General features: G+C 34.5%; 4 protein-coding genes across 6 annotated transcripts; all 4 read left to right on the forward strand.

The window, feature by feature from the left end:
- The first annotated feature begins 23,390 nt into the window (after window positions 1-23,390).
- On the forward strand, window positions 23,391-28,737 carry LOC131609198 (poly(A)-specific ribonuclease PARN-like). The gene is made up of 8 exons (XM_058880852.1): window positions 23,391-23,827; window positions 25,064-25,194; window positions 26,131-26,325; window positions 26,508-26,620; window positions 26,974-27,090; window positions 27,167-27,281; window positions 27,377-27,592; window positions 27,842-28,737. The coding sequence occupies exons 1-8, from the start codon at window positions 23,406-23,408 to the stop codon at window positions 28,492-28,494; spliced, it is 1,962 nt and encodes a 653-aa protein (XP_058736835.1). The 5' UTR covers window positions 23,391-23,405; the 3' UTR covers window positions 28,495-28,737.
- Window positions 28,738-34,260: 5,523 nt separating this feature from the next.
- On the forward strand, window positions 34,261-41,245 carry LOC131609199 (uncharacterized). 3 transcript variants are annotated; one of them, XR_009286009.1, is made up of 10 exons: window positions 34,261-34,754; window positions 36,576-36,725; window positions 37,152-37,366; window positions 37,787-37,857; window positions 37,962-38,124; window positions 38,675-38,843; window positions 39,191-39,349; window positions 39,818-39,906; window positions 40,677-40,859; window positions 41,146-41,245. XR_009286009.1 is itself a non-coding variant. In XM_058880853.1 (9 exons), the coding sequence occupies exons 1-9, from the start codon at window positions 34,466-34,468 to the stop codon at window positions 40,770-40,772; spliced, it is 1,401 nt and encodes a 466-aa protein (XP_058736836.1). In that variant the 5' UTR covers window positions 34,261-34,465; the 3' UTR covers window positions 40,773-41,245. The 3 variants fall into 3 exon arrangements, 2 of the variants coding, with proteins under 2 accessions (XP_058736836.1, XP_058736837.1); XM_058880853.1 differs by having other exon boundaries at window positions 40,677-41,245; XM_058880854.1 differs by having other exon boundaries at window positions 34,616-34,754; window positions 36,538-36,725; window positions 40,677-41,245.
- Window positions 41,246-43,252: 2,007 nt separating this feature from the next.
- LOC131609200 (uncharacterized) lies at window positions 43,253-43,992 on the forward strand. The gene has a single exon (XM_058880855.1). The coding sequence runs from the start codon at window positions 43,339-43,341 to the stop codon at window positions 43,801-43,803; it is 465 nt and encodes a 154-aa protein (XP_058736838.1). The 5' UTR covers window positions 43,253-43,338; the 3' UTR covers window positions 43,804-43,992.
- A 14,790-nt stretch (window positions 43,993-58,782) lies between these two features.
- Window positions 58,783-59,853, forward strand: LOC131611581 (uncharacterized). The gene is made up of 2 exons (XM_058883537.1): window positions 58,783-58,940; window positions 59,033-59,853. Exons 1-2 carry the CDS (start codon window positions 58,933-58,935, stop codon window positions 59,613-59,615), a joined length of 591 nt encoding a protein of 196 aa, XP_058739520.1. The 5' UTR covers window positions 58,783-58,932; the 3' UTR covers window positions 59,616-59,853.
- Window positions 59,854-70,605: the final 10,752 nt, after the last annotated feature.

Genomic DNA, 70,605 nt, shown 5'->3' on the forward strand with positions numbered 1-70,605 from the left:
GCTTCTGAGCGCTGATTTGTGCATACTCTTTATATATTTCCTGAAATGGAAAATGCAAAGGATTAGAGTACCACATTGTCTTATACAAAATTCATATATAATGTTATCATCAAAACACATAATATTTATCAGAACAATTCTTGTTCTAACAAACTCTACCTAGAGTTAGCATGCATGGATAACGATCCTAAGGTCTATCTCAATTTCTCATAACAAAGAAGGAAGAGATCCTAAGAGAACATGGAAATCAAGAGATAACATGAAATGAAGTTACAACTTGACAAGATGGGATAACAAAGAAACAACATAAGTGTTTAACAAAACACTTAAGAATAAGCACAAGCAAAAAGGATTATTATCCTACTTTGAATACTTTACAAGTATCAAAGAAAATACCTCTACCTAACAGGGCAAGATACTAGCTAAAGGTTACTACCCCACTTGGAATACTTTACAAGTTCCCAAGAAATTCCCACTTAACAAGGCAAGACAACAAAGCTAAAGGTTACTACCCTAGCTAAAGGATTTCTATCCTACTTTGAGAACTTCACAAGTCTCAAAGAACACCTATACCTAACAAGACTAGGAAACAAGGTTACAACCAAGCAACACCCATCTTAATCGCTAACAAGAACTCAATACAAACCATAGCCTTCACAAGCAAAACAATTACAATTGTTCATTTAAGTTTAACAAAACTCAAAACAAAATTCACTTAACAAAGTAGCATCACAATATTTAGGTAACAACCAATCATGTATCAAACATTAACAAATATTTGAAACAAGACACCTTACAAGTGTTTAAAGATAACAATCTCTTTTTAGTTTAACAAAACTTGGAAAACGAAACACTTAACAAAGAAATCAACACATTTTTATGGTTAGGTTACCACCTAACATGCTTACTAACAAAAGATGACTCAAATAAACTCAAACATGCATAACTATACAAGTAAATGAGTGAGAAATGAGTTGGGGCAGTAGCACATCATGTATTTAAGTACCTTAAAACAAGTATCAAAGTCTCATGGCATCACTCAAAAATCAACTCACAAGTTTAGGTCAAGGTAGTGTACATGAAACAACAATAGTTCAAGTAGTGAGCACATGGAAATTAGGTAACAACTAAGCATACCAAACTTGGACGCACATCCTACAAGTCAGTAGCATCACATCTCTTTCCATTATTTTATGTCACATGAGAAAATTCAAACAATTAGAAGAAGTTGCAACTAGTTTTATGTACAAGTCATGTGGAGAGAAAAGCTTCAATTAAAGCATAAGTGGAAGATTTTAAGAATAAAAAACTACAGGTCCTAGGACCTCTAAATATCCTTTAAAATGTCCTAAAAAGATCTATAATCATTGTGCAAGCGCATCATTATTTACAAGCTTTCATACCCCAAAATTTGCCCGTATTATTTCTCTTTTCAAATCAATACACAAAGTTCCTAGGCACACTCTCCTATGCAAGGCTCTGAAACTAGGGTTTGGTGTATTCAAAGGAAAATCAGTGAATCAATGGCTCCAAGGCATCTCATATGGCTCAATATATCTCACACTATCCTTATGACGAGTACCTAAGCTCATTTCAAAGGATTGGTCATCCAATTGTTCAGAAAATCAACAGTCGACTGGTTGACTTAAAAAGTCAACTGTAGTCAAAGCAAAGTCAAAACTCCTGATTTTTTGTCAAGATCCTCATATTGAAGTATCATTCACCATTTGATCAAGAATTGATCATGGTTCATCAAGGAAAGATCAGGAATCAACAAATCAAGAAGTTTCTAAATTAGGGTTTTGTATAGGAAAAGTCAACAGAACTTTGACCAGTCATAACTCTCACATGGAACATCCAAAATTTTCCATCCAAAACTCATTTTGAATGAAATTTGATTCTCTACAAAATTGTGTCTCACATGCCAAGTCTAAAAATGCTTCATTTGAGAGATATGGACCAAAACATTATAGGTCCTTTTCAAAAATCAACAAAAAGACATTTTTTTCAAAAGGACATAAAATGAGAATGGAAAATGATTTTGATATGAGACCAAAGACACTGGTTAGAGGACTCCCTAAGGTTTCTAAAAAGTATTAGAACACTTCCATATCTCAAAAATTGAGAGAAATAGGCCTTGTCAAAGTTGAGCTATCTTGGAGGGAAAAATGTGAAAGAATTTGCTTTTTTTTACAAATGAGCCCAAGTCATTCTGATTCAAGCTTGATCCACAAGTCACCTAAAGCCCAAGGATCAATTCCCACGAATTTATGGGGTTTATTTAATTTATTTTGATTTTTTATTCAATTTAAAAAAGGATTAAAATCAAATAAATTAAGGAAAAATCAAATATTTGATTCAAGTGCTTACAAAGACCAAATCTAATCTCCAATTATGCCCCATAAACATCACAATTTCGTGCACTTGATTATTGGATCATTTAAGCCAAATTTGGAAGGATTCCATAATATTTTTCAATCAAATTTCTCAAAAATTCAATTACAAGATTCAACAAGATTTGCCCAAGTTATAGTGACCTAATAGGCTCTCTATAAGTAGACAAACCATTTAGAAGCAAGGGTTCACGAGTTTGCTGCAGCCAAGAACCCTAGAGCCCGAAGCAAAAAAAACTCAAAAAATCAAAGTTTCAATTCTTAATTGCAGGACGATTCAAGCGTTTGTGTTGATTGCAAAGCATTCCTTGGTGCTCACCGAAGCTTTTCCAATCGTAGCACGCAAGAAACACGTTCAGAATCATCCCAAATTCCTCACGGTTTGCCTTACTTTAAACTTGCTCGATTTACATTTTTCATGCATCATTGATGGATTTAATTTGCATATTCGTGTTTGATATCATGTGGTGATCGTTTCTGGAGAATTATATGCATTATTATGGTGTAATGAACATGTTACCATGTTAGGGTTCGGACCTGCAAATTAGGGGTTTTTGACACAGGTTTCTTTTGATTCAATTAAGGACATGATCAGATTCGTGAGATCCATACGAGCATGTTGGACCCCTCGCGAAATTTTTTTGTGTATGTTTGCACCCATTCGCTATTTTCAGGTGTTGCTTTTATAGCGCTTCTATAAACAAGCGCTGTAAAAAGACGTTTCTGAAAGCTTCCCAAGGTTGAAGATGAAGACGTGTCGTCTTCGTATTGGTGGGAATCGCGCGCGCAGCCAGGGTTTGAACTGAAGGATCCGGTGCTTTAAGACGTATGCCATAGCATGTGCCCTCGTTGTTACGACCCTCAGATCATTCCTTCGCCTGATCTAACGAAGCTGAAGCGCAGGTGCACCATGGCTTCTCACGCGCGCGCCACATACGATTACAGCTAAGTTTTTTTGCAATTTTTTTTATTTTTAATTACATAGCCTTTTATTTTAATATATATGTATTATATATCAAAATTTGTTTTTTTTCTTTCTCTCTAATATAAGTTCATATATATATATATATTTTATAAAAATAGTTTTTTTATGTAATATGTTTATTTTATTTGTTTATTATATATATTTATATATTTATTATATTTTAAATTATACATTTATTATTTTCCTTTTCTTATTTATATTTAATTATTTTAAAAAACTCATAAATATTTTATTTTAACGCCAAAAAATTCTTAAAAATTATTTTGGCCCCCGATTTTATTTTCTTATTCCGATTTAATTAATTAGGTCGAGAGACCAATAATTAATTAAATCAATTATTTTATGCTAATTCAATTTTCGCCCTAATCAGGGTTTACGATGAACATTCCAATACACTGAGTATATTTCTTTTTTTGTGCTTTTTCAGGGTCGATTCTTCAAATATCTTCCGACTGCGCGCCCAATCCACACTCAAAGCTAAGTACACTGTTTTATTCTTTAAAAAATCTATTTTATTTCCTTTTAAAATCAGGGTTTGCTTTGCCTTTATTATTTTGCCTTTGCTTTTTCAGGGTTTACCTCCGAGGCAACCTCCGGCCGCTAACCATATCAGATCAAATCCGAAGCTAAGTATTTTACTATTATTCTATTTATTTATTTTTAATTTCTTTATCCTGTTTTTTTAGGGTTAATTCAATCGCCTTCAAACCTGATAATGCACTCACTATATTTTGTCTTCTTGTTTTTCCGCCTTTTCAGGGTTTGTCAAATTGCCAAAGCTACGTTATTGGTAACCATAAATCCCTTCTGTTTTATTATTATTACTTATGTCAAACCCTATTAAGGGATCCGCTGGTTTCACTTTCCCCCTCCCCTTTATTGCTTTATATAATGCGTGGTTAGTAAAATAGGGAGTGCAACTCTGAATCAATTAGAATCACTAATTATAAGATAAAATATCTGAACATAACCACGTGAATGTTGCACACACGCACCCTTTTGGGGTAACCTCTCTGTTGCCTGGTTGCCTTGTTGCCTGTTGCCTGTTGCCTTTGTGTTTTTTGCAGAATAAGCCATGTCCCTCGAATATGAGGATACCTCAGCCATGTTGCCTCGATAAAAGGTCATGAGACCCTAGAATGATGCTGCCTTCGATACACTAACATGACCTCGACCCTCGGAAGTTGCCCACGAATAAGGCTGAGGTATCTTCTGGTTGCCTACGAAAGGCTATTCTGATCTTTCCCCTTAGACTACCTGCCTCTCTATGGCATGGGTCAGTCTTTGGGCGAACGATAACTCGACGACCCTTCAACCTCCAAACGAAAGGCTCCATGCCCTCTTATGGCAAGGATTGACCCTTTCATTTTGAAAGGCTAAAAAGAGACCTATCATCTAAGTTTAAGGTAATTGCCCCTAATTGCCTTGCAATGCTCATCTTTAATATTCTTTCTCACAATTCTTCGAAAACTGGCTACACTCATTTACGAGCTAAAGTCCACTTTCTTCTTTCATTTACATTTTCTGAAAACGAGCAAGCAAAGCAATTAAGAGCCCATGGCAAACCATGGATGCAAAGGGTGCCTTACACCTTCCCTTTGCATAAATTACCCCCCGAACTTAGATTTCTTTATAAAAGGTTTTTTTTCTGTTTCTTTTTGCCTTTCTGATTTAGTTTGGATAAAATAAAAGTCGGTGGCGACTCATGCTATCCGCGACATTTCGATCGATAAAAAGTCAGTTCACCGTATTACAGAACTGGCGACTCTGCTGGGGATTTTCCGATAAAAGAGGGGTTACCTTAAAAGTTTAGGATTCACTTAAATGTTTTCTATTGTTTGTTTTGTTTGTTTTATTTTTCAGGGGCGTTTTGGGAAAATTGAAGGACGAATCCTATTCCCGGATTCAAGAACACCTAAGTTTAGGAGTGGCATAGTCATGGAGGTCTCTTTCACATATGTGGGAGATGAGTCAATATGAAGTTCACGCTTGAGTTAGGACTCCATAGCATATGCACACCTTTCTCAAATGAGGGAGGTCTATGTATGTGTCTGTGGGTGCGCCGGAGCTCAAGGACCTTTAGTTACCCTTAACCCATCCTGGCCTTTAGGAACGTAGTGGGGGGACTACCCTTGACAAATGTTAAAGACTAGTCGCTACCCGATGCTACAATTCAGATAGGTTCTTTCTCAAAGTATCATTGCATGGTGCAAATGCATCATGTCCGAGGGTGCTTTAGAAGGGCTTACAATTCTGGATAACTTGTAGAACCTGTTGCTGAAATCTCCTTATCCATAGAAATGCCCTTGGGAAGGACACCTGATCTAAACTCCATGCAAGCCTTAAGCCAAAAATTGTGTGATCTGTATGGATTTGTTTTTCTGTGATGCATCATGCATACATGCATTCATGACATGGCTAACTCATCTCAAGGAGAAAAAGGTCTTTTAACCATAATTTGTTTTGTAGGTTATTTAAATAATGGGAATCCTAATCAGAAAACCTTTCTTCCTCAACTTCAAGAAAGTACCTACTGCATTAAGACTCTTATGTGATGATATTACTGGTTCTCTTGTTCTTTCTGAATCTCTCAACAAACTGATGAGTTTAATGCGAACCAAAGTGGATGAAGCTCTCCTCAACTCTATGATGCAATTTTATGATCCTCTTCTCCATTGCTTCACTTATAGAGATTTTCAACTGGTACCTACATTGGAAGAATTCTCTTACATAATGGACATGCCCATACCTGATCAAATCCCTTACACTGGTGAGGAAGGAGGTCCTAAGTTGGAAGACATTGCTGCTGCTCTACACCTACCAAGATCAGAAATTAACAAAGTTTGGATCAACAAAAGAGACTACTCTGGGATACCTGTGGATTTCTTGATCGAGAAAGCTAAGATCTTTGCTAAAGCTTTAAGCATGGATGCCTTGGAAAGTGTTCTAACCCTATTGATATATGGACAAGTTCTTTTTCACCGCTGCGACAAAGTTGTTGATAGGGCTGCTATCAAAATCTTCCTTAGCAAGAATCCTGTTCCTACTCTACTTGGTGATTTATTGCATTCCATCAACGCTAGAGTGACAAAGAGACGAGGTTGTGTTCTAGGGTGCATCCCTCTCTTACATAGGTGGTTTATTTCTCACTTACCCCGATCCTCAATAAAGAATGAAGAAGGTTTGACTTGGATTCAAAGGATTATGGAGCTTTCATACGACGACATCATTTGGTATCCAAAGAAATTCGAGGGAGTTCAGTTATATGACCGTTGTGGAGAGTTCCCTAATGTGCCTCTTCTTGGCATCCATGGAGGAATTACCTATAACCCTATACTTGCTCGACATCAGTTTGGTTTTGCTTTGAAAGATAAGCCCCGCTCCATATATCTTAGTGCGGAAAATTTTGACTATGGTTCAGATACAACTGAAAAGAAGAATCGCTTCATTAAAGCTTGGTATGAAGTAAAAAAGGTGGGTGCAAGAGAATTGGGAATGAGGATCGATACTCCTTCAGATCTTTACTTTAAATGGATTTATGACCGAGTCGTCGAGTTTGGCATACCACATCCATCTGACACACCCGTTGTTCCGAGGATCACTCCTCCTGAGGTTCACATAGAATTGGAGCCTTATGTACCCGCTCCAAACGAAGACCTTGCTGCCACCGTTGCTCATTTAAGACAAGAAAAGGCTGATTTTGAGAAGCGTCTACAAAAGGTTGAAGCAGAAAAAGTAGTATTAGTGGCTAATGCTAAAGAACGAGATAGTATGCTTGACTATTTCTCTCGCAAGTGGAAGATTGAAGACTTCATCTCACCTGATCAGATACAATCATGGGAGCTAGAGATTGATAGGCTTATTCAAGAAAAGAACGAGATGGTCAAAGCCCATAAAGAGGAAATCAGAGGATTAAAGAGAAAGCGCCGACTTGAAGAATGATTCTTTTTATATTTTATTTATTATTTAGTATTTCTTTAATGTAACTTCAAAAAAATAATAGTAAAAAAAAACATATAATACACTGGTTTTTATTTAAAATAATTAATTTATTTTTGCTTCTACTTTTCTTTTCTTTTAAATGTGTTAAAAGGCCTGTAACTCCTTGAGATCATTGCATATGCATAATCATGCATTCATAAACATCGCATCACAGGTTTCATAAAAACAAATGCCTCATCTTTCCGCTGTTTATTTCAGTAAGAAAGATGGATCTCAAACAATCTGTCAAAAATCTTCAGGCTCAGAATAACCAGTTCCAAAAAGTAATCTTTCACTTGGCCAAGGGGCAAGAAGAATTGAAGGCACTTCCGATCGAGAAGGAGAAGAATCAATATAAGTATCAAGGTGGTCAAGATAATCAGAGATCCAAGCCTAAGCGGTCATTTACTCCATTACATATGCCGCTGTCTCAAGCTCTGCAACAACTGCTCAATCAGAACTTGATAACTCTATTGCCTCCATATTCACTTCCTACTAATCCCACTCCTGGGTACAAGTACCATGCAAGATGTGCTTATCATTCAAACAGTCCTGGTCATGATACAGAGGATTGTGGACCGTTGAGGCACATGATCCAAGACCTCATTGATTGCAAGATCATTGACTTCAATTCAACTGAGAAACCTCATACGGCCAATACTGGGTACAATCGGAAAGGTCGCAATGAACCCAACCAATCTGTGGGGACAATTCTAATCTCTACACCAGTTCAACAACAAAGACACAAGTCAGATACACCTAAGCGCCAATTCGCAAAGATCAATATGACTCTGGCCAAAGCGTTGCAACAATTGCTGAAGAAAGGGCTAATCACTTTGAAGGATCCTCCGAGGAATCCTAGTACTTCCTCTTCTCGTTATAATCCTAATGCAAGGTGTGCGTATCACTCTGATAGTCCTGGACATGACACTAATAACTGTTGGACACTGAAGAATAAGATCCAAGACTTAATCGATGACAAGACCATTGACTGCCACTCTCCTGAGAAACCTCACACTGTGTACGACCAGAAAGATCACGATGAACATAACCAATCTATGGGGACAGTTCTGACCTCTACACTAGCTCCGCAACAAAGACGCAAGTCAGATACATCTAAACGTCAGTTTACAAAGATCAACATGTCACTGGCTCAGGCATTACAACATTTGCTGAGAGAGAACTTGATTACTTTAAGGGATCCTCCTGTAAAGCCTAACACTTCCGCCCCTAGCTACAAGCCCAATGCGAGGTGCGCATACCATTCTAATAGTCCTGGACATGACACAGAGAATTTTTGGCCATTGAAGAATAAGATCCAAGATATGATCGATGCTGGTGAAATTAAATTCCCTCATCCCAAGACTCCTGTAGGGATCACTACTCCCAGGCGTAATCACGACAAAACTGACTAATGTCTGAAGTGGATGAAATTTTAATCATTAGCTTTACTTTCGCTTGCAATTTCTGTTCTGTTTGTTTAAACATTGGAATTATGATAGACATTATCTGTTTTAATAATTATCATTAGTGCATTGCATATGCTTGTCTTGAATAAATTATTTCGTTATCACCCATTTTAAATTATGTCTTTACTCTGCATATGTTTTGTGATACTCAACTCCTGCTAAGATGTAAGCCTTTTAAGGGAGGATGACGAAAACGATACCGCAATCTCATACAGTATGCTTTTAGACGGACTATGTTGACGATGTACAGGCATTGTTTCAATTCCTAAACAGTGGAGATATAAGGATGTTAATCCCTAGTCAACCCCCTTTGAGCCTAAGAAGTAGAAGTTTCTTTCTTGTACTAATTAAAACCCTTGATCATAACCTGGGGCAGGGTAGTTCTCAGTTAATCTAGTTGTGCGTTCTATTCTAAGAGAATCATTCAGTACACAAAGGTTTCAATCACAAGCCTTCATCCGCACACATCAAAGAAGTGTTGGAGATGTCAATCAAAAGACAATGATGGTTCATCAATCATCAAACAAGGCAGTCAATATCTTTCAAAAAAGAAAAAAATGAAAAAACATATATACAAAGAAAAGCCTGCTAAGTCAGAAATCAAAAAGAAGACTTAGGCAAAAATCAAGGCGTCCCGCTGACTGTAAGCTCAAAAGAGACAGTTCAGGCAAAAGTTAGGGATATCAAAAAGATGAAAAAAGAGAAGTCAATAAATTCCTGAACAACACAATGTTGTGACTACCAAAAGGAAGAAGTGACTGCCATCTCAAAAGTTCTCTTTGCTTGTGAAACATCATCATTATCAAAGGTACAAATCCAAAAGTCTCTTGGAACCTGAATGTATAAGTTGAATTAACTGAGCTTAAGACTGAAGATCATCACGAAGAGGGGTGGGTACAATCAAATTTTGAGCCTTTATCCTTTGTTTCTTAAACCGTGAACCAAGCCACGTTACAACCCTTGAAAGTCCTAACTGAAGCATGGTTAGTTCGAAAGCATACTGGCACCAAAAGGTATCCCGACTCTTTAAGGTTACCAAAAATGCTAAGTTGATGTCACGTTTTTACAAACATCACATTGTTACGAATATCATGTTTTCACAAATACCACGTTTTTACATCTCCTGTTTTAAATATTTTCAAAAAAACTTAAGACAAACGTATGCATTGCATCTCATGAGTACATTATTAAACATATTCTGCTACATAATTTCAAATGTTAGCATCAGAAAGAACTTGCACAGGGTACAACTAACGGCTAAAAGTTATCCCGACAGACAATTACGTATACAAGGGGCATGACACGTTTTGCCCAATCAATCTGGGGCAATCAAGTCAAGATTCGAAGAATCTCTCAAATGCCAAAAAAGTCAAAGGCATACATCCTAAGAGGATTTCAAACTATTTCCCGATCAATCTGAGGTAATCAAGTCAAGATTCTGAGAATCTCTCAAGGAGGCCAAAACAATTAGGGGCATGCATCCAAGTAGATCTGGAGCTACTTCTCAACCAACATAGGACATTGTCTTGGGCCTATGATTACTAGGGGCATGTCGCCCATGGTTCACATCTCATAAAGTCCTCGCGAGGCGAATCTTTCCAAAGTTCCTACTAACTGGGGCAAATCTATGCAAGTCCAGTTTGACATCTTGATCAACATTCAGTGGCATGACCTAATTAAACCCAGGAGTGGTAGGTACTATAATACGGGGGGCAACATTCAAGACATCCACGTCTTCCCACAAAACTGATTTCGCAAGATCATATCCCCACAGAGTAATCACTAAGAAGATACCTTCAAATACTCTCGTCCCGACAAAGACATGGCTCCCCAACAGAGTTGACATCTTCAACACTACTGTTTCTCCAACACTTTGCTCTTCTCCAACATGGTTTACTAATATCTTTTATTCCCAATCAGGGTACATCAAGTTGCTGATCATCCCCAAGCAGAAATTATAAATCCCCAGCTAAACATCGTCAAGACAAGGCCAGACGTCAAAATCACAAAGACATAGAGATTTATTTTCTCAAAAAAAAAAGACAACATAAATCATATTCGCATACCATACGGCACAAACATATTCATACATCGCATACATTACCTCATAATAAATCTATAACATACAAAGTCTCTCATTTATTTTGAAGTACTCATTACATAACACATGTATCATGACATAAGAAAACTAACCCTTACTTTTCAGGATATTGCTGTCTCTGTTTTCAAGAATTAAGTCGATACCTTTGACGGTTCCTTAACGACCTTTCAGAATTAAGTCGATACCTTTGATGGTTCCTTAATAATCCATTTCAAAGTTAAGTCGACACCTTTGACGGTTCCTTAACAACCTTTCAGAATTAAGTCGATACCTTTGACGGTTCCTTAATAAGTTAAGTCGACACCTTTGACGATTCCTTAACGACCTTTCAGAATTAAGTCGATACCGTTGACGGTTCCTTAATAAGTTAAGTCGACACCTTTGACGGTTCCTTAACGACCTTTCAGAATTAAGTCGATACCTTTGACGGTTCCTTAATAAGTTAAGTCGACACCTTTGACGGTTCCTTAACGACCTTTCAGAATTAAGTCGATACCTTTGACGGTTCCTTAATAAGTTAAGTCGACACCTTTGACGGTTCCTTAACGACCTACTTCAGATATAAGTCGACACCTTTGACGGTTCCTTATACAATCTACCCTCATATCTAAGTCGATACCTCTGACGGTTCCTTAATGATATGCTTCGAATTTAAGTCGATACCTTTGACGGTTCCTTAAATAATCCAATTCAGACTTGAGTCGATACCTCAGACGGTTCCTCAACATTCAAAAACTAAAAAAAAAAAAACAGAAACCTCACAACAATCAATACTCCAACAACTACTGGATGGCATCCTTAAAGCCCATCTCCGACAAAAGTCCCTACCTCAGCTAGGGCAAATTTCTTGGTATTCTAGTGTTTAATCACCTTCTACCTTCAGATACCGACTGGCATACTAACCATTCTACATCTTCAGGTTTAAGATAATTGAACAGGGGCAGCTGTCATACCCCAAAATTTGCCCGTATTATTTCTCTTTTCAAATCAATACACAAAGTTCCTAGGCACACTCTCCTATGCAAGGCTCTGAAACTAGGGTTTGGTGTATTCAAAGGAAAATCAGTGAATCAATGGCTCCAAGGCATCTCATATGGCTCAATATATCTCACACTATCCTTATGACGAGTACCTAAGCTCATTTCAAAGGATTGGTCATCCAATTGTTCAGAAAAACAACAGTCGACTGGTTGACTTAAAAAGTCAACTGTAGTCAAAGCAAAGTCAAAACTCCTGATTTTTTGTCAAGATCCTCATATTGAAGTATCATTCACCATTTGATCAAGAATTGATCATGGTTCATCAAGGAAAGATCAGGAATCAACAAATCAAGAAGTTTCTAAATTAGGGTTTTGTATAGGAAAAGTCAACAGAACTTTGACCAGTCATAACTCTCACATGGAACATCCAAAATTTTCCATCCAAAACTCATTTTGAATGAAATTTGATTCTCTACAAAATTGTGTCTCACATGCCAAGTCTAAAAATGCTTCATTTGAGAGATATGGACCAAAACATTATAGGTCCTTTTCAAAAATCAACAAAAAGACATTTTTTTCAAAAGGACATAAAATGAGAATGGAAAATGATTTTGATATGAGACCAAAGACACTGGTTAGAGGACTCCCTAAGGTTTCTAAAAAGTATTAGAACACTTCCATATCTCAAAAATTGAGAGAAATAGGCCTTGTCAAAGTTGAGCTATCTTGGAGGGAAAAATGTGAAAGAATTTGCTTTTTTTTACAAATGAGCCCAAGTCATTCTGATTCAAGCTTGATCCACAAGTCACCTAAAGCCCAAGGATCAATTCCCACGAATTTATGGGGTTTATTTAATTTATTTTGATTTTTTATTCAATTTAAAAAAGGATTAAAATCAAATAAATTAAGGAAAAATCAAATATTTGATTCAAGTGCTTACAAAGACCAAATCTAATCTCCAATTATGCCCCATAAACATCACAATTTCGTGCACTTGATTATTGGATCATTTAAGCCAAATTTGGAAGGATTCCATAATATTTTTCAATCAAATTTCTCAAAAATTCAATTACAAGATTCAACAAGATTTGCCCAAGTTATAGTGACCTAATAGGCTCTCTATAAGTAGACAAACCAGTTAGAAGCAAGGGTTCACGAGTTTGCTGCAGCCAAGAACCCTAGAGCCCGAAGCAAAAAAAACTCAAAAAATCAAAGTTCCAATTCTTAATTGCAGGACGATTCAAGCGTTTGTGTTGATTGCAAAGCATTCCTTGGTGCTCACTAAAGCTTTTCCGATCGTAGCACGCAAGAAACACGTTCAGAATCATCCCAAATTCCTCACGGTTTGCCTTACTTTAAACTTGCTCGATTTACATTTTTCATGCATCATTGATGGATTTAATTTGCATATTCGTGTTTGATATCATGTGGTGATCGTTTCTGGAGAATTATATGCATTATTATGGTGTAATGAACATGTTACCATGTTAGGGTTCGGACCTGCAAATTAGGGGTTTTTGACACAGGTTTCTTTTGATTCAATTAAGGACGTGATCATATTCGTGAGATCCATACGAGCATGTTGGACCCCTCGCGAAATTTTTTTGTGTATGTTTGCACCCATTCGCTATTTTCAAGTGTTGCTTTTATAGCGCTTCTATAAACAAGCGCTGTAAAAAGACGTTTCTGAAAGCTTCCCAAGGTTGAAGATGAAGACGTGTCGTCTTCGTATTGGTGGGAATCGCGCGCGCATCCAGGGTTTGAACTGACGGATCCGGTGCTTTAAGACGTATGCCATAGCATGTGCCCTCGCTGTTACGACCCTCAGATCATTCCTTCGCCTGATCTAACGAAGCTGAAGCGCAGGTGCACCATGGCTTCTCACGCGCGCGCCACATACGATTACAGCTAAGTTTTTTTGCAATTTTTTTTATTTTTAATTACATAGCCTTTTATTTTAATATATATATGTATTATATATCAAAATTTGTTTTTTTTCTTTCTCTCTAATATAAGTTCATATATATATATATATATATATTTTATAAAAATAGTTTTTTTATGTAATATGTTTATTTTATTTGTTTATTATATATATTTATATATTTATTATATTTTTAAATTATACATTTATTATTTTCCTTTTCTTATTTATATTTAATTATTTTAAAAAACTCATAAATATTTTATTTTAATGCCAAAAAATTCTTAAAAATTATTTTGGCCCCCGATTTTATTTTCTTATTCCGATTTAATTAATTAGGTCGAGAGACCAATAATTAATTAAATCAATTATTTTATGCTAATTCAATTTTCGCCCTAATCAGGGTTTACGATGAACATTCCAATACACTGGGTATATTTCTTTTTCTGTGCTTTTTCAGGGTCGATTCTTCAAATATCTTCCGACTGCGCGCCCAATCCACACTCAAAGCTAAGTACACTGTTTTATTCTTTAAAAAATCTATTTTATTTCCTTTTAAAATCAGGGTTTGCTTTGCCTTTATTATTTTGCCTTTGCTTTTTCAGGGTTTACCTCCGAGGCAACCTCCGGCCGCTAACCATATCAGATCAAATCCGAAGCTAAGTATTTTACTATTATTCTATTTATTTATTTTTAATTTCTTTATCCTGTTTTTTTAGGGTTAATTCAATCGCCTTTAAACCTGATAATGCACTCACTATATTTTGTCTTCTTGTTTTTCCGCCTTTTCAGGGTTTGTCAAATTGCCAAAGCTACGTTATTGGTAACCCTAAATCCCTTCTGTTTTATTATTATTACTTATGTCAAACCCTATTAAGGGATCCGCTGGTTTCACTTTCCCCCTCCCCTTTATTGCTTTATATAATGCGTGGTTAGTAAAATAGGGAGTGCAACTCTGAATCAATTAGAATCACTAATTATAAGATAAAATATCTGAACATAACCACGTGAATGTTGCACACACGCACCCTTTTGGGGTAACCTCTCTGTTGCCTGGTTGCCTTGTTGCCTGTTGCCTGTTGCCTGTTGCCTTTGTGTTTTTTGCAGAATAAGCCATGTCCCTCGAATATGAGGATACCTCAGCCATGTTGCCTCGATAAAAGGTCATGAGACCCTAGAATGATGCTGCCTTCGATACACTAACATGACCTCGACCCTCGGAAGTTGCCCACGAATAAGGCTGAGGTATCTTCTGGTTGCCTACGAAAGGCTATTCTGATCTTTCCCCTTAGACTACCTGCCTCTCTATGGCATGGGTCAGTCTTTGGGCGAACGATAACTCGACGACCCTTCGACCTCCAAACGAAAGGCTCCTTGCCCTCTTATGGCAAGGATTGACCCTTTCATTCTGAAAGGCTAAAAAGAGACCTATCATCTAAGTTTAAGGTAATTGCCCCTAATTGCCTTGCAATGCTCATCTTTAATATTCTTTCTCACAATTCTTCGAAAACTGGCTACGCTCATTTACGAGCTAAAGTCCACTTTCTTCTTTCATCTACATTTTCTGAAAACGAGCAAGCAAAGCAATTAAGAGCCCATGGCAAACCATGGATGCAAAGGGTGCCTTACACCTTCCCTTTGCATAAATTACCCCCCGAACTTAGATTTCTTTAAAAAAGGTTTTTTTTCTGTTTCTTTTTGCCTTTCTGATTTAGTTTGGATAAAATAAAAGTCGGTGGCGACTCATGCTATCCGCGACATTTCGATCGATAAAAAGTCAGTTCACCGTATTACACAAGCGAAAACAATCACGTTATCGTTTACAAGTATACACAAATTGAGTGTCAAAGGGGTGACTTAAAACCCTACCAAAAATTGAGATTAAAATTTTTATTTTTTCACATGGTATCACATATATGTCCTCTGATTACACACCAAAAATGGGGACCAAATTCAAATTATAGGTCATTCAAACGAGGCAAAATGCACGAAGGATCAAAATCCAAACTATCATGAACATGCTTAAGAAAATGGATCTTTAAAATACCAAAACCAAGTATAAAATTAAAAAAAAAGTATCTACAAACATATACACATCTCAAAGTGTCTAAAAAGTATTTTTCTACATTTTTTATTTGACAGGAAATTGAATCAAAGAACAAAAGTTAAGCGAAAACAATTTGAACAAAGATACAAATCTGCCTAGAATTAGAGGTGTATTAACAATTAAGCAATGAACTGAATTCCATGTTAAAAGGCGTTTTTGGGCTCAAGTCAGGGGCGTGAATAACAACATAAATTAAGCCCAGAATCAACACAAGCGTCAGCGTTAGAAAATTGGATTTGCATTCAGGAAAACAATGGCCTAAGCCAAAACACTCTTAACCACACGTAGCCCACAACACAAACCCAACATTATAGCGGTGAAATTGGTGAGACTAGAGTCATGGGAAGACTTAGCTCATTTTAAACAGAGTCGCCACCATGCTTTATTTTTTCCAAAAAGGAATGGGTGAAAGAGCAAATAAAACCCACAGAAGTTTTTAAAATCAAAACTAATAAACTTATCAGAGTTCTGGCTATAGAGGATTTGTTACACAAGGGGAAGGTTTTAAGCACCCCTCATATCCATGGTACTCCATGGGAACCTCTTTGCTTTATGTTATTGTCTTTTGTTTGTACATACCTTTTTTTGAAAATCCTAAGCGAAAAACTTGTTTGAAAAGAGGGTGGGGATGGGAAGAGAGGTTTTTTTTGAAAGTGAGCTCGATAAGACATCGCATCTTAGGCCTACATACCCCTTTAACAATAGAAAAGTCAGAGCTTCTGTAGTTCCTCTTAAAAGGAAAATAAAAGGGGGCCAAAGTGGCCAAAATCTTTTTGGTGTGTGAGCTTTAAAATACTCACAAGTTTTTAAAAGAGGGTTAAGCTTTAAAATACTTAACAAATTTAAAACGGGATTAGGCTTTAAAATACCTAATAAATTTAAAAGGTTAAGCTTTAAAATACTTAAAAATTTTGAAACAAAAAGGGACCAAGCTTTAAAATACAAGGTCAATGGGTTAGGAGAAGTTTCACCGGGAATAATTCTTCTCTTAACACCAAGGTTTTAAAATAAAAGACCTAGCTTTAACAATACAAAGGTCAATGGACTAAGAATAGTTTCACCGGGAATAATTCTACTCTTAGTGCCAAGGTTTAAAAAACAAAGGGTTTTGGTTAAGCTTTAACAATACAAAACCATAAACAAGTAAAAATCTTTAAAATACTTAACACAAAAGTAAAAGAGATTGAAAAAGAGTTTGAGTACCTTTGACAACTTAGTCAATACCACTCCCATCCTTTTGGACAAAACAACAAACTTAAGCAATTAACAATGAACACCTCAAGTGTGTGTGTGTGATATCATGTGGCACAAGAACAAACAAGTGAATATGATAACCAATGAGTAAGAGAGATGCATGTATCTAAACCCTTGGATTAAAACCCATGTATGAATGATGAATGATTGATATGATAAATAAACATGGGGTTAGATAAACAATACATAAGAGGAATTAACAAGATAATAATTAAAATAACAATTAAGTACAAAACATGGATTAAATCAACAAGAATGTACAAGATAAAAAACTTAATTAATCATGGATGAGCAAAGATCAACATGTTTTTGGGTTAGGATTTTAAACCTAGGGTTTTTGATTTAGGGTTTTAAATTAGGGTTTAATTATAAACTCCTAAACCTAATTAATTTTAATTGTTAAAAACCAATTTCTTTAAGAGAAATGGTCTAAGGGTCCATAAAGAAGTCAAAGACATCCTATTCTAACCCTAAACAAATATTTACAAAACATTCACAAAGTTATATGAAATAAATAATCAAAACAAAACAATTTTTTAAATGATTTTTAAACATAAAAAGACATGTTTTTGGATTAATTTTAAAATAAAGAAATAATAAATATTTTTGGGTTTTTTTAACATGGTATTAAGATACACAAAGTAAATAAAACACACCCAAAAAAAGGGGTTAAAAAAACTGATTTTACTATTTTTTATGCATTTTTGAAGTTGTGAAGAAAACCAAATAAATTAGTGATAAAAGAAAGGTTTTGGTCCCAAAGGGACTTGAACTCAGGACCTCTAACACAACACTCAAAATACTCACCATCAAGCCAAGGCGCGCTAGTTGAAAATATTACACACTCAGTTCAATATGAAACAAAACAAGTGGTAAATCATAAAAAATAAAACAAGCAAAAAGGTCTAGGGCGAGGGGGATTCGAACCCCAGACCATAGGCACGCTTCACACACAAACACGCATCACCAATTGAGCTAGAACGATTAATCGTTAGTGAAACATGCACCATCCAAAATAAAATAAACAAATTCCATGAATCAAAATGTTCTAGACTTCATATCCTTCCTTGCGCCATGAACAACAACAACTGTCACAAATTCAAACTTTTGCAAAACTAAACCATTTTTGACAATTTAAGACTCTAAAATGATCATAATAACATCACGAATTCAACCATATAATTAACTAACATTAACAATCAAAGATAAGCATGAATTTCTAGAAAAACATGAAGAACCCTAAATCTCATTTTTTTAAATTAAACTCTGGACAACATAATTGAGCCCTAAAACCTTAGGGCTTCCGTTCCCTACATGATTCTAAGTAGATCGGTCACAAGAACTAATTAAAATGATGCCAAAACGTGTAAGCTCAAAGTTCAGTTAGATACCTCTGAAAATGGATGTCCAATTCGTGCTTGGAGATGTTACAGAAGTGTTCTATGAATTTGAATAGCTCCAATGAACTCCAAGGAAGCTTTCTGGGCAGTTAAAAGGGACTGATCACCTCTCCTTCCTCTAGCTCGATTTCACCTACAAGCAAGAAAAGTTATGTCTAGAACTTCATATTCTAGATTTTACAAATTCAAAACAGGTGTTTGGATAACTTCTATGTGAGATATAGAAGGTATCCAACACAAAAAAACAAGAAAGCGCGCGAGCCAAATTGAAAATGCCAAGTTTGATTCAAAGGTGTTCTTTAATGGAGGTTTGAAGAATGATTTTCTGATTAAAGGCCTTTGGTAGGTGTTTTATGGTTATGGAAAGTTCCTATATTATTAATAGAAGCTATTTGAAGTGTTTGTTTGGTTGAAAAATGTTTGGTTTGGATTTTGGTAGGTTAAGAACTTAAAGAAAGCTTTAATGGAGTGAAAATGGTGATTTTTGGTTAGGGGAGTTTTGAGGGGTTAAGGAAGGTTTAGACAGCTTTCAAATGGTATTTAGAAGTTTTCCAAAGTGTTGCTTGACACCCAGAACTTATGGAACTCAAAATCACTATGAAATGCAAAGATGAGAAAAACGAGAATTTCAAGTGATAGGTGACTTGGAGAATTCTGGTGTAATTGATCAAGGGAGTGATACTCTCTATTTATAGGCAAGAATTAGGGTTTTTGGGAGGAAAAATTTCAGAGTTTTGAAGCTCCCATGTGACTTTGTACTTCTTTGCTTGTTTGTGAAGAAATGAGAAAATTGGAGTTCCAATGGCAAGGTACAAGTTCAAGCATGCTTCCATGACTTCAATATGAGTTTGGAGAGCTTTCTTGTGGTGTTCAATTTTCTTTTGAGGCAGAGAAGACATTGTAGTGGCTCAAGGAGTGGACTTTGTGCATAAAGCTAGCTTTTCCAAAATGGAAGTTGAGACTTTAGTTCATAAATGGCATGAAACTTGGACAATGCATAAAACACTTGGTCCATAGCTCAAAAGAATGTGTAATCTTCTGATTATGGCCTCTTGAACAAGTTAAAATGGCTGTAATTAAGAGATTCCTAGAGATTTGGATGAATTTTGGACTTTGTTCTTCATGAAAATGCTCCATTTCAAGTGTTCATGGTGCCTTATTGACAAATTCATATCTCTTTGATCAAGCCATGGATTTTCATGATACTTAGCTCTTTGGACAGCCCTTGCTACATACTTCAATTCACTTGTGAAAGTTTCCTCAAACTCTTTTTTGGATCGTTGAGAAAAATGGTCATAAAGTTAAGAAAAAATCCAAGTAAAACACTTGAAAATTTCTCTAAGTCTTTGAAAATTATCTTCTTAATTCCATATCTCTCAAAATAATCATTTTTTTTTGCAAAAAGTTCCAATGTGATAAGTTGTTTGTTTTGCCAAGATCTACAACTTTTATGTTGGGAGATTTTTGAGTGTGTAACTAAAATTTGGAGATCCATGAATTAGGTCAAAATACACTTAAAAACCCTAATTTGACTTTTTGTCGACTCTTTGATTCTTGATGAATTCTTTGAATTTTATTTGATCAAATGTCTTCAATATCCATATGATGATGATCTGGATCCTTAAAAGTCCATAGTTGACTATTTTTCTCAAAAGTCAAAGGTTGACTTGCACAATTGACTTTTTTCCAAATGAACTACAGTTTTGTGATTTCCAAATGAATCAAGCTCTCCTTTTCAAATGAATGATATGGATGGACTATAATGTTAATTTGGATGCCCTTGAATCATATTTTGAGACTTGGAACCATCTCCTGATTAAAAGTCAACCCTCTAGTGAAATTAGGTCAAAAACCCTAATTGGGGCTTCAGATGGACTTGAAGGTGATTGATCTTGAATTGACCCATCCTTTGACCTTGGTATTGATTAGAGAGTCCCTTGAATCATAGTAGAATGTTGAATTTCTTTGTGGGTCTCAAAACCCTAATTTGCCTAGCTTCCCCTTGATCAGTCTCCTATTTTGGGACACAAGCAACAAACAATAATTTTTTTTGTATTTTTGGTTAGCAAATGAAAAATGCATGATGATTATAATGACAATGATGATCCTAACATTTAAGATATGGTGGGATCTCAGTGGTCAAAAATTGGGGTGCAACAAACATTAATTCATTTTTATTTCCCTTTCATTTTTAATGCTCAGAGAAATTAACTTGCCACCCCCATTTCTTTACCTGTCACCCCCAAGGTTGGTGTTTTGACCACTTTGCCCATGCAAAAATACCGGATATTTTGAAATTTCTAGTTCGTACCAGAAATTTCGCAAATGTACCAAAAATTTGTTAAGATTTACCAAATTACTGCGCATGATGAGCTATACCGGAAATGTAAAATTTCCGGTACCGAAAATTTTATATTTTCGGTATGAATCACTAGTTAATATTCATACCGGATATTACAAATTCCCGGTATGATTTCAAACTACCAGAAATTTCCGGTACTGGGAGTTACATTTTTTTTAACTTAATTAACATAAATAGAATAAATATCAAACTGTCTTAATACATAAATAAAATAAATATCATACATATCTATCATTACAATATCTCAACAGTTTTTGCATCCATAGGAACATTCTTCCGAATGTCTGAGTTTCCTGCCAGTGCCTCCCAGTGTCTAAACTGACCCGCATATGCTGATTCTCATGGTTTTGTATTATTAGAATAATTATTCCTCCAACGATCAGTGACGGGCAGCAGTGAACAATCGGGTCTCAACTTTATCTGAACCCAATGATTACTATTGAAAAAACCAATAGCAATGATCGTATGTCGACTCGTGTATTGGGGTGGTGCTATGAGAAGCGGGAAAAATGTTATGTTCATTCTTGTGGAAAGAGAAACAAATACAACACTGTATTTAGAAACAACAAGGTAACCCATATCGGGAATCTTCATCCATTTCAGTTCCATTGTCATCCTCCAACAACACAATATCAGAAACATTAATTTCATCATAATACTAAAGTGTATATATATATATATATATATATATATATATATATAAGCTATAGCTAGATAACCTAACTCTTTTAAGTTGCCTAAAATTTCAAAGTAACTCAAACCTTACCCTGACTTTGTAAAGTTAGCAAACTCCCTAGAAAACTCACTAGAGTGATGAACAACACACTTAAACCTATTCGCCATTAATGATTCAACCTACATAAGATAGCAGAAGAACTAAGGAAGATGGCTAAATAAAAAAAGTTCCAGTTTTTAGTAGGTTACTGGTGAGAAATCATACCTTAGTGTTCTTTGTCAAATGCGAACAACAGCTTCGTACCCTAGTGACCAGTCTTGCAATCGTCTTCAATGGAGTTGTAGTTGCGTTATCTTCTTCACAAAAAGCGTTTGCCTTAACCTAACCCTTTAAAGATGAAAGATGGAAGATGGAGGATGGAAGATGGATGGTGGAATAGTTTTTCCACTTCTATCGTTTGCCCTAACCTACTTCTTTCTCTTTTTAAGTTCACATATTTTATAGCAATTTTTAAATAATTAATTTCCACATTAGATATAAAAATTCGAGCATGGCATTTTTTAACGATTTTTCAATAAAAACTAACAAAGATGACCTAAAGATTTAACAGGAGTGAAATTAAGGGATGCATATGTAACGTTTTTTTGTAGGGGACTAAAGCAGAACTTCTTATAAAGTTAGGATAATGCTAACTTGTGTACTTGGGGCACATGTTAAAAAGCCCAAAAATAAAATTTTTGTATTGAAAAAACAATAAACTTATTAATTATAAACTTGTATTAAATTCAAGGCTTATTTGCAGTTTTGACCTCCAAAAAATTTAATTGCTTAATTTTGTCCCCCTTAAGTTTCAATTGCTTAATTTTGATCCTCCAAGCTTTTCAATTTCTTGATTTTGTCCCTCCAGGTTTCAATTGCTTAATTTTGGCCCCTAAAATTTGCTAATTGCTTGATTTAGGCTTCTCAAAGTTGTCCCATTTTGCATTAGATAGTCCATTAATAACATGTAGACTAAACTTCCATTTTTTGTTATTTTTTTCTCTTTTTTCTTCTTTTTTTCTTCTAATTTTCTTCTCTATCAATCCTATTTTCTTCTCTTTTTAATAGTTAATTATTTCATTCACCATATACTTAACGACAAATTATTTTGACAACAAAAAGATAAATCACTATCTAATTAAAATAGTTAATTAAACGAAGCAATTGGGCTCGAGTGATAAACGAGCTCCTACAATACTTGGCCAGTGTCATGACCTCTCGGCACGAACTTTGGATTACTAGGGCCCATTTCCCCTAGGAACGTGAGTGCATAAAGCAAAAAAATAAAATAAAATAAAATAGTTAATTAAAATAACATACTGGTTAGCTAATAACATGCGTAAAAATTATATATAAAAAATATGATCGTTAGACTTTTGGACTTTATCCTTAAATATGATGGAGTTATTGGCCAAAGAGTTTGTTATTTATTTTAATTAGTTAACGATGATCTATTTTTTTATCTACATTTGAACTTAAATTAATTTCTAAATTTTTATCTTTATTTATCTCTTTACTTGCGCCTTTAGAAGACAAGTTAAATATAATTAAGCATGCATTAACCTTTTATTTTATGACTAGTACTTTACCCCGTGCGATGAACGTGTGTTTAGGCAGAATTTTGGTCTAAAGTTGGCGCCTAAACATGTATCCTGTTTTAATATATTAAAGATATATTAAAGATATGTTCTCTAGATGAGTTGTTTATTGTAGGAAGGATGAAGTAATTGATATATGACTCAGATCCGACCCGCCAAACCGAGTTACAAACGATTTCGAAAGAAAAAAACCCAGAACCCAAACAGGAACCACGCCGTTCCAATGGCTTCACTCTTCCAGCTACTATTCCTAAATCAAAAGCGGTCACTCTGCACCAAACTCTCCACTTCTAAATGGAAAGTAAAGCAGGTCACAGCTTCCAACTTCAACGAATCTTTGAACGAAATCAAAACTCACATTTCTTCTTCCGACTTTATCGCCATATCGATGGAAAAAACTGGCTCCTCGTCGACGACTCCGTGGCACCGCGTTCAGCCCTTTGATACGGCGGAAACCGCTTACCTTAAGGCTAGTCAGTCCGCCCAGCGGTTTCAGTTGCTCCAGTTCGCTGTCTGCCCGTTTTCTGTTACGGATTCGAATAGCATCGTTGCTCACCCGTAAGTTCGTTCAGGTTCTAAATTCAACAATAATAACTGCTTTTTATTGAATTCGGTGTTGTAGTTGTGGACCGCAATTTAAAACTATGGCACCACCAGCATTCTTGAGAATGTAAAAAATTATAAAGTTCCCTTAATTTTTAATAATCATATATGTTGGTGATGTTATCTATAGTTATAGCGACAATGTTGTCAATTAGGAATAGAAGAAAATAGAAGATTGTTAAAATTCAGCTATGAAATATTTGACCGGTGTTCCGTGTTGGAACTAGAGTTGATCAGAAAGAATGGCTTCTGAGCTTCCGATGTAGAGAGAGGGCTGACATGCAAGGTTAACACTTCAATTCTCGAGTTTAAGTCAGTAAGAGAGTGAAAAGTGGAGTTTGAATGAGAAAAGATTTGAATACTTGTGAGAGCGCGTGGTGAGAAGTGAGATGCGGTTAGTAGTTAGATTAATGTGGTCAGTTGAAAGAGCGCTTGTGTGAGAGATTACCTACTCATTCGGTGAAAAGAGTACACCGATTCTACGCTAAACAGTGTCTCATTCTCATATGATTACTGGTCCTTCGCTTCTTGGGCCTTGCGGGCGGCCTAGAACAACAACATTTTGTAGTAAATAGCATATTGTGGAATAACAACTTTGGTACCAGGTCCATTAGTTTGTGATCTAAGTGCAGCTTTTGCACTTGTTAGAAATCAAAACCTTGATGAGCCATGGACTATTTTCTGTTTTAAAGAATGGAAGTGAAGTTTCTGCACTCTTTAGGCTATGTTTGGGAGTTTGGAGGGGAAGGGAGGGGAGGGCTTTGAAAAATAAGAAGAATTGGGTGAAAAGGATAAAAAGATTTTGGGTAGGAGGGTTTTGGAGGGTTTGAGTTTATTCATAATACCAAAAACCCCATAAAATGGGGGAACTCAAAAATTGTATTGAAGGAGGGTTTTGGAGGGTTTTGAAGGGCTTACATAAATGTTCCAAATATCTTTTAGATTGTTATAGTATTCCCAAAATTAAAAATATATTAATGATAATGACTCTTTTATCATTCTAAACAAAATCATTTTTTCAAAAAATGTCAAATATTTTCCTATATTTTTTTAAAATTTTGTTTTTGGAAGCCTTCCCCTCCCCTCCTCTCCAAACTCCCAAACATAGCCTTCCCCTCCCTGTTTTAGAGATTAATTTATTGCTGCAGGATTTTTTCTGTTTGTTATTTCAAAGTTTTGTTTATTGTGTAGGTATAATTTCCTTTTGTTTCCAAGAGATGATTTAAAGATGGGTATGCCTGCTTACAGTTTTTTGTGCCAGACGTCTCATCTGGCGTCCATGGCTCGTCAAGGTTTTGATTTCAATACTTGCATATATGAAGGTGAGGTTTTGTTGTACTCTGTGCTTTCATTCTTCTTTGTGTTTCTAGTGGGGTGGTTTTAAGTTTTTAGTAACTATTACTAGGAATTTGGATACAGGTTTGTTGTTTTCTTTTGTAGGTGTAATTTTTTAGATCGAGCTTTGTTATTCTACGAATGAAATGCTTTCTCTTACTCCAGATTGGAACTAAGTTTTTTGGGAAATTTCTTTTTGTATTATACTCTTGCGGTTCAGTAAATGTAGGGTGTTTGTGAGAGTTTATTTGGACTTATGACATAAATACCTAAATAAGTGCTTGGATGAGCTTGTGACATGTTCTTCCGTTGTTTGAAAGTGCTTGTGATACGTTCTTCTGGTGTTGTCAGCTTATTTTCATAAGCTATCTAGGATTATAGAAACTACATATATAGAGCTTATGCAGAGTTTTCCCTTATTCATTCGTCCATTGTAGAAACAACTTATAGATAAGCATTTATACAATAAGTTTAATTAAATTGTGTTATAACTTAGAACAGCAATTAGTAACAGAAGAGATAAGAAAACATTAAAACGCAAAACAATGGAACTCGTGATGTTTGGTTACGATGTTCAGCCCAGTGTGCCTGCATTTCCATGTACAGCGGAATTGTAGTTTTGTAATATTGATTGTGAATGAAATCAGGGTTTATATTATTACAAACCTTATATAAATATTACTGTCCAGGTTACAACAACACTCTTGAACCGTGCTGTACTGCCTATGAGCCATAAAATTCTAATGAACGATTTCACAAATTGCTAGACACCCGAACAGATAATCTCTTCAACTACATACCAAAATGTTTTAGAACTCTATTATATACAGAAAAAGTATGCTATCTATCCTATGTGAGTTGAGAATCTTTGATTCTGTTACTTATATCCTAAGACCTATGATCCATTTCAATTTGTGCAACAGGTATATCGTATTTGTCCAGAGCACAAGAGTCAATTGCTAAAGTTCGTTTAGGGACTGGGTCTCCCTCTCTTGGTGTGATGAAATCTTCTTCACCCCCTACTGTTGCTGATACAGTTTTTATCGAGAGGATTAGATCACGGGTTAAACATTGGAGAAATACATGTAAAAACTCTGGCACAAACAAAAGCAAACACGGTAAGAGAATCTTTAGTAGAGTTTTGTACAATACTCCTTCTGCAACAAAATATAAACAAAAAGTATATCTCTCTTGTCCAAAATTAAGTCAGAAACATGTTCTTTTTTGCTTATATTTTGTTATGGAGGAAGTAAGATTTTTCTCTGCTCCTCGTTTGTTCTTTAACACTCATTTTGTGCAGAAGAAATTATCGACTCTCTTAGGAATATTGTTCTGGGTAGTGAACAGTTCAAATCAAGACCGTGCTTGAATATAGATGTTTGCAGTGAACGCCAAGTGCAACTAATTCTGCAGGTATAACAAACTTAATAAAGTCAAATTTCGTTAATTTGATTGGTACAGTCTTGGGTCGTGTTTGGATAAACAACTTAAATAAACACTTCTAGCATACATGCTTATGTTATAAATGCTTATATATAAGCTACTTTTATGACAAAAGATAAAATAGTCAAAATATTTTCACGTAGATTGTAAACTGTTTACATAAACTATCTTGAAAGCGTATGAAAATAAGCTCGAAACAACTTATAAACATGTTATAAGCCATTACATAGCTATCCTAAACTGTTTTGCAAGAACTCATGCTAGTAGATAAACTCAAATAACGTTTTCCTTCTCCTTTTGTACTCCGGTTTGTCTCTATGCAGATGCTACCAGACTTCTCCGATCACTTCGTTTCTTTGGTGATCCCTTCAAAAAGTGGGACCACTCAGGCAGTTCGCGTTGTTTTGGCAAATTCAAGAGAAGATAAGGAATTGTTGGAGGTACCAAGAGTCTTTCGCTCTTTTTCCGTTCCTCGTTAAGTTTTACTTTGGCTATAATTCTAGATCTGCACTGCAGAAAGAGCTTCAAAGTCTTGAAGATGAGGAGATCAAGAAATTTCGAGGATTTCGAGAGGTGATCGATTTGATTTCCGCTTCACAGAAACCTGTTATCTCCCACAATTGCCTTAATGGTGTTTCTCTTAAATGGAAATTTCTCAGTTTAGTTCTAGTATACTGACCTGGCTTACTCGCTTCCGATTTTTAACCCCTCATTGATTTTTTGTAGATTGTACACTTATTCATTCAAAATTCATCGCACCACTTCCATCAGAAGTAGATGATTTTGTGAGCTCGTTGTGCAAGTTTTTCCCCAAAGTACTCGACGTGAACTATTTGATGAAGAAAAGTGGAACCATGAAAAAAACGACCAACATTCGTAATGCTTTGTCCTACTTGAATACTCATTTCTTTGCACCAGTTGATATGGAAGTTCCCGACCAAGGTTAGTAACTTTACCTCTTGATGTCCTGTGCAAAATAAAGAAGTTTGCTTCTTAGATTGTTTTGTCCATGTCATCTTGCAAGATTTGAAGTAAGCTTCAGAATCAGCCATTTATAACTTGCACACTGTTAATATTTAAAGAGATGCCAAGTTTTGTTCTTAAGTCTGTTTGGATAAATAACTTAAATAAAAGCTTCTTGATTAAATGCGTATCGTATAAGTGCTTATGTATAAGCTATTTCTATAACAGATACAGATACAGTAAACAAAGGCAAGATTGATGGACTTGATGCATTAAGGCTATCCTATTTATTCATGAAGCTCTGCTCTATATTGAAAATTTCCCCTATTGTCGCTGCATTCGACAATAGGCGATTGGCCCTGGAGCTTGAAGACTTCACTTTCCATCCAAGCTCAGCCAACATCCAAGAATCATCATGTAATGAAGATGTTACTGTGTGGACCAATAACACAAGAAAAATCAATTGTGAACATTTGGTTTTCTTATGGGGATTTAAATTCGGCATGACGGCCGGCATGCTGAAGGATGCTCTTCGTGAATCCAACGACATCTTTTCAGAGGAGTTTGATGTAAGATTCATTGATAAGAGTTGTACCGTTGTTGTTTTCTGGCAACCTGGGTTATCGAACGATCTTCTAAACATAATGAACAGTGAAGAAATTAGTGGAGGGTTAAAGGAGTTAGTATCAGATGGGTTGAGGGTAACAGGTTATGAGACCTACAGAAGAATGTGTAGGTTAGGTTTGTGGGAGATGAATCTTGCAGAGTCTTTAGAGAGAGCATTGGAGAGTTCTCTCAGTGATGAAAAGATTATTAGTGAAAGAAAATCTTGTGAGGTTCAATGGTGTAATGATAATGTACTTATCTTAGATGATCTTTAATGTTGTTGCTAACCTATTCTTTGAAGTTAGTTCTATCATTTATTGATTGCAAAGAACAAGATAATTTTTGGGGTCATGTTGAACTTGTTAGTGCAGTGTTGCAAGTGGGATCATTAGAATCACAAGGTGAGGAAGAATTTTCATTCACAAATTTTTTTGATTTGAAGTTAGATTCATGGAGATACAAAGATTAGAAGGGATGAATGGAATCTCATGAAAAAGTAAAAAAGTGTGTTCGTGTCAGTGTCGGTGTTCGAAACTAACATTTACTTAATTTTTTTTATTATTATTGGTGTTGATATGTCAGGGTCAGTATTGTGTTTCCGGTGTTCATGCTTCGTAGAATAGAACTAATTATAATTTAAATGAGGGGTGGTTTGGCCAATTTATGGAAAAATTTCGAGAATTTTTGCTAATTTGTCATTAGTTAGGTTTTTTCAGTGGACACTCAAGTCAAAATCATCCTCACCTTCATGGTTATCAAAAACTCGATTTAAATCTGAAAGTCTTATGATTTTACGATCTCACACACCTCTAACAATCTAGATCTTAAGTAGAATTGTGTGTTATAGTCAAATTGTAAAAAAAAAGTTAAAAACATTGATTATGTGTGATTTTGGCTAGTTTCGGCCACGATCGACCATTTTCCATCCACCATCATTATAAGCTGAGAAAGATGACAAGATAAAGAGGCGCAACAATTATGGTTCACAAATACACTTGCCCAAGAAAATATCATGTAGAAATACTTCAAATTTATATTATTATTTTATGTTTTAGCATTATTATATGATTTTTGTTATGATCTTATATTATGCGATCTTACTATCCACTCTTGATCTTACAAAAATAATTGAGTAGGATTTTCCAATTTTAGTTACGATCTTATATTTTATGATCTTACTATCCCCTTCTGATTTAGGAAACTTGAAGGTTTGTTCCAAGATCAAAAGTGATTTCTCTATAGACTTGTTGCAGTTCTCAGCGTGTGCATCAAATAATATTTGGGCTTATGTTTCGAAGCTCATGGATTACTGAAGACTATTTAAAGAGAATCCTAGCCTAATGCATAACAACTTTGACAATTGTAAAATTAGGGGAAATCTTGGGTCTACAGTTTTGAGAGTTTCTTGTGTGTGTGTGTGTGTTCTCACTCAAAAGCCTTTAGGTATTGAGTTGAGTAGTGTTCTTAATCTTGAAGCTTTTAAGCAAGCGAGTTGAGTATTGTTCTTAATCAAAGTTGTTAAACAAGATCAAATATTGTTCTTAGTTGAAGCTGTGAAGCAACACTAAGTATTTTGTTTTGGAAGAGTGATATTCGTTCATTTCTAGTTTGTAATTGGCTTTGTCATTGGAATTGTGACCTGTTTTGAAATTGTTACTGTGATTGAGACTGTTTGTTTATCACTGCGGTGATTGGAGGTGAGTGTCGATTTCTCATATCTAGATGTTAATTTCTAGGTAGAAGTTGCATTGGGTAGTGATTACGTGGGAAATTCTAAACTGGTACTGTTTAACTTTGAACTAATACTGCTAATAGTGAATTTCCTTCCTGTCTTGGTAGCCCCCAGATTAGGTGTTGTTGCACTGAACTAGGTTAACAATTCCTCTGTGTTATTTACCATTTTGTAATTGTTTTCTGCATATCTTTCTGTTTGGTAAATATGTATTTTGCCAACAGATGATGCAAAACATATGTCCTGACATTGTTGATTAAGTTGAGACATTGATCTTAACTTATGATTTGTGTTGGTTGTCATTATGTGATTTATCTGTTTGCAAAAGTTACATGTGAATGCTATTATTATGTATAAGGAGCAGAGCCCATAACATTTGTCTTGATGTCATGTTTTGATGTCGGAACATCAGTATCAACATATGTTGACCCTGTATTAGAGAATTTCAATTAGTATTAGAGCAGACACTCTAGTCTGTTTATTGCGTGAGCTCCATGGAGATAATTTTCTTGTACTGTATGTCTCTAGAAAAACTAGAATGATAGTGTTAGCTGGGAATTTCGACGCGTGAAGTGAGATAAAGATTATTGAAAAGGAAGTTATTTCGAAGAAAGATGCAAGATCTAGTTTATCTAGATTATTCGAAATATCAAGTGTTCGAAAGGTTTTTACCTTGTCAAGTTCTATCGAAGGAAGTATCATCGAAACAAAGATAAACACTTAGAATATTTTGGAGCTTTTTGAGAAGAATAAGCTTCGACGGTCACGTTAGTCGAGTTTGGCGCCTCGAAGGAAACAAATTCAAATGACCAGTCTTAAGTTGAGACGTTGATCTTAGCTTATGATTTGTGTTGGTTGCTATTATGTGATTTATCTGTTTGCAAAAGTTACAGGTGAATGCTATTATTCTGTATCAGGACCAGAACCCAGAACATCTGTCTTGAAGAACATCTGTCTTGATGTCATGTTCTGATGTTGGAACATCAGCATCAACATGTATTGACCCCATATTAGAGAATTTCAAACCCATTATCAATACTATACGTTGTGACCCTCGTAATGTTGAAAATAATATTAAATCACGTATTTAATATTATAAATAGTGAGCGGTACATATCAACACATCAATACTATCAAAGTAACGAGAATGTCATGTGATTGACATATTCTTTATATGATAATGATCATCGATCGCGAACGAATCGATGTATAAACGTCACATTAGAGCCATCACTACAATTGTGGTTCTTGTAAAACTAATCAGATCATGTCTAAACTTAAGCCATCCCTCCCTAAATATAGGGTTTACATGACAAAGGAAGGGGAGGCAAGAGGTTGGAACAAGTTCCATCACTAATTGAGGACTTTATATTGTTTAATTAGTCTCAAAATTTTAACTATCTTAAAATAAAAATAAAAGTAAACTGATACGTTTAATAATAATTGGTCTTTAATTGATTTAATATTTTATAGATTTGATGGTATGATTATAATGATCAAATTCTTAATAAATTTTAAAAATTAGCCAAAGAAAATGTTAACTTGAAATGCGACACTCTAATATAATGAATCTTTACAAAACATTAAATAATATTTAGAATATTAAATAATTTCTATTATATTACGTGTTCTCCACTTATTAGGAGTTGAGTAATTGTCTCAGAGTGTAATAATAGTATTATAATTTGAAAAAAAATATAAAGAAAAAAATATAAAGAAAATGGAAGTGCTGATTTAAAATGTTATTACAAATGCATAGCAAATTTAAGTGCTGATATAAAATGCATGAAAAGGGTAAACAAAATATTTAATCAAGATTACATGGTATAGTTTATATACGAAACACTAGAAACAAATAATATTCAAAATGAATTACAAAAGCTAACTACTAAAACATATGTTGTTATACTGTAAATGAACGTAACCATTAAAGTACCAATGCACGTGCCTCTGTAGCACGAGCTGGATTAGTCAATCTACTATGTAGATCAGAACCGGTGCAAAATCAAAAAATAAAATAAAATTGTGACATAGAAAGAAAAGACCAACGTTCACATCTCTCTCTCAGCAAGACTAACGTTAATCTCTTTCTCTCATTATAAAAAAACAAATCAAATTCTCTTCCCTTTCTTACTCAAAAAATGCAGTAACCGCACTTTACAAATCAAAACAAATCTTCTACATCTATTTAACAATTAAAACAAATAAAAATACTACACGATGAGGACGAAAAATTACTACAGTGGTTGTTGCGTATGCGTTTCTGATGGCAGTGGCAAATGTGTTTATGTTGCGTTTTCGCGACAGCCGACGATTTTGGTTCACAACGGCAATCGCCTGATCTAGCCAGATAAGGAGGTTGCGCCGACATTTTGCGGTTTTGAAAAAAACACAACTTTCTTCCTCTTTGTATTTTGAATTTCTCTCCTCTGTGATTTTGTTTCAAATTTGTTGTTGTATATATTTTTCTGATACTGTGTTCTTATGTAGTCTTGAAGGTAATTATGGAGAGTGATTATGGAGGGGTTGCTAATGAAGGAGTAATGAGTTGGTATGGTGGTTTAAAAAATAAAATATTGTAACTGCGTTTTCTTCTCGTTCATGCCCCCAACATTAAGATTTGCTTCTTTTTTATAGCCATATGAAGAGATTAACATCATTTTATCACGAACATAGTAAATTTAGTAAAATTGCTATTGGTATTATAGTATAGCCGTTAGTATAATAATTATGATACAAGAAATGATTAAAATATTAAAAGCATTCAGAATTTGAATTCAACATGGAAATGAGACGTATTGGAAACATACTCCATTATTGCATTTAGTTTAGAAGAATGAGATTAACAACCACAATATAAGTGACGCCTAATTAAAATATTAAAATAATTATAAAATTTTAAACAATTAAAATTTATAAAAATAGTCATTAGATAATTACAGGATTACCCATATATTAAGGCATATAAGGAGATTAAACTTGGTCACTGATATAAATTTGGTGATAATCTATTTTATTATATTAATTAAAAGTATATAATATATATATATATATATATATATATATATATATATATATATATATATATATATATATATATATATATTTGTAATCAAGTTGTATTGAAGGAAAACAAAAGTTCAAAACATGATTACAAAAAGGGCTAAAACAAGCCAGATAAAAGAAAATTCTCACCAAATAAAACCTATCTTAAGGATAACAAAGGGTTTTGGGTAAACTCATAAAAGTTACAATTGGAATGAGTAATTTTTCTTATATATGATCACCTCCCTAACAAAGCTTTGCATCTCCAAACCACATCTCTAGCATTCCAAACTTGGTCCTTAAAAAGATATCATTCCTACATAACCAAAGACTCCAAACAATAGCCAACCAAACACTTCCTGCCTTACTTCTCTTGATATTCAAACTACGGTAAGAACAACTCCACCTATAAAAACTTTCTTTGAAGTCTTGAGGCGAAGAGAAATTCAAACCCAACCAACCGGCAATTTCCTTCCAAACATCCACCACTTTACGGCAAGCCAAAAGAGAATGATACGAAGGGTAATTCTTCGCAAAAGACGAAGCAACATTGGACGATGAGGAAAGTAGATTTCTTTGGTCTTCCCCGTATTTTTTTATATAAAAAAGTAATTATTTTTTTACGTATTAAGGATTCTCCATATCCTTTAATTAATAAATAAAATAAAAAACTTAATATAAATAATTAATAAAAAATAATTATTTTTTAAATAAAAGATTCCTTTTTTAGAAGGTTGGTAAAACATGATAATTGATGTTAGCATGAGCCTTGTCAAAATTGTCCAAAAACTAATTTAATTTTATTATTATGTATGATTATTGATAGATTAATTTAGGGTTAAATAAATTTTTATCTCTATAAATATTACAATTTTTCATTTTTAATCCCTTTCTGCCTTTACAGGCAGTTTTCATTTTTAGTCAACGGTCCTCCCTGCCTTTATAGGCAGTTTTCATTTTTAGTCAACGGTTTTTAAAAAAATAATTACCAAAACCAACTAAAATCGTTGCTAAAATTCTGGAGAGACTAAAAATAAAACTGTAATATTTATTTATAGGGAGAAAAAACTTATTTATTAATAATTAACCATAAACTATTTAATTGTTGAAATTATACGACGGTTTTGTGTATTAAATTAAAATCCACATTTTAATATTGCACAAAGTACATACCACTAGAAAAAGACAAGAAAAATCCAGTGGAACCCATGTGTGATAGGAGAAGTCTACGTGAAACAATATATTTATCTTCAATTTCCAATTAAAAAACCCATTCATCGTCATCAACCCGTTTTTTCTTTCTCATCCCTTCGAGCCAGTCAAGAGTAAAATCCAAGTTTATCAGTTATCACAACACTTTCGAGTCTTAAAAAAACGGAAAAAAAATCGCATCTTCTCCAATATTAAAAACAACAACTTGCACCTTCTGCATTTGATTAACATTTTTTATCGATCAACACAAGAAGAAAATGAACATGGCTACTCTTCATCATGCTCACTTCAGCATCAATCACTATTCTCCTTTTCCCTCTCATTCCTCTTCGTCACTAACCAACAGATCCATTTCCTACAAATACAAACTCCCCGCTACCGGAAACCGGATGACTCGGTCGTCACCTTCCGATCAGACGTTTGATGTTGTCGTAGTCGGTGCTGGTATCATCGGTTTGACCGTTGCTCGCCAGTTTCTGATGGAGTCGGAGTTATCAGTTGCCGTTGTTGATAAAGGTGTTCCTTGTTCTGGTGCCACTGGCGCAGGTATACCATTTTACTTCTTAAATGTGTGAAGCTCTGTCATGGTTATAATTTGAGATTGGTTTATTTGAGATTGCACTGTTTGACAGAGGAGCAAATTATAAATGATACCGGCTGGTTGATTTATTTTATAGCATGTTTGCTTTGGCCTTTGGAAAGAGTCATTGTAGAATTGGTTCTGAAGTGATTTTGAGGTGATTGGCTCTTCTAAAGGAGAATTGATTTGGCTTACAAAATTAATTCTAAAAGCTAGAATTTGTAGTTTCTGAGTTTAAACTTATTTTTACATGGAAACCTATTATTCAACTCACTTTCAGGGGAAAAATCATATTTAAACTCAAAAGTTACAAATAGTAGCTTCAAGTCTAATCAATTTTAATTTAGAAGAATCAAACACCTCAAAATCATTTCAGATGTAGCTTCTATAGAAGCAAAATTATACATGATAAGCTCTTAATTAAGTTTTTTTTAGCGTGCGTTTTGTTCTGCACTAAAGAAAATTGATTTTAAGTTAATTGTAAGAATTACATTTAAATTCAAAAGGTATAAATCTTAGTGTATGTTTGATTTAGCTTTTGAAAGACGCAAAAGTAGTTTTAGAGATATAGAATTGATTTTGGAATGATTTTAAGTGTTTGGTTTTTCTAAAATAGAATTGATTTTGTCTTCAGAATTGATTCTATTTAGAGATAGAATTTATAGTTTTTGAGTTTAAATATGATTATTAAATAGAAATTTACTGTTCAACTCAATTTTGCATAAAGTTATTCGAATATAAATCACCTTACATTCAACTCACTTTTAACCAGAATCAACTTTACAAAATCAATTCATTCAAAATCAATTTTTTTCACTCTAGAACCAAACATACTTTTAGCTTCAAGTAAAATCGAATCTAGAAAGCATAATCGATTCTACTCAAGAGTAACCAAATGAATCAGAGTCTATTCTACACATCATAATCAATTCTTGGATGTGTCTTTCATTAGTTAGTTTGATCCTTAAAATCACTAACACAATTGAAGCTCCTCACGCGTTTAGCTACTGAAGTGATTGTTTGCTCCTTCATATTTCAGCAATCACATGACACAATTTCTGAACGAAAGGACTTTAAAATGAAAAGGACTAACGTGGTTTTCTATTTTAGTGAAAATTTATTAATTTTAGAGACAGCTTGATGCTTGTAATTTCAGGAATCGAATTGGTGATTCAGTTGCGTCTGTTTTCTCAAGTTAAGTTTTTCAATGGTTTCTACTTTAGATTCCTGATAGAATTATTCAGCTGAAATTTCATCGGAATCAACTGGTTATGTAAATAGTACACACTTCTTCTAGTTTGTAAATAAACACTCACCACTCTTATTTGTCTGTTAATATCTCACACACCCGCCAGTTTTGTTTAAATCTCACACCCTGTGTCAATTAAGCATACTTTAGATGTGTGAGTGCAATTTCCACCTAAACTTATGGATGTGTTTTACTTCTTTAAAGTGCACAATAATTAATTTTACTTTCTTAGTTAATAACATTTTACAATGTATGATGATTTGATCTTCACGAAGGACACACAGATTTTTTGATCAAATATGAATTAGATGTGTAACATGTGTTTATAAACTGGAAAATTCATTGAGCTATTTGAATTAATCTCTCTTTATATTTGTTATGATTGTTTATTATTTTAATTATTTTGGCTTGTCAGTGATATTTCCATTTTCCCCACTTTTGTGTTTTTGAAGTAAAAAAAAAGAACATATAGTTTCATGCTGAATTTTGATTAATTGTAGGATCTCTTCCTTTGTTTTGGAATTTGAGCTGGTTCTAGGACAGGGATATCTGTGGATGACACACAAAACACCTGGGACTGCTACATGGGATCTTTCTATGAGAAGCCATCAACTTTGGAGGATGATGGCAGAAAACCTACAACAGCAAGGCTTGGATCCTATGGTGGAGTTGGGTTGGAAAAAAACTGGTATATTTGCGGTATCTTTTTACAATTTCATGTTGTCTGTACTGCAACTTGGGGTGTGAAGTCAAATCTAGATTAAAGCTGCATTAACCACTACATTATTAGATCTGGCCTTTAGTGTAGAGTGTAGACATAAGGTGTAAGGACATGCTGCATTGGTTTGAAATTTAGATTTTCCTGTGTATTTTTGTGGTTGAATCAAAGGAAAAGTTGAAATAGCATTCATAATAATAATGTAAAAGGCATCAAATTGAAAATATTATATATGTTTTCATATCATTATGAATTAGAGATGTCTCGGTCTTCCCTAAAGTGTCATGTAGAGTATTATTCAGGAGGCTTTGATACTTTATAATCTCGATGAAAGCTTTTCAGGCCTCATCTACACAATGATTAATAACTATGATATACAAGTTTTATGATCTACAGGGAGCTTACTAGTCGCTAGAACTCGTGAAGAGTCAGACAAGCTAAAAGGTAGGGTGAAACAGCTTAGTGAGGCTGGGTTGAAAGCAGAGTACCTGTGTAGCAGTGATTTGTCTAAACAGGAACCTGATCTATTGGTGGATAAAGACACTGCAGCTGCCTTTCTACCCGATGACTGCCAATTGGATGCTCATCGCACTGTTGCATATCTTGAAAAGGTTTGCATTCTTGGTCTATTTTTCTTTGCATATTTATTACTTTTATCAATACTGTCTAGCACACAGATGAGCACCGGTGTTCCCGTCTGTTCACTTTTCTCAAATGAAAACTGTAGTTGACCTCCTTAATGGCATAAAATAATTTTAAAGTTTTGGAAAAAAATTCTATCATTATGATTGTTTATTTTATTTTTTATTAAAATTCAAATTAGGATATGTTTAGATATAATATTTTTTGATTGATTTAAGGATTGAATTAAATTTTATTGAAAAATTAAATTATGAAGACAAAAGCTACTCCAAAACTTGGTATCCCCTTTATAGGTATAGATAAAGATATAGATTTATGTTTCTCATTAACTACTCATTTCTGTTATATGACCGCGGACATATAGTAACAGTTTCATTATGGATATGTAGGGTAACAGGAATTTTGCATCCAAAGGAAGATATGCTGAATTTTATGATGACCCAGTGAAATGCTTCATCAGGTTTAGTTTTCTTTTCTCTTCTGCTGTATTATGGAACTGAAAGCAAGGTGGTAGTAGGGAAATAAATCCTGTTGAGTTAATGCTATGTTCCATTTCTTGTTCAGGTCAGATAGCAATGGAGGTGTTGAAGCTGTTCAAACTTCGAAGAATATATTATACAGCAAGAAAGCAATTATAGTTGCTGCTGGTTGTTGGACTGGTTCTTTGATGCAAGATTTATTTAGAAATTGGGGAGTGGAGTTTCATGTTCCTGTAACGCCGAGAAAGGTAAGCCTTCATACAGCTTGAACCGACCCGATCTTGCATTGCCTTAGAACTCCCCCATCATTTTTCTAAACAATGTTGTTTACCAAGCACTATGCTACACTTTCGTGTTTAGTTGTACTGTGGTTAGTGAAATTTTCCTATCCACACTCTTTCGAAAAATCATTCTCAACATTCAAAACTTAACTTATGCTCTAATTTTTCATTTTTGTACAATAATGTTTCTCTTTAAAATTATGTCACAATTATAAATTGAATGGTAAGATGGTTTTAAATTCAATCCTTTTATATTTTGAGTTTTATATGTCATAGGATTTTCATTATATTGGTTAAAATGCAGCAAAGGCATTCTAGTCACTCATCTATACATGCCAATGCCAAAAAAATTTTTTTGGATAGTTGATCATAAGTTCATACATGCAACTATAATACTGTCGCATCATGAGTATAAAGCTCCTTTAAAATGCATAAAATGGTTTGATCTGATCAAGTTATTTTGTTGTTTGATTGATTCCTATATCCTTTTTATTTTGTTTTTCTTTTTGGTGTGAAGGGTCACCTACTTTCACTTCAAAATTTCAATTCTCTTCATTTGAACCATGGCCTGATGGAGGCAGGTTATGTTGATCATCCATCTATTTCTGGTTTATCATCAGATCACGGACGAAACTTATCTGTTTCAATGACAGCAACAATAGATGCAGAAGGAAATCTTCTTATAGGTAAGCTTCTCTTTTATGGCTATTATACATTTCTCCAATAGGAAGCTTATATTGTGAATTTATTTGTATGGTGACTGCATATGTTGTCACTTGTCATAAGATTTTACTATTTTTTGCATTATTATAATAATTTTCTTTTAAAAGAAAATGTGTGGTGGCAGCCATTTAATCTCTTGTTTTCCTCTTGGCTGGAGATAATTTCATTTTCTTCATAAATAGTTTTGTTAAGTTAAGTTCATAAATTAGGTTAATTTTTTCAGTTGATGCAAATGCTCCTATTATCTTCTAGAATTGTAACACTATTTTCTGATTGTTGTAAACAAAACGAAACATTTTCTCTGTTTAAGGGAGTAGCCGGGAATTTGCTGGGTTCAATACTGATTTGGATGAGTATGTTATCAGTCACATATGGAAGCAGGTTGCAGAATTCTTCCCCAAATTGAAAATGCTTTCACTTTCAGACTTAAGCGCAAGTAGAAAAGTCCGAATAGGATTACGACCTTACAGTGAGTTACATTATCTCTTTGCAATCTAATGCAGCTGTTCTATTTGTATTATATTGCAAAAAGCTAAAAGCTAAAGACCATGAAACAATTTTGAGTGCAAGAAACATTTTTATCAGCACTAATAATTATTTACATTTCCTTTCCTGTGTATGGTTAGTCCTTATCTTCTTCATCAAAAGTTTGTATAGAAGTTTCTAACTAAATAGCAAAGTTCATTTATATTTTATTTTCATTACTAAAATAAAACTATAAAAGTAATTGTATGTAAAGTTATTACGATTTTCGCGAACCATTAGATAATGTTTGATTGCCCCTTTGAATTTTATTAATCTTACGAAATAAAATATTTATCTACTTTGATTCATAATCAGTTTGGTCCCTGTTATTTATACTAAATAGCAATTTTGTTTGAAAAACGTATCTTCATAATATGCGATATTTGACTTGCACAATGTCTTACCCTGTCAGTGCCTGATGGTAAGCCAGCGATTGGGCCTGTGCCTGGCTTGTCAAATGTGTACGTTGCGGCTGGACATGAAGGGGGCGGGCTTTCAATGGTGAGTTTTCAGATACTCCTAATTTTGTTATAAAAAGGAGACATGGATGCATTATCTTGATATATGTTGAAATGACAAGTATGGAAGGCATGATTGACCCCTCAATACTTAAAGGACACTTAGTATATTCTAGAAGAAATAGAGTAAGGTTAAGAGAGAGTTAGTTAGTGAGCTAGAATATGGTTACCGCTTTTGTAGGGAGGGAAACTGTAGTGATTCAGCCTTTATATGAGACAGCGAGAGAAGTGAGGGGATTCAGTCTGAAATATTGTTAGAAGTTTGTTAGGAGAGTTTCTCTCTGGTAGGAGCATATTGCTCTGGTTAGGAATTCTTGAACTCTAGTTATCCACTTCATTTTCCATTTTCACCATTGTAAGAGCTTTAATCTTATTCTCACCATACTCCAATTCAATATAAACAGTTGCTTGCCTTGATTTCCGAGTTCCATCAAATACACACACCTCCTTTATTCACTATATTTAGAAGGGGTATGTCATTTAATCACACGTGAGGGGAGGCGAGTGTCGTCTCTCCAACAAATCATGGTTGTTGGCATTAATTTAAAAAATAGGAGTGTGAGTGTTATTTAAGCAGATCTAAGAGAGATCTAAGAGGAGCCGTGTCTAATTTTCTCTAAAAAAAAAGGATTTATTTGTTGCGTTTAAATATAAAATGGTAGCGCGCCTTCTCTTTGAATGCCATTGTTTTGTTTTTTAAAAATTCGTTGGCCTTTGAGCTGAGAAGTTTTTCTAATACGGACAAATTTCCAGGCTTTGGGGACTGCTGAAATGGTCGTTGATGTGGTGTTGGGCCGTGCAGGAAAAGTCGACAGCGCACCTTTTGCTGTAGATCGAGTTCTTGAGTAAATATGAGCGATTGATGAGTGCTATAAGTAGCGGCCTAGGATGTGAAAGCATTCATTCTCACTTGGAATTCTGATGCATCAGTTCTGAGTGAGTTATGTCCCTGTTGAAGTCTATTTGATTTGTAGCAACTCTTTTCATTGAATTTGTTCATTGAGGAGTGCTAGCAACACTCTTTTTAACATTCTCTCAAACACCCACTTTCTTATTGGTTGAAACATGTGTGGGTCCCTCACTTTGAAAATAGGTCCCACAAAAAGTAGTAGGACTCACACATGTTTCAACTAATAAGAGAATGAGTGTTTGAGAGAGTGTTGAAAAGAGAGTGTTCTTAACCTTTCTTTTTGTTCATGTAATCCCTTTTATTTTCTTACAGGAACTACTCTCTTATAAAAGAAGTAAACTTGTGAAAGAATTGTCAAAAAATACTCAACTTTGACACTGTTGCGTATTCATCTGTTACCGAATTTATGAAATGTTTGTTTTAGATTTTGATAGAATTGATATTGCATATTTGACTTAAAAATAAAGTTTAAAAAAAAAAATCCTATTTTAAAAGTGAGTTCTGGAAAATTAATTTACTTTACCTTGTTTTTGTTCCAAGATATGATTGTCGAATCGGCAAAACATTCAAATGAGTTTAAAAATTTGAGTAAAATTGAATTCAATGTGTCAACTTATCTCTTTCCTCTCCTGAGTTGGAGGATTGAAAATCTCAACTTATCCAGCCAAAAAAGACAGGTAAAATGTGTTAATTTGACTAGTCTAACTCATTTTACTACTACTACTACAACTCATTAGTGTTGACAAACTTGCCTGCTTGGGTATTCCTTTTTCCACTAAACACTGAACCAACCTTGTAAAAAATCTAAAATGCCTCTCAAATACGAAAAAATAATTTTTGGACGCACCAAAATCTCATAAACAACCAACCCAGAGTCTAAACAAGGCTTTTACCAAGAAGAATCCAAAACCAAACTGCAAAAGCCCAAACACAAGTAACTCCAAGGGTCTAAACAAGGCAATCACAAAGAAGTGCTGTAACACTTCAGCCACCAAAAAGAACCATACCTAAGCTGCCCACTAGGAGTATTCCAAATGTCATTTTAAAGTCTACCATATTGTAACACACATGCCCTTGATGTTTTCTTTAGTGTGGCAAACATATCCTTTATGTTTTCTTTAGTGTGACAAATATGTTCTTACTTCAACATAAAGTCAGATAGAATTTCACATTAACAAAGTCATTACTGCATAACAATAACAACATGCCTTACAACACTAACATCAACATTGAATAAAGGCAAAATTTTAAATTAACAAAGTCATTATTGCATAACAATAACATGTCTTACAACACTAACATCAATATTGAATAAATGCAAAATTCTAAATTAATAGTCATTACTGCATAACAGTAACATGTCTTATAACACTAACATCAACTTTAAATAAAGGCAAAATTCCACATTAAGAAAGTCAGTATTGTATAACATTAACAACATGTCTTACAACACTAACATCAACATTAACCATAATCACCACTTGTTGACCAAAATACACATCAACACTACAAAAACCAAAACTAAAAAGTTATAACAAAGACTAAGATCTACAACATGTTCTTCATCATTTCCTTAGTGAGGTTGTCATCTCCATGGATCTTCTTAATGACCCTTCTATGTGTATTGATTTCTACATCCTTTTCCTCATATTTTGAAATTTTAAAAGCTTGTAACTCTTGTATTTTTAGTTGCAATTCATCATTGCTTTCTTTTTCATACCACTCAAAATAAATGCATCCATAATTAGCACACATTCACTCTATTAACATATAACATAAGCTGATTTCTAGGAAATCATAAAAGACATAAAAGAATATAGCAATAAATGTACCACAACGTATATGCAGCCCCAAAAGAGCTTCCCAAAGTTTCGTCCTTTCTTCCTAATTGTGCATATTACTGTTTTGACTCCAAAAGGACATCTTGGTGCGATTTCACCATGACTTGTACTCGAAATGAATGATTGAAAGTTCTGACTTCATGGATTTGACCCATTACTGTATGAAGCCATTGATGGAGAAGAGAGAAGAAGAATTTGAAAGGAGAAGAAGGGTATACAACCAGGGATTTGATCTGATTTTTTCATTAAACGAAGAAGAAATGTATTTTTTGGTAATTAAGTAAACGTGCAAAAAATATAAAATTTCCTCTCATCACTGTTATTTGACACCTCACTCACGTTAGTATCTCATTCATTTGTGAAACAAATTTTTAAAAAAAATATTAACGATGCACACATTTAATTGTTATAAAAAAAAATTTAACAATTTATTATAATAAAATAACTGTTGTGTAATTTTGTCTAATTTTAATTATTTATCCTTCTAAATTGTATTAAAGATCGATAAAACTAATATTACTGTAAATACATATACGGGTTATGGTAGCCCGAAGTCCGACCGGGCGAGCCCATCAATGAAATCGCGGAACATCACAATTTCATTTTCACCCATTTTTTTCTCCCAAATCAAACACTTCTCATCACAACCCTCTCCTCAACAACAATGGCGTTATCAAATCTCCGACGACTAACCCAATCCACCCACCGCCTCCCCTCCCTCTCCTTCCTCAACCACTCCCCCATCTGCCGCCCCACCTCCACCCTCAAAGTCTCCGACCGCATCGTGCGTCTCTCCGCCATCGATTTCCAGGGCCAAAAACACAACGTCCTCGGCCTCACAGGCCAAACCCTCCTGAAAGCCCTAATCAACACCGGCCTAATCGATCCCGATTCCCACCGCCTCGAAGAGATCGACGCGTGCTCCGCTCACTGCGAAATCAACATCGCTCAGGAATGGCTCGATAAGCTCCCGCCGAGGAGTTACGACGAGGAGTATGTTCTGAAGCATAATTCGAGAGCTAGGGTTTTGAATAAGCACTCCAGATTGGGATGTCAGGTGCTTCTTAATCATGACCTTCAAGGTATGGTTGTTGCACTTGCTGAACCTAAGCCATGGGACACTTCTTAGGGATTTTATGAATTTTTCGTTGTTGAATAATGTGATTGGGTGAAAGAGGTGAAGTAATTGAACCTTGTTGTGATTTAATGGTTTCTTGTTTTTGTAGTTTGCAATTTATGATGGAACTTTTTGTTATTTGAACTATTGTGCCTGTGATTGGCAATGAAATGTGATATTAATAATTATTTGCAAAGTTTAGATTGATGCTATTGCATATTGGTTATACTCCATCCATTCCTACCTGAATAGGAAAGATTTGTTCTGATTTAGATATGGTTTTTATCTTTTGTCAATTGTTATATAACCTCTGTAGCACCGACACCTCTGAAAAAAGAAGACATGTTTGTGTCAGTGTTCGACACCGACACTTGCGATTAGGATTAGTTTATTCATTTTTTTCCTTCAAATTATTACTAGTGCCGATGTGTCAGAGTCGGTGTTGTGCTTCTTGTGCTTCATAGATTATAAATTATTTTGTCAATTATTTTTATTGGTGTCATTGCGTCTTCTTTATAGTGTTTTGGACTTCTTTATAGTGTTTTGGACGTCATGTGACTCCGTCCCCCTTAAACCCGTTAACTATGTAAGATCTATAACTATGAAGCACAAACATGGACACTGTTAAGAAACATGTTTAGGCTATATATTGTCCGATGTGGGACTCTTAACACACCCCCTCACGCCCAGGACTAGACAACTGGAGCGTGGAAAGAAATGGCGGGTGACCCGACAGCGGAAACCATAGAAGGTGACCCACCGGATCTTAAACGAGGCTTTTGATATCATGTTAGGGTTTGTCCTAACTCATCCTTACAAAACCGGTTGGTAAGGTGAGGAGTGTCCCTCTATATATACTCTTTCAATGCTCTACCATTCCTTAACCAATGTGGGACTTTAGGATCTTCCTAATACACCCACTCACGCCCAGCACTCTTTTTGGCTTGGTGCGTGGATATTAACGGTGGGTGGCCATGGTCCGATCGATAGGCTCTGATACCATGTTAAGAAACATGTTTAGGCCATATATTGTCCGATGTGGGACTCTTAACAGACACCATATACGACGTTGACGATGCTAATTATTTGAAATAGTAGAAGGGATTGAATGTAATCATGTGTTTTGGTGTTGTGTTTAGACACTAGAACTTTGAATGTGAAGTGTGAGTGCTATATACCTCTTCAATGCAAAAAAATAATGTAGAATCCTTTTGAAGGCTAAGGAACATAGTGTATTTTTTTTATAGTTGATAAACTACAAATGTATCTTTGAATCCAAGTATCTATGAAGTTTCTTTGGGGAAAATGTTTCTTTGAACTAGGAATCCAATCCTACCCGTGTGAGTGTCGAGCTAGGAATTGTTGTTTTAGGTGGTAATTGGAGTCTTATTGTGGTTTGGATTCTCTATTGGTCACTTTTGAATCTTGTTAACTGCTTTTTGGGTTAATCGTCTTTTGTAAGTTAATGGATTTTTTTTCTGATTCTACGTGTTTGCTATGAAGTTTTAGTTCACGGTTTTTGTGGAATAGAAGGTATATTACTGGTCCAATACAGCCATGTGAGCTAAGCATCTTATCCCTAACCTTAGTGATTAATATTATGGCTAGAGAAAAGCAGTAGCGCTATATGTGTAGGAGAAGCTTCCAAACAGTTTCGTAACTGGAAATTTCCAGTTTCTTATTTACTTTGGATGTTTAAGATTGCTAAGGATTTTGAAACATTAAGTCTGAACATAAATAAAGCGGGGCTCATTTTCACCACAAGAGAAGGAGAAACATGTGTTGAAATGAAATAGCATTAAAGGCTTTGAATTACAAGGAGGCCAATTGAAGTTATCTCTTTTTCGGTCAATAAGATGGATGATTAATTGCTTAGCAACGATAGACGAATGTGTTGTTTAAAATCCTTCTTTGCTTTTAGTTTGGATGCTTGGGTAATCAAGTAGAGTTGGGATACTATGAAGCTGTGATGTAGGAACCTTTTGATAAAGAAAATTTGAGCCGTGTCTATATTTGCGGGATATTATGATTTGTTCTATGATAGTATCTCAACCTTAAGCTATTTGAAAGAAGTTATAGTTTTCAATCATGGGTCTTAATACAGAAGTCATTGGTTTTGATTCTTTTTAAAATACATATGCCCTTTTAACTCTTGGCTTAGGTATCTGTATCTTCAAGTACTTTCACCAGCAGATATGCAGTGTGTCAACTGAACATATTAACCGGAAGAACAATTATTGGGTAATGATAATGATAATGGAATATAGGGATGTTATAATAACCATTCATCTATGAAACGCATACTAAGTTTGTCACTGTGTAGTGTTTAGATAGAAAATGACATTGATCACTGGTGATAAGTTAGGTTTAGCTTGGTCCTGGTTTGCTGCTAATTCCCTGTTCATTTGTGTAGATTTTATATTTTGATAATTTGATAAGGGTCCTCTACCTTTCAACGCCCTCTGCATGCCAATACATTACACAAGGGTATTTAGCAAGTGTGATTGCTCACCTTTCTAGGCGCATAAGCTGATAAGCACTAGGCTTATTTGATAAGTTCACTTTACAGGAGTACTATTATTTCAGAGTCCCTTGTTCTAATCCTTCTTGCTAGACAAGATACCAAAGCTAATAATGAAATATTGAGATTGAGGATTTATCTACTGCCTAGGAAGATATAGTTTTTTAATACTACGATTCAGATTTAGGTACCTGCAATAAGTTTTCAATGAATGCCATTTCTCAATCTGCCGCTTTTGATGCCGCATATGAATAAGAATACTGAGGTGAAGCAGGTGTGTAGTTTGTTAAATGCAGTTTGAAGACCTTAAACAAGAGGGATTCCCACTCATTTCAATGTAGTTTGGATTGTAGTTTAGGTTGTGTTGCATACACTACATTGTTTTGTTATCCGCTCATTCTCTTTTTTCCTCCAAAAACTTCCCTCCATTCTCCCTTACCTGTTGTGCCTGTGACCATGCCCTCGCCCTGTTTTGAGAAGATGAATTCACTTAATTTCTTCATGGGGTTCAAAAAGATGAATGTAAATCATGAAGCTAATGCATTTATCATCACTCCAGACACATATATGATACTATTTACTTTCAATTTAGTAGTCCATTTTGTACCGGAAGTTTTAGTAAATGCTATTGAGTGATTGAGTATTTCTTAAATGTAGGGTTGTTTAAATGTAGGGCTGTTCATGGTTCTATCAGAAACACCTAATTGAACCATAGTATAATGTCACGAATTGAATCAATTGTTTCAATTTATTCAAAATCGAATTGAACTAAAGAGATTGGTTTGATATATCGGTTCGGCAATTTGTTGAAGAATTGAATTGTTATACTTTTTTTTTTATTTCTTTAACAAATTGTTTAAAATGTTAATTAGTATTTTTTTTTAATTCTTAGTTACGATTTCAGTTTCAGTTTCGGTGAGTTCATTTGTCATTTAATTTGGTTCTATATCTGTTTGTGTAACATGATTCTGTTTAATAACTAAGTTTTGTGAACTTCAGTTATGTTTGACGGTTTGGTTATTTAAATTGCAGTTATGTTCAACAGTTTGATTTGGTTCAACGGTTTGTTTTAATGTCACATTGGTGTATATATAAAGAAACGAATCAATACAAAAGTGTCATGCTCATGAGACAGTGACACACTACTCCCACCATCCATAACGAAATTAAACCAATAATATAAGCAAACCAATAATAAGATTTGACAATGAGTTAGACATTGTGTATTACGCCATTAAGCCAGTATTTTGAAGCAACCGTAGTTTCTTTCAACCCACCATTCCTCCCAATATTGTATTATAAACCGCAGCTGCAAGCCACTTGCCTGCATTATGTGTTTTTTTTTGGTTAGAAATTTTACTTTTCCACACATGGAATCTCAATTCTTCAAATTGATACAAATGTCTCATGGAATATAATAACCGAGCATGTTTTTGAAGTTTTAGAATTTTTTTTAAACAGTAAAGCAGATCAATATATATATATATATATATATATATATATATATATATATATATATATATGGAGACGTACGATGAAGAACAAAGCATATGAAACACTTATTCGTTAATTTCCTCAAAGTTAGAGATGATAATGGGTAGAGTTTGGGTAGAGTATTATAGTATGAAAAAATGAGATATGCACTGATAGTGTAATATTATTTTATACTGTCAACCAATCACCACCATGAATCTCGCCGCATCATACTGTAAATTTTAAGTTACAGGTATGACTTGGCCAGATAATTTATTCCTATTGGTTGACAATGTAAAACTATTTTACACTGTTATTGCATAACCATTAAATTCTTATAGTATTTGTCTTCATATTTATAGTTTGAAAAAAAATCTCCATTCTCGTTCTCATATATGTAATTTTTAAAAAAACTATACCCGAGTCAATATCCTTGTGGATACCAATTTTTATACTCGTACTTGTATCCTATGGATACTAGTACTCATACTCGTTACCTTCAATTCTAGTAAAAAAAATCTATCAATAGAGAACTATCATATCATTTTAAATTTTTAACAAAATTAACGAAAAAATCAAAGATTTTACTGTTGAATTATGAAATAGGCGAACACTTATATTAAAATATGTAATAGTTCAACTGCAGTGTATTCTTTTAAAGAGAGAAACATACATTTATATATGATGATATAAATTAAAAAAATATAAATATACATTGTGCGGGTATGTGGCGGGGTGGGTGGGTATTAACGTACCCGTACCCGTACCCGTACCCGCACTCATATCCGCTTATTTTAATGAGTAATCGCTACAAATTTATATTTAGTTCATATGCTCATCAACACGCAAATAGCATTAAGATCAAGAATAAGTGAATAGTAACTAGAATATCAAATCATGAAAAATAGTACAAAGCTAGTCACGTAGTTCAACAAATCAAATAAGCTTCATCTAACAAAACTTAATCAAAAGTAAATTAGCTACTCATAGTAATACAAGTCACTACCATGAGTTTAGAAGAAAAGTACATTAAATTCAATGAATAATATGGTCTCCATTGAGTGAAAAACTCTAAAATCCATTGCTCCATAATTGTTTTTTCATCACTTTCTAGCTCCAAAATTCGCAACCCCTTGTAAAATCCAACTTTTGATACTTTTAAATAACCAAAACATGTGATTTCCAGGAACCATCGAGCACACGATACTTTCCGTAGTGCACTCAATTGGATTTTAACACCAACATTGTGCACACGATGCTTTCCATAGTGCACACGATCCTTCCTTCGTGCCTCATCATGTAAACAATGATAGAGGGCGTGTACAAAAATTTTCTTGGGGCCTTTTTGCCTTTTGCTTGCCGAATTTACCAATTATCATATTTGTTCTCCTATTATTTACTTATTCAAATGTTCACTCTCTCTTCTACAATTTTTCACTCAATTAACTAAAAAACAACTTCAAATGATAAAAATGTTTGTAAAAAAATGATATGATGACAAAGTGTCATCATCAACCAATAAATTTTTCTTACAAAAAATGTTTTTACTATGCATTTTTCAGATTATTCATAACACTGAATGTCATATCATGAACAAACACCATGAATATAAATGTCTTATTAAATCATAAGAAATTCAACATTAAAATACAAGCCAACAACATAATATGTTTGAGGTGTTCTATGACAGTTTACTCAGGGAAAATATGCAAAACAATGGCACCTTAAGGTCCGGGGTTTCATTAATGAAACCCTAAAGGAAAAGGTACAAGATAAAATCCCATAAGGGGACTATTAATTATTACATAAAGTATTTAAGAGCATGGCTACAAGAAGGCACCAAGAGAAAAACAACAAAGACGAACTCATTGATCATCCTCCTGATGTTGCCTTTCTAAGTAATCTCCTGGAGAGCGGAATCTTCCTTGAGAGTTTCTTACGTGCCCTTACTTTGACACTTTAGTTTTAACTTGAACGTTCCCACCAAGAGATGCATCAGATGCCTTGGGGAGTGACACATGTTCTTCATCCTCTAGATGACCATCATGGACCACTTTGAATAAGTCCATTTGACTCAAGTTCAGATCGAGGTAGAGGAAGGATGTCTGCTCATTTGCTTGCTCTAAGTACTGATCAGAAGTGTCCATTAATTCGTATTTAAGGGCAGACGATTCTTCCTCCAACTTCTTTTGAGAGTGAAGGGCAGTTTGGATCGAATCCTTCAGGATTTTCTATGAAAGGGCGATTGGTCTTCGATGCTATCTTTTTAAGTGTGTCTTTCAACTCATCCAACTCTTTAACCCAATTTTTTTACTATCTCTTTCCCCTTGGTGACAGATTCCTTAGAAATAACAAGTTTAATCTTCAGGTCTTCCGCGAATTTGGCACGGTTCATACGGAGGACTCACTCTATAAGCATGTGATTTTCCACCATGTCAGACAGTTGGTGAGGAATCATCTGGCGGATGGAATGATAGTCTCCAGGAAAATCTTTATAGAAAGTGAGACGAGCGCTAGTGAACTTTATTTCATCACTCCACATCGAGGTGTGATGTGGTAGGTCATCCTGAATTGGCGAGCTAGTTAGTTGTTCGCGTTATTCGTTTTCTTCCAAAACTATAATTGCATTGTCCTTTAGACCCGAGGAGGAACTCTCACTTTGCTTCATGGATTTAGGGGGACGAGTCTCACTAAGGGAATTTCCTTCGGCAAGTCTCTTGCCTCATTTTGTGATAAGGACACCCTTGTGACTCTTTGGGCTGTCATTCCATTGCTCTTGATGTTCAATCTTCTCCTTGACCAGACAAATTTTCCTTTCATCGACTGAAATGGACAAAAAATTTCTACAAAAGGAAAAAGGAATTTTATAAGTAACTCGACAAGTAAATAGTCCTAACAAACCAAGGATTACGTTAGTCTCATACTTATACAAATATTTATCTATCTCGATGTCCTTCCCCTGATCTAACTCAATAATAGTACAGGAGCTCATAAACTCAAATTCATACAAAAATTGGACTACCTCACTCTCAGTAGGGGTAAGGTCATCGAAGTTAAAACCACTTATCACCACTGGGTCCTCTGTCCAAGTCAAAGGAATGCGATGGGCATTCTCCTCCCCAGTTGTGACCATGAAGGCATTGTCTCGCTCCCTTACTTTCACAAACATGTCTTTCCAATTTTTATAATGGTTGAAGAGAGGCTTGAAAAGTGTCCTCCTAGACAGGACACACAAAGTCTCCCAATTGCCTTTTGTACCAACCTTAGTACTGTAAAAGGAAACGAACGTCCCTACTATAAGGTTAGCTGCTAACAACCGACATATATTCTCAAATGCCTTAATGAAGCGCTAACCATTGAGAAAAACAAGGGAAGGGGCAACGTTTGCAGTCGCAAGAACCTCTGCTTTGAACAAGGTCAAGGTAATTAGAATCTCTAAATCTTTGACAGCGGGAAGGTGCCGATAAAAGTAGGGACTACACGAGTCAGGTAGGGCGGCCATGTTAACCTGATCCTCCTTATCAAACCCTTCCATAATAACATCATAATCATCGCCGAAGATGGAAAGGCTGATGTGTCATTGAAAGAAGGCCACCCTCTCCTCACTAATGTACAGGGTCCCATAGTCTTCAATGCTTGTGTATTTAACATCGTTTTCTGCCATTAGTTGCTGAGAATTTCCTAGGAAAGAATAGGAAGAAAGAGAGTCATTATCACTTGTAAAACTATTAGTGCTCTCATAACTCCCAAAAGCGCCTATTTCTAAGAGCATGTGGTCAATTTAACCATCCACCTATTTAACATTCCTCATGTAACACATATACATTTCGGTCATTTTTCTAATATTCGAAGGCTCTAAGATCTTAGCACTCTCATATAAATCCCTAATGATTGCCACTAAAGAGAAAAGAGAGAAAGAAAGTGTAAAGACCTATACCTTTGGATAAAATATTAAGAGTTGAACTTGGTGAAACTGGGAGGAAAGTTTGCTCTGAGCTTGATGAAGGTTTAAATGAATGCTTTGAAGGAGAAAGTATCTGAAAAAGTGGATAGTGAAGGATGAACCCGTTTTATAGGAATTTGAAAGATAGGCCTACAAGTAATGAGTAACCTCTAACCAGGAACATCAACAGTTGCAAAAATATTCCACACGTCTTTGACACGTGCAAGGAACCCAGGTCGATTTGACTTCTCAAAACAAACTCATCATTCACTACATTTAATGTTACACGCGCGTTTACCCACAATGTTTGAGAGACTCAACTGCAAGTTCTGCTTGAGGGACTCACTCTAGAAGAGAAAAAGAGAGAAAGAGAGAGAGAGAGAGAGAGAGAGAGAGAGAGAGAGAGAGAGAGAGAGAGAGAGAGAGAGAGAGAGAGATCCAAAACAAAACATAAGGACCAAAAACAGTCAAAATATTTACTAAGGTGCTCCAACTTTTCTCCTAGGATTATCCAATGACACTTTCATAAACCCGTTGGGGATTCATACAATGAAATTAGAGATTCACTTAAGCTTTTTTTCATTTTTCAAATATTAACTTTTCATAAGTGAATGAGATGACGCGTTGTGCCCCAAAATACTTTTGGGAACACTTAAATTAATGGATCGTCAATTAGACTTATTTCCAATTTAAAGATTTTGCAGCCAGCCAGGTTCATGGCTCAATTCACAACAAACATTACGAGGTAGTTACAAGTCTCAAACTTGTTTGATAGTTTGATATGAAGTAGCAACGGAGTGATTCTTGTAGATTTACTTGTTGTGGTTCAACAATGCCATATTCAGGGTTGAAAAAAATCAATGAACAACTTTTTTATGGTCTTTTAGAAGGGTTTAAAGTTAAACATATTCAACTGAGTTTTAATAGTGAAAAAATATAAGACCTTGGATGAGAATGCTTAGGACCAAAAAATTCATAAAATCCCAACAATTAGCTTAATAGCTTAATAGAAAGACGTCAATGAGTTGCAAAATTTTCTCATGAACTAAGAGTGTGTTTGGATGAAGAATTTTAATGAAGTAATGTAATGTTTTGAGGGAATTTAAAATGAATTACACAAAATTTATTGTTTGGATACAAAAATGAAGAATTGTTAAAATGATGGAAATTTATGGAGTATTTTATTTAAGTTAAATTTAATCATTTTGAAATGACACCAAAAACCAAAGAATTTTAAATTCCTTCATACTTCATAGAATGTATTTGTTACTACTATTTCTTCAAAATTTGCAAATTGGTCCTCATATTTTCCAAAATTACAAAATTGACCCTAATTTTTTTTTAAAAATTACAAATTGGTCCTTAATAATTTTTAAATTTTACAATTTGGTCCTTCAAATTTTTTAAAATTGCAATTTGGTCCCTACTTTTCAATTTTTTAATTTGGTCCAAAAAATTATATTTTATAAAAAATGATCCAAAACATCTAACAATGAATTACTTTAATACTCCATCCAAACAAAATAATTTAAAATGAATGGATTTCAATTGAACCATTTTAATTGCTTTGAATTTTAAATTCCTTTAAAATTTTCAATTACCTCATCCAAACACACGTGTTTGGATGGAACATTGTAATGAGGGAAAGTAATTTTTTGAGGGAATTTAAAAGGACTTGATCAAAATCTATTGTTTGGATAAAAAAAATGGAGAATTGTTAAAATGATGTAAATTTATGAGGTATTTTATTCAAGTTAAATTTAAAGAATTTCAAATGACATAAAAAAGTAAAGTATTTAAAATTGCTCCACAATTTGAATGTTAAATTGTTTATTATTAATTTTTGCAAATTAGCAAGATTGTCCTTATATTTTATCAAAATTGCAAAATTACCATCAAAATTTTCAAAAAATTGCAAATCAGTCCTTAATAATTTTCAAAAGTTACAAATTGGTCCCTTGAAGTTTTCAAAAATTGCAAATTGATCCCTATTTTCATATTTAAATTTCTCCCAAAAGTTTTTAAATTTACGAAAAATGACCCAAAATTTAACAATGAATCATTTTAATACTCCATCCAAACAAAAAAATTTAAAAATAAATGAATTTCAATTGAATCATTTGATTTGCTTAGAATTTTGAATTACTTAAAAATTCTCAATTACCTCATCCAAATACACTCTAAAGGTATGAGTACCCTTAGATAAACATCCTAAAAGAAGTACTACCAAAAGACTCCTTACTCGTCCATTGATGAAAAATAAAATTTAGTTCATCGTTGTCCACTTTTCTTAACATATATTTTTTTTGGAAAGGCCAAGAATAATATTAATAAAGTTGTTTAGGCATAAGGAATGCCAAAACCATATACTGCTACATAGTTATCACTGTTATAAAACCAAAATAAAACAGACACCAAACACCTAAACACCATCAAAATCTAGGCAGCAATTACACAACACCAAAAACTAAGGAAACCACAAGGAACCTTATTCACTGATATAACACCGACACAAATATATCAGACAACTACATAACTATACTGTTAAAGATATACATACTTGATATGAGAATGTAACCACTATACTGATACTAAGCAGAATTTTTGTTAGACTAAGATCATTAGAACATGAAATATTACTCCAAAATTTTCTATTGTCTGAAGATTAACTCCTAAAGGCTTGGAGACTAATCGAATCTCTTGAGCAACACCATAATTTCGCTCTGCTCCGACTAGATTTTCAGCGAGTACCAGCCTGCATAAACCGATCCCAATCAGGCAAAAAGAAAAGATAACTAACTTAATACGGAAATGAAAAGATAATGTAACATTAAATATAATTATTATTCATTATTAAAATTTAAAAAATTAAAATTTGTAATGTTTTTCTGTCTCAAAATAACCGTCCCTTTAACATTACAATACAATATTTGTTATTATTTTTTAGGGTTTTTTTTCTTCTATTTATTAACTTTTAGGCCCTGTTTGGTAAAGCATAATTTTAAGCTTATGTCTTATAGCTTATAGCTTATAAGCTCATATGACAATTTAGAACTGTTTGATAACGGTCTTTTCATCATTAGCTTATAGCTTATTTTACAAACGCTATTTCAAATAGCATTCTAGCTTATAGCTTATCATTTTTTTCTTTCTTTTTTATCCTTATTATTTTAGCATAAACTCATTTTTATCTTTTATAATTTATTTTAATTTCAAATTAAATTATTATGTATTAAATATTTTTATGTCATTTTACATTTATAAGTTACTTGAACCACTACTTTTACCAAACACTTCAATTAGCTTATCAATTATCAGTCTCAACCATCAACCAAAAGCTATAAGCTATCAGTAATCAACCATCAGCTATAAACTATCAGCTAACTTATCAACCAACCACTATTTTTTAACAAACAGACCCTTACTTTATTCAACTACTCCACTAACTCCAATTCATTTAATCATTTTCTTAAAAACGGCGTATTACTTAAATATGACATTTTTTTATGAGACGGAGTAACTAATATTAAGATCGATAACAATAATTTTGAAAATTTTAAATATAAGTGATTAATTTGATATGAAAATAAATAAAGAATTTTTAAAACTTTTATCTAACTTTTGGTATATCCAATATCATTTGGACAAAGTTTTTGGTTAGCCACAATTTAACCATAAAAAAATAAATAGAGACCACACTTAATCATGACTTAATTCAATAAATATTTTATGAATTCCTATTAATCTATAGTTTAGTCTTAAAAAATTTTAAAATCCTGTACGATAAATCGCCTTGCATGTCTTAAAAAAAGGCACACTAAGATAGGGTGACAAATGTTTTTTTTCCTCTTCACATAAATCTTTACTCTTTTAGTTCCAATGCAGCCCAACAATATTAACTTTTTTTGTTTTTTTGCTTATGATGAGGGCAAAAGCCCAAGAGAAAAAAGAAAACTACAAGACAGGAGTGCAGGGATTGCAAATCCCTATCTTATCATAATGTAACAATTGCTCCAAGAAAATTGGAGCTTGCTCATAATAAACTAAGGCTTTTTCCAAGCAACCTCTGTTTGCCAAACTATCCTCACAGGAGTTAGAGCTTCTAGGCACATGTGTTATGACGATAACTTCCATTCGAGATAGAAACTCCAAAATCTGACGCAGGATACTAACGCAGTCCACAACCCCTACTTTTCCGTCTTCAATGGCCTTGACAACTTGAACCGAATCAATATTGATTTCTACTCTGGAAAAATTTAACCTCTGAGCTAACTTCAAACCTTCCAAGACACCCCAAAATTCCGCAAGGAGACTTCTACCGACAAATTTAGAAAAACCACCCTTCCATCTCCGTTGTAATCCCTTAAAATCCCTCAACACCCCGATACATTATCGGTTTTGCTAGCTCCATCAGAATTGAGTTTAATCATTGATTGGACACTAGTGGAATCCACCCTATATAATTGCTCTCACTGCTCTTACAGCCAACCGCTATATGGAGGATCAAAGCTTGCTTATAATCTGCACTTCTTCTTAAAATCTCTGAGACCGGATCATAGGGCCGCACGTAATCCTCGCTGTGCTCCTCCTCATTTCTCCACGACCACATAGCATGGCATGCTATGATCCACGTACTGCTCCAGCCATTGCTATCATAATTTAGGTTCATCCGTAGCCACTCTTCATTATTAGCAGCAAAAAATGCCAATCTGAGATCATTAGGAATCATATTTTGCCAAATCTGATAGCTATATGAACAATCGCGCAGTGCATGTATACTTGTCTCACAAGTATTTCCACATCTTCTACAACCTGCGCTGCCAAGCCCCTTCTTGCTCTTGCTATAGTTAGTGAATAATCAATCGTGTTTGAGAAGCCACATGAACGTTTTACATCTCTCCGGAATCGAAGCTTTCCAGATTTTAATCCAGTCCGAGTCAATAGCATTACTGTTGAAACCTTCCAGCTCATTGAACATTTCCTTGACCGAGAACTTATCCTTGCTAGTACCTGCAAAACAAAACACGTCAGCCATCTTTTTAGCATATTTAAGTTCCAACCACCAGTATCACTAACCAAATCACACACACGAGCTCCTTTAAGGTTATCTGGAATTGTCACATTGAGATCAGCCACACAATACTCATGCCCTAACCAATTATCCTCCCACACCTTGATGTTTTTACCATCGCCAACGATCCACATTCCAGTATCTAGCATACTTGGAATAGTGCTGGAAACATCCTTCCAAAAACTAGAGTCTGATTGTCTAGTTTTCTTGCAATCCTCACTATCCAGGATTTTATATTTGTTTTTTTAAAACATTGCACCAACAATTCGTTTGACTGATTATAAACCTGCCAGCCGAGTTTCATGATGCAAACATGATTCAGAACATTAAGGTTTCTCAGCCTACTCCTCCCATATGCTTAGGTTGCGTGACAGTATCCCATGCAACAGCATGCATATTTCGTTTTTCCTCAGTATCACCCCAAACAAAGCTTCGCTGCAACCCATGAATGGCATCAATGCATGATTTTGGAATTTTGTTTGTCATCATGGGATACAAAGGAATAGCCTCAATAACACTTTTAGCAAGAGTGATTCTCCCAGCTAAAGCCAAGCTATTTCTCTTCCAACAGTTCAGTTTCAATGCCACCTGATCAACGATATACTGAAAAATCCTCTTTCTTTAGTTTCTTCCCACTTGATGGAACTCCAAGATATCTACCAAACTTTTTAGTATGTCGAAAGTTGCACATCTTCTGCAACTTATTTTGCATGCTCCTACTCACATTCGTGGAGAATAAAATACTCGTTTTTTCTTGGCTGATTTCTTGACCAGACATATCACAAAACTTATCAAGCATCTCTAGCACACACTTCAATTGAATCTCAGTTGCTTCACCAAAAATCAATAGGTCATCTGCGAACATTAGGTGGGAAATCATAATTCCTTGTTTTCCTAGCCTTACGCCTTTCCACCTTTGCTTGTCCACCTCTTCCTCAATAAGATGTGATAACTTGTCCATACATAATACGAACAAGTACGATGAAATAGGATCACCTTGATGAATGCCCCTTTGAGGCCTAAAATAATCATTTCTTGCTCCGTTCCAGTTCACATTGGTCTTTACACTTGACATCGAATGCATAACAACCTTCATCAACTTCTCCGGAATATGGATTTCTTGCAAAGTCCTCCATATAAATTCCCATCTCAATTTGTCATAAGCTTTTCACAAGTCCACCTTTATAGCAAACGCCCCTTTCCTCCTTTCATTTTTTCTATCATATGCATGGCTTCTTTGGCAATGATTATGTTTTCATGGATTAGCCTACCTGGTACAAACCCAGTCTGATAAGGCGAAACCAGACTATTCATATGCTTCTTGAATCTCCCTACAACAATTTTGCTCATTATCTTATAGATAGTGTTACAAAGGGAGATTGGTCTATATTGAGAAACCGTCTTCGGGTTATCAACCTTGGGGATTAGGCAAATATCCGTTTTATTAACATGCTCAATCTCCCTCGGGTTGTCCCAAAGCTTGCTTACGTAATCACAAACCGTATCACCAACCACTCCCCAAGATTTTTGATAAAACCCTGCCGGAAAACCATCAGGGCCAGGGGCTTTCCAGGGTTTCATTTCAAACATAGCTTTTCTAATCTCTTCTTTACTGATCTCGGTCCCCATCTTCAATAACTCTTCCTCTGGAATAGGTTTGAAAGTAATCATGGTCTGGCTCCAACTATTCCATTTATCACCAATAGAAAACAATTTCTGAAACTTCTCATTCACATGCCTTTTAATTTTCTCACTATCATCAATCCATTCTCCATTGTCATCCATTATCATAACAATATTAACTTTAAAATTGGAAATAATAATAATAATTGATTCTTTTTCCATTAATTTTTCCATTAAGAAGATGTAACAACTTCTAAAGACTAAAATTGAAAACAAGTTGCCTCTTTCTTAACGTCCTTATCATATCTTTTCTGTCCCCACGTGCCTTTACTTTACTTGATTCCCTTTTGAAACAAACCTCAAAAGCAAATCAACAGTAAAAGACCAGCTACAAAGCAATCAACAACCAAATACATCTCAAAACGAAACCTTCTCTTTCTAATCCAAGCAACTGTTTACATTCTTAACCCTCAAAAACCTTCTACTTCAATCTTCACATTCATTCCATCAATGGACGAGTAACTTTTTTCCTTTCTCTCTTTCTCTTCATATTTAATTTAATTTAATTTAATAGCATTTAAAAAAATTATGTATCAATATTACATTTCAGATTCGAGCAATCTCCAAAGGAATACTACCCAAACCAGCAAAACAACACAGCAAGACTCTCGTCAATGTCATCCTCCTCAACAACAAGCGTCCACGTCACCGCGTTAGACGGACTAGTTAACGTCAACTCCCTCTTCACCATCGCCGTTTTCGTCGGTCTTTCCCTAACAACCCCCGGCCAACGGAGTCTCGAGAATCGAACCTCTTGCGACGCCGGCATCGATGTCGCTAAGAAGCTTCTAGTCTTCGAGGTGGTGTCGTTCAGTTTCTTCCTTTCATCATCTCTGGTAGCTCAGGGGCTTAAACTGGCATTGAATCTTTTGAATAGTAAGGATGTGGATGAGGCTTTTAGGGCGCATATTAATTTGAAGGTGCTGAGATGGGGGATGTTGGGGTCTGCGTTGGGATCGGTTATGGGGTGTTTGTTTCTGATGCTTTCGATGGTGAGTGTTATTGAGATTCGGTTGGGGATGTTGTCTTGTGGGAGTAAATCTGCTGCTCATGCCGTTGCGGTTATGGTTGTTTTGGTTTCGTCGGCTCTTGTGATGTATATTTCTACTGCTATCTATGCTTTTACTCACTGAATTTGAAATTGAATAGTTGTTTGTGTAATGTTTTTATTGTTTTAAGATGAAATGCTTTTATGATTTTGTAGCTAGTAGGGATGTGTAGCCAGTTTCTTTTTGTAAGTGGCTGAAAATTAGTTGTGTTCTTCATGTTTTAGTTGTGTAGCTAATTCAACTCAATGTGGGTAGATTGGGTTGAGTTATAGTCATTTGTGTAGGTCATATGCATTTTGGTTTAGTTGAATTTAACTGAGAAGGTCTGGTCCCATGTAGTACAAACTCTTCTGATAGAAGGCGTGTCTAAAGCCAAATGTATGTTGGTATTTGACATTGACACGACACAACAATGAACATGGCGTGTCTAAAGACCGATGTATGTTGGTATTTGATATTGACACAACACAACAATGACACATGTGATTACATGAAAATATGTAATCACTATTGTTTTTGTCAATGTGGTATACATCTCAGTGTCGTGTTAGGTGTTGCGTCGGTGTCTTGTCTAATATGGTTGGTTGGTGGTGTGTGATTTTCTTGTGGAAGGAATGAGCAAGATTTTTTTTTTGAGAAACTGTATTTGTAGATAGAACTTGTGTTGACTGAATTGACCTTCTGGTATCAACTGCGGGGGTGTGGTTTGTACTTTGTAGGATTTTGTTGGAAGTTTTTTTTTTTTTCAGTAAGAAGATTGCTTTTGTATAGAGAGTCTGGAAATTAGCATTGATTCTTGGTGTGATGGTTTGCAAATATGGTTCAATAATGTTTTCAGTTGTGATGTGGTTGCAGTCATGCAATGATCTTTTAAGTTATGGATAATTGCATTCAAATGCAGCTCTGATAGTTACAAACAGCTCTAAAATATTGATAAGGCAGTTGATAATGCAGTTGTTATTGCAGTTTGAAGTGGGATTCCGAACTCAATGGACTTGGTTCCTTTTTGTCAAAGGAGTTAAGTTTTTGTTTGCTTCAGAACATAGTGATTTTTGTTGCTTTGTACTCCACATGATTTCTGTGGTTCGTACTTGGTTAACTTCTTACCACTTTGATCATGCTAAATTTTAGATTATAATTTAAAATCATTTTCTTGATCAGATTGTTTGATAGAATTAACTAACTTGTGTATATCATGCTAGGAACATTTTTTGGGTTATGATTGGTTATGTGATTTTATAATTTGTTGGTTTATATGATTGAAGGTACAAGCTTATAATTTTGGGTTGCATGAGTTATGAATTTTATTGTGTAATTTAGAAATAAAATGACACAACAAAGTTCGACAATAGTTTGAATGGTTAGTCCCGTTCAAATATGTAATATATAATATGTAACTATTATATTTAGTAGTTAGTTAATGGTATAATAAAGGGTTACAATACAAACCTTATTCACATAATAGAATCAACCATTATTTTGAATATCCATGAAATTTTTTTAATAAAAAAATCATGTAAATTTGAATATTATTGGTTAGTTAATGGATGTTAGTGTGTGTATAAAAGCATGACTTTATTGATTTCCAAAAACATTGATTACACACCGACTCCAAGGGATCCAGGTATCTTGTGAACCTTACATCACACTAAACTATTATCGGTCGCATTTATATGCACACAGAGTTTCCTATGCATACTACATCTAGTGCTAACAACGTCAATTATTCTATCTTTCATGTGGGGTGGGGATCAAAATTGTTTTTGGGAGAAAAGCAAGTTGTTTCTCCCTTTCCACACTTTGTGAATTGTTTCTGTTATAGCTATTTTCAGAATTTTTCTTTTCCATCCTTTCTGTTTTGTTTCATTGATGAGCCATTTGCTTTCTTCTTTCCATCCCATCGGGTTTCTATTAACATGTAGCCAATTCAACACTTCCGTCCATACTTCCTTTGGGCCATTGCATTCAAAGAAGAGATGCTCAATTGATTCTTCACTTTGGCAGAAACAACACTTCTTTTTGTTTACGATACCAAATCGACATAGCCTATCCTTGGTTGGTCATCTACCTTTGAGTGTCATCCATAAGTTGAATACGACCCTTGGTCTCGCATAATTATCGATGATCATCTTCTTCCACTCTATAGAGGCAAGCATCGATGCATATACTCAATAACTAGAACAAAGAGCAAGGGGGAGATAAGGCCCCCTTGCCTCAAACCACGTTTGGCTTCCAACATATTGGTTACCTGTCCATTTATAGCATATTTGTATGTCACGGTTCGCATGCAGAGCATTGTCCATTTAATGAACTCTAGTGGGAAGCTCATTTCACGCATGATATGTTCTAAGGCTTTCCTTTCCAAAGTGTCATATGCCTTTTGAATATTCACTTGGATATCACATCTAGGCGACACTTGTTTGCGGTTGTATCCCTGTAATAATTCTTGATCCATTAGGATGTTGTCTTGAATTACCTTACCAGGTATAAAGGCCGATTGGCTGTCGTCAATGACAGATTAATAATTTGGCTAAGCCTTTGAGTCAATATTTTCAAAATTATCTTATATACAGTCGTGCAGCAAGCAATGGGACGCATATCCTTCATCGATCTTGCTTCAGGTGTCTTTGGTAACAACGTGACTAAAGCACAGTTGACTGCTGCAAACAGTCTATTATGTGCAAAGAAGTCCTGGACAACTTTTATGATGTCTGGTTTAGTTATTTTCCATGTGCTCTTAAAAAATCTTGAGTTGAATACGTCTATCCCAGGGGCCTTGTTATCTCCAATTCCTTTCAATGCTTCCCATATGTCTTTCTCTGTGACGGGCTGGATGAGGTTCTTCCTTTGGAGTTCAGGAAGTTGTGGTCCTCTAGGAAGTGCAACAATATCCACCTGTTGTACTTATGTAGTTTGTGTTCCAATGAGTTCACCATATAATCTTAGTATTTCTTTTTCCATCTCCTTGAACTATGTCATCATGTTCCCATTAGAATCCTCCAGTTGGTATATGGCACTATGTTTCCTTTTCCCTTTCACAATGGCATGAAAATAGGAGTTGTTTCCATCCCTTAATTGAAGCCATTTCACATTTGCTCTCTGCAACAGTATTCTTTCTTCAAGTTCAGTTGCTCTCAGTAATCCCTCAGTCAGATCTTTAACTACTATAGTATATTGTGTATTGAAAATATCCTTGGCCAGGTCAGATAGAGCAGTAGCAAGTTGTAGTCTCATCTTTTCAATGTTCCTCACACTATCGGTACATTCTCTTGTAAGTCCTCTAATTAGTGGTTGCATTTTCTTTAGTTTCCTCCACATTATGTACATAGGTTTCCCTTGTACATCAATGAGCCAATTGTTTTTCACCAAATCCAGAAATTTTGGATTATCAGTCACCAAATTCCAGAATTTAAATCGGGGTTGAGTGTTGTGTATAATTTTGGTAGGACCTGCCATATTGATCCTGATGGGGAGTGGTCTGATATGTGGGCATTGAGAACATCAATGATACAACCAGGGAACTTCAGGAACCATGCCCTGTTACAAATGGCTCGATTAATCCTTGAATGAATCAGCCCCTCAACATGCTTATTTGTCCAAGTGTAGTGTTGCCCGCTATTTTCATGTTCGAAAAGCTGTGAATCACTCATCATCTGTTCCAGATAAGTAAACTCACTCATTTGTACCTCCTTGCCTCCAATCCTATCATTCATCTTTCATACATTGTTGTAGTCACCAGCAATTATCCATGGATCATGAATATTGAGAGCCAATTTGCCAATGTCTTCCCATAGAACTCTTCTCATGGCAAGTTGATTATGTGCATATACCACAGTGAGCCAGCATATCTTGTTCCCCTCTTTATCCACCATTTCACAATGAATGTATTGGTTGGAGAAGCTGATCTTGTTCAGTATATCTCCATGTTGCCACATGATCCATATTCTTCCATTTGGATGCCTTTCATAGTTGTCCCACCAACTCCAATGTTGGCCAAATTTATCTCTAATTTTTGAAGCATTCTCCTTCTTGACTCTTGTTTCAATCAAACCAATGCAAGACATTTTCAACTTGTTGAGATGGGCTTTAATCTCAACATGTCTAGCAATTTTATTCAAGCCCCTTATGTTCCATGTGAGAATCATGGAGGGAATTTCCCTGCATTATCTACATCATCCCATAGGATATCAAAGTTGTTACTATAACCAATGCCCCGATCCTTGAGCTTTCGTTGCTCCTAATTAAAAAGGTGTCCCTTTCCTTTGATCATGCTAGTTGGTCCCACTTGTATCCAATCAACCTTGTTTTCGTTTGTGGGATTGCTCACCTCTGTATCAGTTGGTTTCTCAACAGTAGAGTTTTTAGTTGTTGTTTGTTTCTCTTTTGGCAGCCATTTTTTTATATTTCCTTTTCCCTGTTTCTTGGCACAATCATATCCAACCTTGGCACATTTCTTACAAAAGGTTGGTCTCCATTCATACTCAATAGGTTGGACAATTTTTTTCCTTTAGGGTCTTGAATGATAATGTTCTCCTTCAATTCCACTATTATGTCTATCTCAACAAGTACTCAAGCGTAAGAGACCCGAAGTTCTTTTGCTGTGCATTCGTCTGTTATCATCGGTTTTCCCAGGGCACTTGCAATTTTCCACAGACTTTTTCTCCCAAAACACCAGTGGCAATTGGTGTAACATCACCTAGATAGGGATGGTTCTGATAGCGTCATCCTGAAATGTGAAATCAGGCTTCCATTCATGTAGGAACAACGGTTTGCGGAAGATTGTGTATGGTCCTTGCATAAGGATTACGTCTTTATCCGTCTTTGACTTCATTCAAACAATGAAATATCCCTCTTCATTATAATAGAGTTCATGAAGAGATACAAATTTCCAAATGGTCATCATGAATTTCTTCACGGTAGTCATTGATAAATCCCCCTCTAACACATAAATGATAAACACATTTTCCCAGTATTTTATTTCAGATTGGAGATTTTCTTCTTCAATAGTTACCTCAACTTCTCCATTGACGATAGCTGGTGCCCTATACTCATTGTCCAAGCCATTCTGTCGGTTTTCTCGAGTAACGTCCACCCATGATAGTGGTAGCTTGTGCGTCTCATCACACTGATCCTCGTTGGATTCTTCAATAACTGGCTCAAGTTGGTCCTCGGTTGCTCTTCCTAATGGAGTTTTGATTCCCTTTCCATGAGAAGAAGACGATGGTGAAAAAAGTCGTACACTCACCGGTGGTGTTTGCGCTGGCGCCTGTTTCCTCAGCCGACCGTGCACGTGCCCTATTCCCAAAATCGCAGCTCTGCTAGGTTTTTTTAAAATCTTCTGTTAGTATGTATATTTGAACATCTAAAAGTTGTGATTAGTAAGGAAATAATAATGTTTAAAATTGTAATTAATTACAATCAATTAATGAATTGTGTCATTTTATTAAAATTAAGTTAAAAATGCATTTTTGATCTATTAAATTTTAGAGTGAATGAGTGATTTTATTTAAATATTCAAATAATAACATTTATTCCAATATCGTATAAAATATATTATTTATAACATTTTAATAAAAAGAGAAAGAAAATATAATAATAAAAAATACCTTTTAGAAAATTGTATAAAAAAAACAATAAAGTAATAATAAAAATTAATATCGTATATAAAATAATAAAGGGTAATATATGATTTCATAGTTTGTGTGTGAGTATATATATGTTGCACCTTAAGTTACATGTATATAATGTCTCATTTGGAAAATAGTAATCTTTATCATAAATGATCCGCGAGGAAACTAGAATCAGTTGATGATTGAAAGGTGGATTGCAACGGTGGATTTGGTGTAGTTGGAGAGGGAATGATATGCTAGGTTAGCACTTCAACGTTCAAGTCAGTATGACAGTAAGATGAGTAAATGAAATTTGAATTGCAAATGTACCTGAGAAATGACGTGTTTCTCTTCATATAATATGATATCTATAACAACTTGTTAGTTTTTAGGTGTGGAATACGGCGATCCATCTGATGGATCTTGGATTTAGATCATCTGCGCTCCAGACTAGGATAACGTCTCTACTCCATGAGTAATATAGTGGATCAATGTGTTATCTATGTGGAACCATGTTTTGCGGGTTATTGTTTAAGGAAGCTCTCTTAATGACGGACATGCTTTTGATAATGAAAACTAGTCCTTGATGATAAAAACTAAAGTCAAGCATAAATCTATTAAAGATGCAACAAAATCAATTGTGTTTGATAAGTCTATTTATCTGATGATGGCATCTAAGTTAAATATAACTCAAGCCTCATATCAAAGTAAAGTTCAAGCAAATGTCTACAAGAGTGGAGCATCTGACAAGAATTCAAGTGTGTTAAATCTTGCCCTAACACGTCTGAGTGAATAACATTGTAAAAGCATAAGGGATTTCTTGCAAAGTCACAGGCTAATCACACACACAAAAATAACCTTTTAAACTAGTTTTTTTCAAGAAAATATTTCTAAAAATGTCTTGAAGTCGTATCAAATGATTGCGGAGCTGTAAAAATGTTCTTGGCAAGTTCTTCGTCTTGCCAATCGACTGAAACTTCACCCATTCGATTGGGTTAATGCAGAAATAAGCCATAAACGTTTAAGACAACATCTTAATGAATGGTAAAAACAATATATTTTTTCTTTCCTTTTAAAACAAACCAAACAATTATTTTTAGGTCAACCAATCAATTGGTACATATGCCAATCGATTAGCTCGTCAATTATGGCCCATAAAAATTTCCTTTTTTGTGCCAACCTCTAGCCTATAAATAGAGGTCCATTCCTACATATTTACACGTCGATAAATGTGATCTTTCATAGCTCGCTCCTCACTCTCTCTAAAATATTTTTCTTTACTTTCTCTTACACAAATTTAGTCGTAGCACTTTTGAGAAAATTGTTTTGATAGTGTGGCATTTTCAATTTTGGAAGGGTAGAATTGTAAATTCACCAAGAATCATTTGTTTCTACCTTTGAAGCTAAACCCGTTTAAAACTTGATTTTGGGGATTTAGTTACTAATGAAGGTGCAAAGAAACACAAAAAGTGAGGTTTGAATTAGGTTTCTAGATCAAAACTTTTTCGTAACCCAAGAACATAGACAAAAATATTCAACAATGAATAAAGACGCAAGGATTTTATTTTTGTTCGTTGTTAATGAAGATATCTCTAGTCCACTAATCAAGGAGATTTTGACTTCTCAATAAGGACTTAATCCACTAATCAAAACTTTGATTACAAACTCAATGACAAACTGTCAAAGACTTCTCAAGAATTATGACTATACCCTAGTCCCTAAAAAATTTAAATAAGAGTTACAACAAGGATTTGTGTTTACCAATATGCATTTAAAAAGCTGATACACACAATGAATTACTGACCTTTACTCTTAAAAAAATATACAATGAAATGTTCAAAGTGTAATGAAGAAGGTTTTCTCTCTCAAAGATATTTCTTGATTTTTCACTTTACTTTCTTCTTTCTTTTATCTCTTTTGTTCCACACATATTTTCTTACTTTTCACACTTCACATCCATATATTTCCAAATTCCAATACCTCTTTATATAGATGAAGAAATATATCTGTTAGTGGGTGAAGTCGAAATTTCCTCAAAATTTACAACTGTAAAGATTTTTTTTTGCTGATGTAGTGGAGTGAGGATGAAGCGAGTGACAACAATAACGGTAGAATAGTACAATCCCTTTCTTGGAATTTCAGGGCAGTGGAAAAGATATCAGCATATATGTCCTTTTAAGAACATTTGATTTTTCTACTTAAGGTTGTACTATTTTTAGGAATATTCTTTCAATCATTCTCTCTCATCAATGGCTTCATATATGATTTGATGCTTAATCAGAGTTCAAAGCTTGTCTTCAGAACTTGGAGAGAGTGAAACTTTAGAGTCTATAGAATTCAGAGTCCTGAGGTTTTAGAGGCTTGGCCATTTTATAAACACTTCTTCATATTGCAACTCTTAAAGTATCAGATGAAGTTTCAAAGTTTCTTTGAACAACGTTCAAAAGATGTCTTTATCTAGAGTCTAGATTCTGCTTGATCAAAGTCTCTATCTTTAGATGATGATTATCTTTAGAACTTGTCTTTCTTCCTTTAGTTCAGAGTGTGTCTACAGTGCAGAGTTTACTTGCTTCAGATTATCCTAATCTTTAGATTTTGCATAGATTAGACTTCATATGCGCTTTGTTCAAGGTCTGGTTCTTCCATTCTTGACTCCTCCAGAGTCATGAACTATTTTTTTTTGTGATCAGTGCATTTTGATGCACATTCCTCTATGTTTGTACTTATACATTTCCATGATTTTCTTGTCTTATTTTTGTATTTTATAATGTTTTTATATTTTAATTTATTTTTATTGTTATTTGATTTTCGTACTTATTTTTCAGCTTTAGAAGTCTGCACGGAAACGATCATAACTGGAGCTTCAGGAATCCGATCGACGCGTTCTAATAATCGTCGGAAAGCTAAAAGAAAGTGCTACAATTCCGTGTTGGAGTCGAAGTCAGATTTGGAACGCATATTTTCCAGAATTGCGTCTGAAGTTTCAGCAATAGTGTCATACCCCAAAATTTGCCCACACTTTTCAAAAATTCAAAACTATTTCAAAAATTGGGTTTTTATAAAATCTAGGTTTCATTTACACTTATATCCTGAATTTTATAAATATTCGATTTAAAGTCTATTTTAAAATATAGTAGTTTACTCTTAAATTATTATATTTTAATAAATAGCAAAATGCTTACCAATGCTTCATATACTTTCAATTGGCATTTTATTTTGAATAAATAATATAGCACAATTGGTAAGGAAGTAAGGTTTGCAAGGAAAGGGTCCCGGGTTCAAATCCCATTTCTAACATTTTTCTCTTTTATTTTGCTTCTAACTTTAGATTCAATTTTATTTTCACTTATTATTAAAAATCACAAAAATAAGTTTTTTTACATATTTAAATATTATTTTCGAATTTATTAATTATGTATTTTTAAAAATATTTATTTTTTATTTTTCTTCATTTTTATGTACTTTTTAGTCAAAAAATCCAAAAAATAAAAATAGTAGTTTTTAATTCAAGATTAATTATCATTGAAATTTGATTTGATTTTGCTTCTATTCTTAGAAGAAATCAAAACAAATATTTTGGTGTTAATTTTATCTTTATTGTCTTTGATTTAGTTTCAATTATTTCTCCTTTTGTTAACCTAAGTTTTTAGGTATAAATAGTAGGGGTGGCAATAAAATCCATTAACACAATATCCATCCGATTCATCCTATAATTTATCCATCCAATCCATCCATTAAACAAAAAAATAATTTAATGGATTTATCCAATCCATCCATTAAATCATATGGATGGATTCAATCCATCCATCTTATTTTATAAATCCATTGGATATTATTTTACCATTTATTAAATTAAACTTTTTAATATAAAAATATATTGCATTTAATTTCTTTTGTTAAACATTAAAACACAATAAGAAAAAACAATATTTCAGATTCAATTTCCAAATTTCACTAATCACGTTCTCTCCAAAGAAGAACCCTAATTTCGTTTTCCCCCAATTTCTTGATGAAACCATTTAGCTAGCAATTCAACTCAACGTTTTGGTACTACAATCGCAATTCAACTCAAAGTTTCGGTGCTACAATCGCAATTCATCTCAGCATCGCAAATTCAAATCAGCATCGCAACTCAACATTTCCTATTCTCGTAATCGTTGGCTTCTTACTCGATATCATTGGTATTTCCCGAAATTTTCTTCGATCCGTATGCATTGTTTAATTTTTCGTTTTGAAATTCATACGTTTGATTTTCGTTTCGAACGCAAAAACGATGTATTTAAGATAATTTATATGCTGAAACCCATTATTATTTTTCATGTTAAAGGATTTATGGTTATGGTTATGGTTATGTTATCAGTTTCAGGGTTGCTTCATTCAAAGGTTTGTGTTTCTGTGTTTTCAGGGTTGCTTATAGCTATCACTTGACATTGCTTTGATTTCCAAGTTCTACAAAGCTAAAAAGGTAAATGTTTGTTAAGGGTTGCTTCATTCAAAGTGTTGTTTTTGTTGATCTGTTTTTGAAGGTTTGAAAGTTTGAATTACTTGTATTACGTTAAGATCTGTTACTGCTTAGTTTCTCTGATGTCTCTGATTACTTTAGGATCTGTTTATATCAATATGTGTGAGTGTATGTGTTGATTAATCACTCAATGTGGCCGCATCTGAATGATATTGATACCTGGTCACTTGCACCATCTATTTATTTATCAAACGCATTAGCTAACTACTCTAACTTTATCTGATTTTTCCAATTTGTTGTCCAAACAATAACACCCTCTTTAATTTCAACCTTGTCGTCGAAGTTACAATTTGGAAACTGGAAATCTAGGAAGGCATACTCAATCTTGTCTGTCCATTCTGATATTCGTTGCTCCAAGAACAGTAAGAGATTATTATTCTGTCAGCTTAGGCCTGACCCTTGCCCTAATGTCCAAATATGGGCTTGGTTGGCAGAAGCTTCCTTTTACCTTACCTTACCTTAACAAGCTCATTACTAAAACCAATTTGGACCTGCTCAAGGTTCAAACCCTTTGTTCAGAACATCAATTCTGTCTCTCCCCCCTTCTCCTCCTCTAGAACCCACTTCTTTACACCAGCGGGATAGATATCTTAGGTGCAAACACCTGTCCATGTAGTCTGGTGTCTGTCAGCTTTGGTTGTGGTGGCCGATGGGGGTATAGCCAAACGTTTAATAACTTGAATCTTCATGTACAAAAACTTTGATCTGGGAGCGAAGTCAGTAGACTAACTGGGCTAAAAACATAGTTTTTTTAGGCCACCAAGCGGTACTTCCTTCCAACCTACACAGTAAACAGATCTATCTCTCTTTTGACCCTTATGTTTACTTAGACACAGCTGTGACTGGTGATTTCCTTTTCAACGTAGCAAACTTCCGATTGATTTCTTCCATCATCATCTCTATGAAAGCTGTGAAGTGTGAACTATAAACTGTTGTTTTTCGG

This window comes from Vicia villosa, linkage group LG6 (assembly GCF_029867415.1).
Source record: "Vicia villosa cultivar HV-30 ecotype Madison, WI linkage group LG6, Vvil1.0, whole genome shotgun sequence".
NCBI classification, from domain to species: domain Eukaryota; kingdom Viridiplantae; phylum Streptophyta; class Magnoliopsida; order Fabales; family Fabaceae; genus Vicia; species Vicia villosa.

Coding starts and splice junctions, on each gene's coding strand:
- LOC131609198 (XM_058880852.1), top strand. CDS start 23,406: ATGACTCAGATCCGACCCGCCAAACCGAGTTACAAACGATTTCGAAAG. Junction 23,828..25,063: donor AATAGCATCGTTGCTCACCC/GTAAGTTCGTTC, acceptor TTTATTGTGTAG/GTATAATTTCCTTTTGTTTC. Junction 27,282..27,376: donor CTCCCACAATTGCCTTAATG/GTGTTTCTCTTA, acceptor GATTTTTTGTAG/ATTGTACACTTATTCATTCA.
- LOC131609199 (XM_058880853.1), top strand. CDS start 34,466: ATGAACATGGCTACTCTTCATCATGCTCACTTCAGCATCAATCACTAT. Junction 34,755..36,575: donor TTCTGGTGCCACTGGCGCAG/GTATACCATTTT, acceptor AGCTGGTTCTAG/GACAGGGATATCTGTGGATG. Junction 39,350..39,817: donor AATAGGATTACGACCTTACA/GTGAGTTACATT, acceptor TTACCCTGTCAG/TGCCTGATGGTAAGCCAGCG.
- LOC131609200 (XM_058880855.1), top strand. CDS start 43,339: ATGGCGTTATCAAATCTCCGACGACTAACCCAATCCACCCACCGCCTC.